This window comes from Equus asinus, chromosome 21 (genome assembly GCF_041296235.1).
Source record: "Equus asinus isolate D_3611 breed Donkey chromosome 21, EquAss-T2T_v2, whole genome shotgun sequence".
NCBI classification, from domain to species: Eukaryota; Metazoa; Chordata; class Mammalia; order Perissodactyla; family Equidae; genus Equus; species Equus asinus.
The window spans coordinates 54,275,936-54,341,859 of NC_091810.1; the positions used below are offsets into that span (position 1 = coordinate 54,275,936).

At 40.2% G+C, this 65,924-nt stretch overlaps 1 protein-coding gene across 4 annotated transcripts; it reads right to left on the reverse strand.

The window, feature by feature from the left end:
• Positions 1-14,205: 14,205 nt before the first annotated feature.
• On the reverse strand, positions 14,206-50,226 carry ABHD5 (abhydrolase domain containing 5, lysophosphatidic acid acyltransferase). Of its 4 annotated transcripts, none has more exons than XM_044754465.2 (8): positions 50,006-50,178; positions 42,517-42,603; positions 35,672-35,757; positions 32,759-33,131; positions 22,525-22,679; positions 19,846-19,957; positions 16,987-17,173; positions 14,206-16,459 (listed from the first exon to the last, which is right to left on the reverse strand). In XM_044754465.2, the coding sequence occupies exons 1-8, from the start codon at positions 50,050-50,052 to the stop codon at positions 16,370-16,372; spliced, it is 1,137 nt and encodes a 378-aa protein (XP_044610400.1). In that variant the 5' UTR covers positions 50,053-50,178; the 3' UTR covers positions 14,206-16,369. The 4 variants fall into 4 exon arrangements, with proteins under 4 accessions (XP_044610400.1, XP_014715555.1, XP_044610401.1 ...); XM_014860069.3 differs by lacking the exon at positions 50,006-50,178 and adding an exon at positions 49,591-49,910; XM_044754466.2 differs by lacking the exon at positions 42,517-42,603 and having other exon boundaries at positions 50,006-50,226.
• Positions 50,227-65,924: the final 15,698 nt, after the last annotated feature.

Consider the following 65,924-nt stretch of genomic DNA (forward strand, 5'->3'; position numbering starts at 1 on the left):
CATGGTGACCTTACACTCTCAGGCGAATTCGTGGATTCCCACATCCAGGAGCCCTCCCCTCTCAGGCAATGTTCGTTCTTGGATCAAGATCCCTCGTAGGAGAGCCTGAGAGAGGATTCTTGTGTATTTGGGTTTGGGCTGGTGCTCAGGAGAAGGTGGGGGGTGGGGGGGGGGAGCTGAACAAGGATGTGGTTTCAGCTGGAGACTAACCTCAGCCTGATCCCACGGGGAGGTCAGAAGAATGAATTGCACAGACTGGGTCCCACAGGGAGGCAAGGGGGCAGGCTTTCTGTGCCCCCTGTCAGTCAGTCATCGGGCGCGGGGTGTAACCAGCTCAGTAAGGAAGCTCCTATTTGGCCCAGGGCAATTCTCCAGAGAAGGAGACAGCTGTGAGCCACTAGCAGCCATCCTCCCAACAGCTGGGAGTGGTTGCACAGCTTTAGTACAGAGGGAGCACCACGGTAGCTAATCATGGCCACCCCCGAGGAGCTCACTGCAGAGTGATAGATCCCTGAAGAGATGAGAGAGACTACTCGTCTGACCCCCTCATTCCACGGACAAGAAAACTATGGGTCAGACAGGGTGGGTGACTTGCCAAGGCTGCCTAGCTCATCTGTGGTAGAGCTGGGGCAAGAATCCAGACTTCCTGACCTCACACATGGCTTTGCAGGATGAGCATTTTGGCCTGATTCTTGTGTCAAGAAAAAGTGGTAACGGTGTGAATGAATCAATTCTCAGTAATGGCATCTTAAATGCATTCACTGGGGGGGTTAACACAACACAGTCACCACCCATTTGCACACAGTATTTTAAAATTTGTGGCACTATTGCTGTGGAAAAGTATCTATGTACCCCAAAATATGTTTTCCTCCCGGAGTAAAGGACATTTACAGGAGAGTATTGTATTTGCTCAAGTTTCTTCAAGAGAGAAACGTGACTCAAATGTAGATGGCTGTGGATGGCAGGACTGTGACAACGGTCCAGATGTGAAGGGCAAACACAAGGGTATGCTGTGGAAAATTTTGTTCTGGAATACTGAAGCTCTCTTTTTTCTTTATCTTGCATAGCTCAAAATTTTGACCTCTGAAGATGCAAAACTGCCAAATGAGTTTTATGATGCAAATTTAAAACAACCTACTAACGGTGCCAGACTCTGTTTTTTAAAACTGCTTTCATTTGCAGCAAATTGATATGTTCATTCAACAAATAGTGATCATACTATTGCACTTGAAACCACGTACTGATATTTATGGGCAAGATATCTATTCTGTCAGCTATGGGAAGAACAGGCGAGGCTTTCTGTAAACCAAGGGTATCAGCAAGTCTCCCAGGTCTGACCAACCTTACTGTGAATGCAAGTGGTAACAGACAGGCTCTAAGATGGTCCCTGGATCTCTGCCTCCAGCTATGCACGTGCTTGGGTGATCCTCTCCCCTCCAGTGTGGATGGGACCTGTGACTTCCTTCTAACCAATAGAATCTGGCAAAGGTAATGACACATCAATTCTGTGATTACATTGTATAAGATTGTAACATCTGCCTTGCTAGCAGACTCTCTTTGTTGTCTTTTCAGCTTACAAACTTTGATGAAGGAAGTAACCACAATGGGGAGGTTCGTGAGGCAAGGAACTGAGGGTGGCCTTCAGCTAACAACCAGCTAGATACTGAGGTTCTCAATCCATCAGGCTATGTGGAACTGAATCCGCCAAGAACCACACAAGCTCGAAAGCAGACCCGTCTCCACTCAAGCTTTCAGATGAGACCCCAGCCCTGGCCACCACCCTGATTGCAGCCTTGTGAAAGATCCTGAAACAGAGGATCCAGCTCATTGTGCCTGGATTCTTGATCCACAGAAGCTGTGAGATAAAAAACGTGTGTTGCTTTGACCCACTAATTTTGTGGCAATTTGTTACATGGTAATAGATGTGCAAGACATTTGTTGGGGAAAATTGTCTATCAAAGGGAGAGAGCTAAAATAGGAAGGGTGAGCTGACATGTGAAAGGAGAGGAAAGAGGACAGATGATGGGGCCAGAAGGGTCTCAGACAGTAGTGCAGTTCCAAGAAAGTTTCTGCCAGGTAAGTGGGGAACAGCTGAGCCAAAGTTGCCCGTTGAGAGGATCCTGCATCAGGTGGAAATGGCCTGGCTCTAGCACCCTCACCATGCTCAGTCATTGGCTGGGAGCTGGCTGGGATAAGCGTGGCCTCGGTGGGAATGCAGAGGTGGATCTAGAAGGGCAGCTTTGGGGTGTCAGTCAACATTTTCCCACAGCAGAAGGTCTGAGCAGTGCCTTCTACGGACACCTCACCCTTTTCTGAATTCTGAGGCTTTGCTTCCTGCAGCTGCTCATCTCAGCTTCAATCTCCCTCCCCAAGTTTCCCACAACCACCTGCCAAGTGGTCTTAATCTTGGCACCCTGTTTCTACCTTCATAGCATTTACCGGGAACTGTCATTATTTTACTGATATCCAAATAAATGCTTTTCACACTGCCCCCTCCTCCAACTTTAAGGGCCAGGAGAAAGTGTGTTCTGTTCTGCACTTTCTGCGAGCTCACTGCCCAGCACACATTAAATGCACAACACATACTTTTGAATAAATAAATAAATAAAGCTTCACAATTTGTTTATTTTTGCTCTTATACATGGCGGATAGCTGAATTAAAACCTCCATTGTTTTAGGGTATTTGTTTTACTTAGTGTTGATTTTATATTATTCGAGAGTCTGTCTTTTTACATGAGGGTGTGGTCATTTCCTATTGCTGCTCTAACAAATTACCACAAAGTCGGTGGCTTAAAATAACGCCAAGTTATTATCTTACAGTTCTGGAGATCCAGAGTCCAAAATGGTCTTAATGGCCAAAATCAAGGTGTCAGCAGGATTGTGTTCCTTTCAGCTTGCTCTCAGGGAGAATCCATTTCCTTGCCACTTCTGGCTTCTAGAAGCTTCAGGTATTCTTTGACTGGTGGTCCCCTTTCTCCTTCAAAGCCAGCGATGGCTGCTGGAGTCTCATGTATCTCAATGATTCTGACTCATCTGCCTCCCCTCCCACATTTAAGGACTTCTGATGACACTGAGCCTGCCTGCATGATCCAGGGTAATTTCCCTACTTTGAGGTCCATTGGTGCGTAATCTTAATCCCATCTGCTCCCTTCGTCCCCTTTGCCACGTCTTACTCACAGGTTCCAGAGTTTAGGAGTGGATAGCTTTGGGGGCTCATTATTCTGCCTATCCCAGGATTTAACTCATTCATCTCTGTTGTTGTAATTGAAATGTTTTGACTAATTTATTTTGTATTTTGCTGTATATTTATTACAGTTTTTATTTTCTCTTACCTTTTTTGATGATGAATTGGTTATTTTTTCTTCTTCCTTTCTTCTCTTCTAGTGGCTTTGAAGTTCAAAATTCTGTTTTTGTCTAGTTCTTATCTCTAAATATTTAAAATCAATTAAAAAATATGTTGTTCTAGCAAAGTGAATAATTAATTAATATCTAAAACATCCCCGTCTCTGAACCTGACAAGCCATTTAGCGTGCTTTTACTTGTCTCTTACTCCTCACCCATCCCTTTGGTTGACATCATCAAATTTTAATGTATAGAATTTTAACATATGATTTTTAAATACTTTTCTTCTATTGCTCATATTTTTAGAAATCACTACTTTAAGCTTCACAGAGAACATTATAGTTAAGACAATTTTTTATAAGTTTTACTGGGAGAGCATTTTGCTCTTTTGTTTCATCTTATTTGGTTTTTTGCTCACTTCTTTAAAAAAAAATTTGTTTTCCCCAGAAAGAGCTCCTAGGTGATAAGCTTTCCGGGTCCAGGAGAATCTTCGTGGGCATGCAACCTGTGTCGTTCCCTGGCGCCCTGCACCCAGAAGAGCCCCGACTTGGTTTAATGTTCTGCTGTTGTCATCTTAAAATTCTTAATGTATTTTTTAACAAGGTGCCCCACGTTTTCATTTTGCACTGAGCCCCACAAATTATACATCCAGTCCTGTCTGGGTTTGTGCATGTTTGAGAGCATTGTTATTTTGCTCTCACACTTAGTGATAGTAAACTGAGTGTACAATTCTAGGTTCAGAATCGTGTAGACAGTTCCTCATTTTGAAGATGAGCAATCGGGTGCCAGTCTGATTGTTGCAACATACACTTTGTGTGTACGTCTCCCTCTAGGAACTTGTGAAGTTTTCCCTTTATTCTTAGGCAAGGATCCTCGGCATCTTTAAGAGGCTGAAATTTCACTAGGTGATGTCTATGTGTGACTTTTTCCCACCTTCTCACCACCTGGGGCACCTTAAGGAAATTCACTTTAAAAAATGGACTATTTTCTAATCTCTATTAAAATTTTTTAAAAGTCTCTCTTTCTGCAACATCTATTAGATGGAAGATAGATCCAGGAAATCCAATATTCACGTCTCTCATCAGCTTGTTTTATCTGTTTTCTATCTTCGTGTCAGATTTCCTTGACTATGCCTTCCAGATTACATCTCCAGGTGAGGCTTCTTGGTCAGCAGGCCCCAGGAGAAAGGTAGGGGTGAACCAGTTGGCAGGCAATGCCAGCAGGAGCTGGCCCAGCAGAGGCCACGAGGGCAGAGCACAACTGCATCTGTTCTAACAGGTTAATTCTGTGAAATAAGTGTACCTTTCCCACGGAGTCATTATGAAGATTAAATGAAACAATGTTGCAAAGCTCAAAGCACACGTGATCCATAAATATTAGTTCTTGTGAAATATGAATAGTATTTAAACACCAGCTTCTTCACATTTCAGTTCAAATGCCACCTCCTGCTTCAGCTTTCCTGATTCCCCAGGCTGGATGAACCTCCCTCCCTTTGCAACAATACAATGTTTACCGTACAGTATAGTTGACCAAAGTACACAAAGGAACTATAGACTCCTGAATATCTTATGACTCCGTAGGAAAGAGTCCGCACCTTACTTATTTTCTTAACTGGAGTCTCTGTAGCATTGAATACAGTGTTGGCCTATACTGTTACAATATTTAGTTGAGCACCTTCTATCATAGGGCAACTTGTAATCATTCTGAAAATACCTACTTCTGCCTTGCTAAGGGACTGGCAGCTTAGTGAGATCTCTATCAAAACTTACCTACACAACCAAGTTATCTACCTTTGTCACGTCTGTGATTTCCTGTAGGGATCCTGCTCACTCTAACACATGGCAGGCCAACGCTACACTATTACTTATATTTGAAAACACTGCAAACAGAAGTCCGAATGAAAAGAACTCTAAAGGAGAGGAGACTGTTTTGGTTGCAATGTCCTGGCTGACCACTCATTAGCTGTGTGATCTTGAGCAAGTCACTTAACCTCTCCGAGCTTCATTTTCCTCCTTTGTAAAATGGAGATGGTTTGGGAGCTATCTTTCAAATGTACCTAGTCCCATCCTCCAACCTCTTCATATTCACTTCTACATCTGCGTGTTGCCTTTAGAATGAAATCCAAAATCTTATGAGGTACACAGAACAGATAGTAAGGGCAAAATAAGGTACTTGTGGCACCTTTTGTAAAAGCGCTTTTTCTGTCTTCATCCACGGGATACCATTTTCCTCCGATCAACTGAGATGACCTGCTCTCCATTCCTCAAACACACCAGGCTCCCAATCGTATATTCTCTGCTGACTTCACCACGAGGTCTCTGCAGTCATGCATCCTTTAGCCCGTCCTTACCAGGAAAGGGACCTATTGCTTTTCCACAGGGGTGGGTCTCTTGGGAGCTCTGCCCAAGGCCATTATGATTAGAGTTGCCATGAAAACTTAAAAGACTCATATTTTAAAATGAGCCAGCTTTTTCTTTGCTGCTCCTTGCTGCTCAGTCTCTCTCCCAGCAAACAGGTTAGGAACCAGGAAACCCTTGCTTGTTACATGCAATTCGAACCACTCAGCAGATTAAAAAGAGCAGTTTGGAAGTGCGGTGAGAATGCCAGCTGCTTGAACACTGAGGGAGGGTCTCTGTGTTTCCCTACATCCAGGGCTTTATGTGCAAGGCTTAGCGGTGTCCATTTTAAGCACTCAGGTCTTATTCCTCTGCCTCGGTTCTCGACTGTGTCTCCGACAGTGGAGGTTGCTCAATAGGTATGTGTGTGACACCTGACTTAATGGCTGACTCTTGTTCCCACAGCCCAAAGATTAATGAATGAGGAGGCAGATGTGACAGCAGCAATTCACAGGTCAAAGGACTGTGATTCTCAGAATTCCAGATCCCGCTTCCTCAGTCTCAGTGTAGTAAATAAACCCCTCATTAGTATCAGCTCATTATTTTCATATTCCTTCTGGATCAGCATTGGAGAGTGGAGATACGGAGGAAATGTATCGGAAGTGACACCTTTTAGGGCTTTTATGGGTTGGCGTTAGGAAATCAAAGAATAGTTTCCAGCAGTAATGCGGAAGTTTAAAGGCATTTCACCCTCAAGATTTTCACTGGCTTCCAGACTAATAAGATTTCACCAACCTTATCCTATAGTTGGTGTCATGGGGTTCTGAGTAATGCAGAATGTGGGGGTTTATTGTACAATCTGGAGTTGTTAGAACCTTCCTGATTTATAAGAATTTGACATCTCTCAAAAATTTAACCATTTTGCTTTTGTTGGCTTAGTAAAAATGTGCAGCATTAGGGCTGTGAGATTACAATGAGCCAGCACGGCTCCAACGAGAAGAACAAGAAATACAACCCCAGAGAGAGCAGAGGCCTGGGGAACAACAGACAAACAAAACATTGCAAGCTTCTGGAGCCGCTGCTGGGGAGGGTAAGCAAGGCCTGAGAGGTCAGCAAAAGCTAAAGATTGAAGAGCTTAAAAGGAAGCTGCTGTAGGGAGATGAGACAGAAATGGCAGTTTCTAGACAGGATATTGACTGCAAGCTGTATTTGGTTTTCATCTCAGCTAAGTTTGGGGCCTCATTCTCTAAAAGTAGTACAAATACCACACTGCTTTTCCTGCATTGGCTATGTCTTGTTTACATTTCTACAGCAAACTGAAATATCCATAGTTGCTAGATGTGGCCACAGTAGGCTGATGGTATGTAAAGTAAGTACAGAAATAAGATGCAAATGTGTCTTTCAGCGAGGCCAGCCTCTACCTGATCAAGTCTCAAGCTTGTACAGCACGAACACTAGAAAAGAGTGATCTTGAGGTCTGATCCAAGAGTTCTACTTCCAGTACAGCTGAGGAAGATCCTACTGGGGACCAACCCACCCACTGATAACAATGATAAACTGGAAGATATCAAGAAACGATAGCCTGAAGGTGATAGAGAATGAACAAAAGAAAGCACATTCAGGGAGGGAGTGGACACTGGGAACAGAGGACAGCATCTTCCCAGCTCTTAGCCTGAGGGAAGGCCATGACTCAGGGTCACGAAATGGGGAGGTTTACCAGAACGCTAGTAGAAAACCAGCAGTCTTTCTGGCTTCAAGAAACAGAGGACAGAGTTCAGGGCAAGCACAGCCACTGCAAAATGAGGGGGGAGTCCTGGAAAGGTGAGAGTCAGAGGGGAGCCTCAAAGTCTGAATATAATCTTATCTGAATTTCTGGTTGGCTATACAGGCAGACTATGGCTAAGGATAAAACAACTGAACTGAGATTTCAGCTGCTACCAAGAGACAGCGTTTGTAGTTCGAGTCCAACCAAAGTACCTGCCTGATAAACCAAACAAAAAATCAACACTCCTAAGTCAGATGTCCTGAGGCATGCCTGTTAAAAACGTAGATTCCCAAGCCCCACCCACAGATCTGCAGAATCTGAATCTCTGGGGGGTAGTGCCTCAAGTCCGTCTTTGTAACAAGCAGCCTTGATGACTCAGGCACCCTCGACTTTAAGCCTGGCTGCTCTGAGAGTTGGTGTCGTCCACGTCTTACACTCAGAGGTTTGCTGAAACAGGCTGTACTTGAGGGCATGGTCTCTGTCTTTGGCTGCCAAGGAAGATGGGTCAGCTGCCTGCATCTTTGGTGCTGGCCACGTGAAGCTGAGAGGTCATTCAGAGGCAGAGGGGAGATGCTTCACTCCTTAAGATGATCACTGAAAATTTTTTGATATCGAAGGAGGCAATATAAAGATGGGACAGCTGTCCCTCAACAGTCTCCTACAGGTCAGCGGGACGCCTCCCTCCTCTGCCATCTTTGACTCCTCATATCCTCTAACCCTGCTGCCCCTCCACTCCATGGAAAGCAGCATTTTCAAGTCTTAAATATGTTAAATATGTTATGCCAAAGATTTGTTGGGGTTTTCGTGAATCAGCAGAAATATGACAAGCTGGTTGGCATCTTGGTCTCAACATTTAATTGTTTCCATTGCTGTAACTTCCAATTATAAAAACATTCATAGATAAAAGCTAGGAAAACAACTCATAACACACATGACAAACACAGAAGTGACGTTTGTAACGTACTTGTCCTTCCCCCTCCCCGGTCATTGTAATGACTCTAATTTTACCAAGGAGGAAATGTGCCCAGTCATTTAGCTCTTCATACCTGTCTCCATGCCAAGTGTCCAGAACCATACAATGTGGCAAACCAGATTTAGAACTCTCAGCCTTTGCACCTGTCAGCCAAGGCACCCCTCTCTCAAAATGAATACAATGTTTAATAAGAAAAAGTAAGTGTATGTTATTCTAAATTTTCAATTAATGGGCACTTCATGGAAACCTTTTAAGACTTAAGTGAATATACAGAAAAATTTTTAAGGATTAAAATATATGGTGGAATAAAATTCCTTACCCATGTCATTTAGAAAACTACTTGATAGGAATTTCAATTTTAAATCTGGGAGCTAACCTAATGAAGTGGTCCTAAAGCCAGGCTCTAGGCAGAAAACAGAGAAATTCTAACAGGTTCTAATTTAATACAACATAAAAAAAATTTTTTTAAGGATGATTTTTAAAGGAAATAGCAGGAAAGATATGGTGGGGCGGATGAGATAGGGAGAGACAGAAATAGAGGCAGAGCTTAACAGATATAGAGAAATATACATTCTAATTCAAGTGCCCCTTTCAAGATTAAGTAAAAGAGGACAAATGAAGAGGGCAGTTTCATTTTGAGACTGTGTTTCTATCTTAAGAAGAGCAGAGACAGACCAATTATAACTTTATAGCTCAGTTTGTGATAATTAAATTACTGAGACTTACAGCCTGCCATATTCTGAATACTTGTCCCTCTTCCCCAGTCTGGTCTGCACATCCACACAGATAACACCACAGCTGGTAAGCCCTTTAGTTATTTTTTTACCTATTTCGTATTAACCAAATTTTTTTTTTTTTTTTTTTTGAGGAAGATCAGCTCTGAGCTCACTGCTGCCAATCCTCCTCTTTTTGCCGAGGAAGACTGGCCCTGAGCTAAGATCCATGCTCATCTTCCTCTACTTTATACGTGGGACGCCTACCACAGCATGGCTTTTGCCAAGAAGTGCCATGTCCACACCCAAGATCCAAACCGGCAAACCCCGGGCCACCAAGAAGCAGAACGTGCAAACTTAACCGCTGCACCACTGGGCCGGCCCCCAAAATGTTTTTTCTATATTTTGTTTTTTATTAAAACATAACGAACGCACAAGGATCCAAAATTTACAAAAGCATATACAACAGAAAGAATTGTCCCTTTTCAAAGATAACCACTGTTAACAAATTCATGTGCATATTTATCCTCCCCAAAATGTCAAATATATGAGCGCATAAGTCTATCTTCATATAACTTCATAGACACACACTATTCTGTACATATATACATATGTGTGTGTATATATATATATGTGTGTGTGTATGTATGTATACATATAAAATACTATTCTGAATTTTGGTTTTTGATTTTTAAAAATTTTTTCACTAAAGATATTCCGGAAATTTTCCATATTATGACTTATAAACCTCAATTTTTCCAGCTTCATTGAGATATTATTGACATACAACATAAGTAAGTTTAAGGTATACAATGTGATTTGCTACACATATATATTGAGATCTACCTCATTCTTAAGGCTTCATAATATTCCAGTGTACAGATGTGCTATAATTTTTTTTTCCTGAGGAAGACGAGCCCTGAGCTAACATCTGCTGCCAATCCTCCTCTTTTTGCTGAAGGAGATTGGCCCTGAGCTAACATCTGTGCCTATCTTCCCCTATTTCATATGTGGGACGCCTGCCACAGCTTGGCTTGCTAAGGGGTGCATAGGTCCGTGCCCAGGACCCGAAGGAGCCAAGCCCGGGCCGATGAAGCAGAGCACAGGAACTTAACCACTGCACCACTGGGTGGACCCCTAAATGTACTAGAATTTAATCAATCATATATTAGGTTCCAGACTTTTAATATTACAACGTTGCAATGAACATCTTGTAGATGTCTTTGCATATGGGTGCTGGTGTATGTGGGACTGAAAACTGGAAAAATATGGCTGTCAAGTAGTATAGAGCACTTAGAATTTTACCATATATTGTAAATTACTTGCCAAACGGGTAATACCTATTTACAGTCTCACCAAGAGTATATTAGAGTTCCTATTTGCCCTTAGCCTTGCTAATGCCTCACCTGAACCATTCTCTTCTGCATCACCACTTTCTCCCTCTCTCTGCTGGGTTATTCATAAAGTTCCCCCTCCAGCTATTACCCACTTGTCTGCTCTTTCTTTACTCCTAAAACAAAGTTGTCTAAACTGGCAGTCTCCAATCTCTCCCGATTCTTTTATTCTTTACATTTCTATTATGGAAATTCTTAAGCATGCACAAAAGTAGAGTAAATAGAATAATAAACCCCTACATAAGCCCCTATGTATTTGTCACTCAGCTTCAACGTAACATTTTGCGCATTTTACCTATTTCCTGCCCCCTGCCTTTTTTTTCTTGGAATATATTTAGGTAAATCCCAGTCATAATTTCAACCACAAATACTTTAGTATGTATCTCTTAACAGATAAAGCCTTAAAAAAACACAACAAACGTGGTCACTGTATCATTATTTCACCCAACAAAATTAATAATTCCTTAATATCATCTGATATCCAATCCACCTTACATTTTCCTCTAAGTGTCCCGAAAGATGTCTAAGTTTTTTTTGTTCAAATCAGGACCGACATAAGTCCTTTAAGTTTCTCCAATTTGTAAGTCCTATCATCACCACCTTTATTTTACACTTTCAATTTATTGAAGAAACTGGATTACTCATCCTACGGAATTTCCCACATTCTCGATTTAACATGTTAACATGTTCCTCGGTATCCCATGTTTTCCAATCTTCCTCTTCTTGCTTGAGGAAGATTGTCACTGAGCTAACATCTGTACCAGTCTTACTCTATTTTTGTATGTGGGATGCCACCACAGCACAGCTTGATGAGGGTAGGTCTGTGCCCGGGATCTGAAACCAGGAACCCTGGGCCACTGAAGCGGAGTGTGCGACCTTAACCACTACACCACCAGGCTGGCCCCAATATCCCGAGTTTTTACAAACTGATTGTTAGATGCAGAGGCTTGATTAGATTCAGGTTCAATTCCATTTTGGGCAATAACTCATCATGGCTGGTGTTGGGTTCTTAGTATTGCAACACATCACAGGCATGTAACATCTGGTTGTTCTTTTTTCAGTAATGCTAAGATTGATCACTGAGTTCAGATGTTACCAACCTGAGCCATCCAAAAAATGTTTCCCATCATCAACTTTCACCTAATACTTTTAGCAGCCTAGATCCATTACTTCACTAGAAGTGACAAAATGGTGATTTCTTAACCCGATCATTTCTCTGGCTATATTTAGCTATGATTCTTAAGTGAAGAACTTTCCCTTATCAAGTTAACGTGATACACAAGAAAGTCAGGATAAACGCTTCATTTTTCCAGTTAGCAATTTTCAAAATAATGGGTTGGTGCCCTAGCAACCTCCAAAGGTAACCACTAGTTTGGTTTTTTACCTACCATTATGACCTCATGGATTTTCATATGTTTCAATCCACTATTCCTTTTGATGCTTAAATCGTTCCATCTTTTGCCAATGGGAATCCCTTCAAGTTGGCTCCTGGGTCCTTCTGACACGACGTTACTCTGATTATTTCCTAGCTTTCAGACATAAGATGTTCCAGCCTCATGCTGTCCCTTCCCTGCCCCTTTTAGTGGGACAGACTTGGTGCTACGGTGGACCTTACTGCCGGGTTGTGACTTTTTCTAGGTCTTTTCAGTGGACAAAACTATGCAAAATGTGTTTTTCAGAAAGAGAAAAATAAATTACAGTAGTTAGTATTTCCAATTGAAATATACAATCACAGGGCTTTTACTTTATTTTTGTATCTCTTTTCTCTTATGGTGAAAATCTTGGCTCTTAATTTCATTGAACATAATAAATATTTGCTTTATCACATATAAATATATACACACAGTTTCAAAATGACACCACCAATATCGTTGCTAAAAATAAAAAATCCCGAATGCAGTTTAAGATTTCTTTGGTCTGTAGAACATATTCCACTAGGAAAGTGCAGACAAAATGCTGGGCTTTAAAGTCACTTGAAGGAATTCTTCTATGTGTGGTTATACCTCCAACCTGATAGTTAAATTTTAGTTTTGAGTCACTTTTAATTTTAGAAAACACTGACAGCATCCCAAAGTGAAAAGTATAAAACAAGATACAGATCTAGTTGCCATCCCTGTCGAGTTCCCTACCACCACCACCACGGGAACTGATTTATTAGTTATTGGTATAACTAATTCTTCCATTGCATTTAAAATAGAAAAATAGGAGCAAATGCCTATTTCTTCCACTCGTCTCCTCCTCTCTTACACAGTAAGTAGCACACCACACCACCTATTCTTCACCTCCTCTGCTTTAGACATAACTCCAGAATAGTATTCAGAAACAGGCCTCATTTCTTTTTATAGTTGTGTGGTATTCCACTGTATGGAAGTACCATTGTTTCTTCCATCAATCCCCTCCCACATTTGGGTGGCTTCTGACCTTTAGCAGTTATAAACAGTGCTATAATGAAGATCTTCGTGCATACGCCATTTCGTATTGTTGCCAGCACACCTCAGACAGGTTTAGAAGTGAGACTGCCTGGCTGAAGGATAAACCTATATTTAATTTTACTAATTATTAACCACTTCCATCCATAGGAATTTGTGCTTTTCAGAGTGCCTGTTGCCCCACTGTCTCACCAGCAACAGAGTGCACTGTGTTACTTGGATTTTTCCCAATCTCATAGGTAAGAAAATGGGCCTTGGCATCTTGGTAGTCTAAATTCCCATTTCTCTTAGTAGGCATGTCCTCATATGTTTAAGGGCCATTTGCATTTTCTCTGAACTGTCTGTTCATATCTTTTTACCCATTTTGCCAATTTCTCAAAGTTCAGAAATTCTTCACATATTAGGGCTATATTTGCCTTTTGTTATAAATGTTGCAAATATTTTTGCCAATTTATTATTTACTTTTTAACTGTTTTTTTAAGACCACCCAACACTACTATTTTCAGTTAAAGATACAAACCTTTCCTTTTATTGCTTCTGGATTTTCAGTCATAGGGAAGTTTCCCCTACTCTCAGATTATAAAGAAATTCACCGTTTTTTTCTAGTTATTTAGAAGGTTTCATTTTTACAGTTGGGTTTCTGATCCATTCAGATTTTATCCGTGTGTATAGTGTGAGAAATAGATTCAATTTTATGTTCTTCCATATAGTTAAGCACATTTATCTCAACTCCATTTTCTAAGTCTTTTCCTCCATTGATAGTATGCTTCCTTTATATACCAAATTCCTGGATTTTCTCTATATTGTTTACAGTATGTTATGATATCTAGTAGAGTTATCCCCTCCTTCCCCACTCTTCTTTTCTAGGGTTCTTCTGACTATCATTGTTTCTTCTTTCCAGTACCTTCACACAGGGAAAAACTTGTTTTACTTGGATCTAGTATTCCCTTTAAAGTATAAAAATATATATATACATATACAAATGGAGACATTTCAAAAGTATTTTCTAAATAATACTCTAAAACGAACTTTAAGCAACCTTGTTTTTGAAAATTAGTTTTAGAAGAAAACAGGAATCATACTAAGGGATGTGTGCACATGGGTAGAGCCGTGTATGAAGGTCCCAGCACTGCAGGGCAGCCTTCCCTCAGAATGCCAACAACTGCTACTGAACACTTACTGGATCCATGGTCCTAAGACAACTAATATAAATGGATGGGGCCATACCAGAAACTCAAGAAAATACACAACACTATCACAGTAAAATTTATTCTGTAAAATAAAGTACACTGTGCATAATCTAGCAGAGATCAATTACTCTAATAGAATTTTTTTTAAAGAAAACATTTAGCACCCACATATTTTCAGGAATTTGAGGATTGTGACCTTCTCTGCTAGTTCAATCTTCACAAAATTACATATACTATAGCCCAAGGTAAAATTTAACTTTTAAAAAGAATTATGACACTATTTTTCAAATAAAGCAAAATCAGTCAGTGGGAAAATAAGTTCTACCTGACATTTGGGTACATCTTTTTCCTGAATCACTTGGCACATACGTGGCCAGAAACCCCGTAGCTTACTAAGTGAACCCAGTAACTTTCCTCAAGGGCTGGAACCAAGTTTCCTGGGCAGAAACTCCTGTACAAGTGAAAACTGTCATATGGCCAGCAAAGAATAATTAAGAGACACTGGAGAATATACCAAACAAAAATATTACCCAAATTATTTTACCACTTAGAGGTTTGAATCTGGCCATCCAAAATACTAACAAAAAAGTAAAGGCTACTTTCGTTCTTAAAGTAGAGAGATCTTACAACACGTCTTGGCTCTCACGTTACCTTTCACATTAATCTAGCTAATCTGACAAGTGAGACAAACTGTTCATGGGGAAGCTATCTGTCATGCTTCAGTATAATTTGCCTATTCTTTTGTAGGGGAGATGATGCTGAAAACAGAACATTCGGTCTTTCTGGCAGTTAATCAACGGTGATACCACCTTACAATTCCTAACAATTACAAATCTCCTAATTAACCATTTAAAAAATGTAATAGTCAAAACCATCAAACCATTACTTGTTCTACCTCACTGTTTTTATTTACATAATCACGTTTTTCCTAGACAAGCAAGGTTTTGTCAGCAAAATATACGGCAAAGATGCCTTTTTGGTGACAATTCTATTCAATTTTCTTCTTCAGAGGGTTTTCTCAGCAGCCAGTTACCACATGGAGCTTTTTCACAGTTTCAAAGAAGTTTTCCTCACTTTAAAACAGCAAGAAAGTGCTACACTTGATGGTAATTATTGTTAAATAGTTCAATCAACCTGATAGAATTTTTGTAATATAACTTCAAGTATGTAAATTATTTAATTAACACAAAACTCAAAAAAAAACAAAACCCAAGTGCTACCTTATTTCTGGTGCTGTGAGACATAATAGCACCACCTATTTTTATATTTTAGTGGTAAAAATGTAATCCAGTTTTAGCACCCATCTATAGAGTTAGATGTTAATGAAAATATATGATTTGGCTTACTGGAAGGTAACAGTCTTAATATCCTCTCAGTCGGGGAATCTGTTCCTTTGAAAAGCTGCATCCTGGTTCACAGAAGAGTACTAATGGGGGTTTTTAAAAAGAACAGTTTTTTTACTTAAGGCTTTTCAGTACTTGAATCTCTTAAGTATTAATGTCATGTTTCGCTGGAAGTGGAGAATTATATCACAAATAGACGACTCCACAGAGTTATGCTGATGCAGATATGTCAGGATGGATGACATTCAAAACGTTGAACATGGCTTTGCAGCCATAAATAGAGAACATGGGAAAACCAGAAAAATTAATGCTAGTGATCAACTCCCATCTTTTTAACCAAAATGCTATCTCATCACTCCATTTCAAAATGAAGTATTCTACACAAGTGACAGTTTTACATAAAAACACACTGAATTTTGATTAACTATATCAGTTATTAGACATGGTAACAACAAGCAAAGAAAATAAAGTGCACTTTTACAGGATATAAAATAATAGACCCAGAAATCACTCTTTAAAATTGGCAATATAGAATGTAATATAAAAAGTACTTGACATAGCAAAGTTATATAGAAATAAAAAGAATTTCAGTTGAAAAATTCTAATTTTTCACTATAGCAGAAGGACAAATAACCTTTATTAAAGCTATTAGCTTTAGAGACTCTTGTATATTTCAATTTTGTGTAGGAGAAAGGAAAGCCATTCTTCTAGAAGGCACTAACTGGTTTAAATGTGCAAGCAACTTCACAAAGAAAACATGTGCAAAGTACAGTCAAGAAGACTGCCTCATTCTTTTGTTGTATTCCTTACTCTTCACCATCGACTGAATTACTGCTGAGGGATTGTATCAGTCAGTATGTTTTCCCACATCATCTTCAGTGTGCTCAGTCCACAGTGTCACAGATCTCTTTTACTTTCTGGTTGAAGTCTTCTGGTTGATCTGCATACACATAATGCCCTGCCCCAAGAATGGCCTGAGAAAGGAAAAGCAGTCAGACGGTCAGTGTGTAAAAGCATTTAATAAAATGCAATGACATAAGCAAAGACACTAAGCAATGAAAGTGAGAACAGCTATATGTAAATAAAACATAAAAGAAAAACCAACACTGATCTGTAGTAATTATACATTTCCAGCAAATTAAGGAGCTGAGAATAAAGAGAAAAATCTATTGAACCTTACTAAAATTTTAATATGCAAAAAAAAATTCTAAATTGACTACTAATGATAGGACCAGCAGATAAACTGAACAAAGTGAGAATGTACTCCTTGTGAGGTGGGAGTTGCTCGAGGTGCTACTGGACCTGTCCTACTTTTAGTCACTCCTACCTCAAAGACTCTCTGCCTCTAGGGACAGGCAAGGCCCCCAAGAAAGGCAACTTACTGTCTGGACATGAAGACTTGTGTGGGCCAAACTCTGCCCCTATCATAAGTGATATCAGGTCTCTGACTTAGGCTGCGCGTTTAGTTCAGATGTGAAAGCAGAGAAAGCCACACACTTACTACTGTCTTCACATATGAATGTGGTCGTAATGACTGGATGCTGGTACCAGAATTGCCATCTATGCAGGATCGGGCGCCATAGATCACTGAAACTGGAATGTCAGGGTGCATTTTACCAATTCGCTGGAGCATTGGCCTTTTTGCCCATCCGTAAGGAATAGTCATATTTTTGAATGCTGTCTCACCGCTTAAAGGAAAAGGAGAAAATCACAGGTATTACTTCTGTGGATGAGTATGTCTCACACTCATACCTCTATCAAAACACACTCATATTTAGCTTCTCAAGACCCCATTTAAGAAAAGCCTCAGCTTAAAGGGAAAATAATTTACTAAAATTGTAAGGAACAAACCTCACGGAAGACATATACTTCTGTATATACCCCACAGAAGATATATGTTTTGTTAGATAAACAAGGATGCTCCAAACTCTGATTCATGAAAAAAAAGTATCATGTTCTAAATCCAAACAAGCAACCCTAACTCCGTATCATTAAATTATTAAATTCCCTACAGGGATAAGCTAAAATGTGTTTTTTCAGTCTAACATTTCAAATATAGAAGGTAGCTTTTCCACAGGTTCATGGTACCAGTTTTTTACCTGTAATGGGAAAATCAATAACAAGATAAGAAGAAACTCAGATTAAGTATTCTTTTTGTATTGTTTATATTGTTAATTTTCTTATTTAACTTATTTAAATTTCTTATTTTCTTATGGTGTTTCTTATTCAAAACACCACAATTTTTATTATGGTGTTTGACATTTTAAAAAATCTCTCTGGCTGGCGGGAGACTGTGCCTCCTGGAGCTAGCAAATTCTTAGAGGTAGAAAAAAAAAAAGTGAGGAAGGCTGACTCTGCATGAGGAACATGTCTTTGATATGCAAACTAACCAATCTGGAGCCATATCTCTTCTGTCCAGCCCACATATCCCAGGAGGCAATATTCCTCTGCCTTAATCATCTCAGGGCTAGGTAAATAGAGACCAACCCTACATCTTAGAGGCCACAGAAATTACTCAACTAGCCAGTCCTAAACTGTTCATCCTTCCCTGCCTTGCCTTTTCTGAAGAATCCAATGAAGGCTGTGGCGTAGACTTTTCCTTCACCCCTATGTTCTGCCACCTGACCAAAATCTGGCAGCCCCCTGTGACCCTTCATGACATTCAGTGACCCACTCTCTAGGACCTGTGAATATAATAAAATTTGTTTTCTTGGGCCTCTTCTATATCTTTTTTCGTGACCACACCTGACTGACCATCACATAAAAGAACAAGGAACACTTGGCAAACTCCCAGGATAGATCCATTTTGCTGTCATTTCTGCTTCCATTGTGGTACTAGGCAAAATTCCAAAATGTATTTTATGAAGAATTCAAGTTCCTCCACAAGAAAGGCAACACACTAGGACTACACAGACCTGGGTAATCACGAAATGTGAGTAAGCGAAGAATAAAACACTTCAGTCATGCAGGGAAATAGATGAGGTACCTGGGACAGACCAGGTGGAAGTGAATAAAGTAAAGATCTAATCTACCAGACCCAAATGCCTAGTGAGTCACAAAACATTAATCTCTTGAGTACCCCAAACCGCTCTAGCCTCCCTCACTCTTGGCAGAGAACCTCTAACCTACTTTATTCAAAAGACTAAGGCTACAGCTACACTTCAACAGCTTTCACGGCCTCAATCTTTTTAATAAAGTGTGTGTAGATATCTTCCACCAAAAGCGAGGGAGGAAAAAAGGCGAGGGAGGCTGACTCTGCATCCAGCCACAGCCTTTCACCCAAGCCTCAGTCTTAGAAAGGACGAGGTACTACTTCTATGTTTTAAAATGTGGTCCACGGCCCACCTATACTAGAATCATCTGCAACATTTGTTAAAGAGGCAGCCCATCTTTAACAAAAGGGCTTTTGTTAAAGGCCCAAAAGTACCTGCTGAATCAGAGTCTTAGAGACAGGGCTCAGGAATCACATTTTTGACAAGCTCTCCCAATAATTCTGGTACACAACGAAGCATGAGAACCGGAGCTCGCACCTTGACACTCCATTCTTGATCCTCTCCCTAGCGACTCTAGGGTCTTGTCTTTCAGGTTTTTCCTAGATCTCCACTAACTTCAGGCTCTGTTTTCTCCATGGGTGCCTTGCACTCAACATCCCTAAGTCATATTTTTTTAAAGATAAGAAACACTTCTGTTTGGTCCTCTTGCTCCCTCTAGCTACTATGCTCTCTCTCTCTCTCTCCTTCTTCTAATCACTGTCAAAATACATGCAGAAGCCCCCTCCCCCTCTACTCAACCCCTCTCCCATGGCAGCAGTGTTTCGGATGCCGATCTATAGACATTAAGAGTTACTCTGTAGAAAAGGGGTATAATCATCAACTGAACTTGAAAAATGTTGCATAGCATCTCCCATGCATTTGGGGATTTAATACCGTTTGGCAGAGTAAAAGATTATAAGAAGATCCAAGGTACAGAAAACCATTTACTTTTGTTTTAATCCAGCACCCCTATTTTTGTAGAATATTCATACTCAGTTTGGAAATGCTATTTTACTTGAAACTCTCTCAACTCCAACCACTTTCTAGAACTGCCTAAGACCAAGATTTCCTCAAGTTACCCATAAGCACCTTAGGGCAAGATAAAGTACATCTTGCTTTTTAAACTCCCATCAGAATCTAGTACAATGTTTTATATAGTAGGTATCCCATGAATAGATGAGTAAGTTAAGAAGTAATAGTCATTTAACTACTTGTCCTTTTAAATTTAGTCATTTAACTACTGATAAAAATCTCCTGGACTATTCCTATATTTAAAAAAAAAAAAGTCTAAAACACAAACACAGTAAATTTAGAATCATAACCCTTACCTTGGAGTCTGTACATTACAGTGGTAGATGTATTCTGTCACAGTATCATCTTCAAACATCGAAGAATACTTCCGTTTGAAATCAGGCCTTAAACGCTGCACTAGACTTAAACCTATTTAACAGGAAATGAGTGTTTTAAATTATAATAGACTTACAGACTAATTAAGACGAAGTTTTAGTGTTTGCTTGTATGCTGTGTTACATGCTACATATATACATGTATTCAAATATATGTTTTAGGTAGAAAAAAAGCACAGATCCTAGAAGCTGCTCTCCTCAAGTTCCCTAAGGAAAGATCAAAATAAAAATTAAAGAGTTAAATATAAAATTTAATTTTATAAATATATATCTTTTAATTTTATATTTTATTTATATATATTTATATATAAATATATAAATTTATATTTATAACTTTATAAATATAAATAAAATAAAAAATTAAATATAAAAATATACTGACTTACAGATGTGCTTTAGAAGCTCAAAACATAAGTTAGTTGTCTAAGACTTCTTTTTGTAGGAAAATAAATTCTATTAAACATGGCAGGTGAACAGAGCAGCTCACACATAAAATTAACTTATTAACTTGTATTTCTTCCACAATTCCAACACATTAACATCTAAATAAAGTGAATTGGGATATATAAATATTTCTGTGGGAAAATAAATTCAGTTTCTGCTTGGGTCACTAGCAATACTCCCTGCTAAGGCCATCCACAGTGGCCTCCATGGTGCCACTCCTGAGGTGAGAGGCAGGGGCTAGGCCCCCAAAAGAAAAGAGGGAGAAGAGCGGGAGCCTTCGTCTAGTCATCTATTTTCCCTTCTAGGGTCCCCAAGACTGGTCAGTTTCTCTTTCTGCTATCACTGTCCATTAACCTAGCAAAGTCTTACTTCTTTCGTAGCCCTACCTTTCTACCTGCGAAGGAATTATACAGCTCCATCAAGACTTTCTAGGATGCAGCTGACACTCTACATCACCCCCCACTAGCACCTCCACATGCAAGCCATAATGGGAGACAGAGGACATGGCTTTAAAGGTCCCCTCCCCCCTAAGCATCCTCCCTCCCCCACCACTGTCTCCAAATTTCTTCTCATACTTTAACTTTTCCCATAATTGCTACTTGTGTAACTGTGAGCAAGCAAAATCCACTTATATTTCAGGACTATACAGATTAAACGATGTAGTTCATCAAAGGAGAACCAGGTACCTAAGAAGGAGTGGCTCTATTAGAGAGGGGTGAAAGACTGAGGGGAGGGAAAAAGGCTATTTATAAGAACACTGAGGGAGCGTAGTGTGGTTACCAGTTCAACTCCTGTGCCCTCGTGTGATTCCTGCAGTCCCACTGTTCTCCCTACCTCAAAGGGCAAGGAGGGCCGGGCCTGGCTGAGGGGTGCAGAATCTAGTCACCTATGCAGCAGTATTTCCATACTCTCACCCACAACACCCCCCCCACCCCACCCCCCCCATACCCCATGCCTCTCTTCCTTTCCTGCTGTAACAGAACCTAACTTTTGTATATTAATTAGGCAGCAACATGCCCAGGAAAGCAAGCCCCTCACTCATCACTTGGGAACAAATCACGATTGATCGGTCACAGAAATTTCTTCTTTTCTGCTGGTAGAAGAACTAGGGGTGGGCAGAAACATAAGCGGAGGTCTGCTGGGGACTTCCAGGTAAGATTTTTCCCCCCTGACAAAGAGCATCTTGGAGAGAAGAACCATTTTCCATGCTTTCCCTTCTTGCTCAGAGTGCTGCTTTGTGGGACAATGCTTCCTGCCATAGCAGCCATCACACAACTGTGAGGAAAAAGGTCAAGAGAATCACAGACACAGACTCAAACCCTAACAACAATTAGCTAGCTACGAGAACAAATGCTAAAACCACCTGCCTCTAGACTGCTTGTTAAGGAAATAAGAAAAGGCCTTATGTTTTAAACCACTTAGGCAGTGAGTTACTTTCAGCTAGAAGTGCTTCTAACTGACATAAGTTCTAAGAGAAAAAGGCAGAGGTCCAGACCATCACCATCTCCGACAACAAGGAAAGGAAATTCCCTTGGCTGTGGGGCTGAGATAGAGGAGCTGAGAGTCAAGTGAACTTAAATCAGACTAAACATTGGTACCCTCAAAATATGACCAGAAACACAAATAAGGAGTCCCCAAAATCTTTGTGGAAAAGGATGACTATCTTCTAAACACTCTAACATTATGGGGCAAGGAAAGAATTTGTAAGTGTGATGGTGTCTGTCGTTCCCATGGTGGATCAGTCAGGCTTTGTGACCTACCTGCCGGCTGGATATGATCAACCAGCCAAATGCTCTCTAATGTTCACCAACAGGTCAACATGCTGCACTTCTCCCAATGTGCTGGGCTAGCAGATAAACCTCCCAAAGACACTCTGCTTGCTTGGCTTTTTTCAGAATGTTCAAGGCCAGCTATCCTCATCCTCAGCATTTCCTGCCTTTCTCTGCTTTGCTAATTACCTGTAATGTTTACAATATAAAGACTCCTCTTCAAGGAGAAGAGTCTGGTTTCATTCAACTTTATGAATGGACTGGTACTTTTTAGGAGGAGGAGAAAAATTGTTTCCATTTTTTTGTTTTAAGATTTTCAACTAAAATACTCCTCTACTGCTAATCTATAAACATTCTGTTTTCCTAGGACACAGACATAAGCACTCACCAAAGGGCCCTGCAATCCTGAGGCCAGCTAAAGGGTTAAAAGGAGTCAATGCTGCTCCCAAGGCTCTGATCCAAACTGGAATTGGTCTGTCTTGATCAGCAAGGTCTGGTCGCTCAGGAAAACCCCAAGGCTCCACTAAAATGAGATGATTAACCCTGTTGGGGAAAGAACAGATTTAAGTTCATTTAGCACATTCACCCTAGGACGATAAAGAACTAACACAATTTGTAAAGGTAGAATGAACCACTTTCAAACACCTTCACATCAAAGAGAAAACTAATGACTGAACAGGATACATCATGCTCTTATTCTGTGTGAATTCTTGAGATTTAATAGGATTTGAGAGGTGTACGGTAGAAAGAGGGCTTCATTTTTAATGTATCTAAAAATGGATAATAAAGGATGTGTGAAAGGGTACATGAAAACTATGTGACTATCCTTGAGAAACAAGAAAAGATAGCATTTGTTGTTATTTAAGCTACACTCTGGCAGATGATATAGATCACCAACCATTCAGAAAAATCCAATGGTTCCATGTATCTCAAGGGTGACACTAAAGAAATGACTGAGATTAATGTTATACTCATATGGCTTCAGACACCAACAATAGTTATCTCCTATTCTACCAATCATTTTAAAAATGTAGTAGGCATTAGGACTTTAGGCGGATTCAAAGGACTTTAAGTGAACTTTTCACAAACATAAGGATAATGTAATAATATGGGCTGAAAAAATACCCCCTAGTTTGGGATTCTAGCTTGGTAAATAGGAACACACCTACCCTACCCATGACATCATGGTATACTGGTATTAAATTCTGTTCCTAACCCTTCCTAATTTTCTTCTTTACTGACCAAACAGAAAACCTTCAGTCTCACCTCACATAACATTGTTTCATATCACTAATACTTTTATTTCTTCCATCTTATGAAACCTCTATGTGATGAAGGAAAACCAGAACTATCAGCAATACCTCTATGTGGCCAAATCATGGTCTTATACATCATAAAGATCCTGAACAAAGTATAAAGCTCCTCTTGACACAAGATGATATTCAGCTGTAATCAAAACACCCAACAAATACCAGCAAAAATCTCCCAAGGATGAATAATAATTCATAATTATTACTTATTTATTAAAAATAAAATTATTAAACATGATTAAATAAAATTATTAAATACTATATTATTAAAAATAAAATTATTTATTAAAAATAAGCCATAATTGAACCAGAAAGGTAAAAAAAACAGAACATGAGAATAGATGGCTATTATTCCCTACAGAAAATGTTTCATTATTTTTGTCAGCACAAATAAAGATGAGTTAGTAATGAATCCTTTGCTTTGCTGCATTTTCCCAAACAGAAAGCTTCAGAACATAGACCTAGATCATAAAGCTCCAAGCCCTTGGAGAATACTCAGCCCAATCTTTCATCCTACAGATGAGAAGGAAACTGAGATGCACTATGTGACCCAGTCCAGGACACAAAGCTAGTTAATGTAGAACTCAGGCTAAAACCCATACTGCCTCACGCCAGTATACTAACAGATGCCAACAAGCCGTTGGGCAGAAGGCTCTGTCTCCTAAGAACATGCCAAAAAACATAAGATAAACATATCAGTAAAGGTAAAGCTGAAGTTTCAGCAACTCTAGGCCAGTCCTAACACTGTACTCTAGATTTCATAGCCTTCAGAAGATTTGTGGAATGTAACTAGGAATCTTTATGGCAATATATGATACATGAGATTTCCATATACTCAAGTGCCTTCACTGCTTTAAAGTGTTAAGAGACTATTTTCTAACAGTGTATGGGAAGGGGGATAGGAATGAGTTTGTTTTGTTTTTTAATGGCAGAGACAATCTCTGATATTTTGACTGTCTCCTAAATTCCTCTTATTACAGCCCACAGTGAGATCTGAGGTGGGTGGGAGGGCGTGCCAGGGGTATGACTGGAATTAATGAAACAGCCACCTAGTTGAAAGCAGCAAACAATCATGTTAGGAAACAGCCAGTATTACTCACTACTGACTTACCTCCTAAAGAGAAAATGAACCCTTTATTAAACATACTTTACCTTAAAAGATGATTAAATTTTTGTTACAGATTTGTTAAGGATCTGGCCCAGTCTGGTCTAGGCTCTTACTGACCTGCTACCTCAAGAAGAGGCAGGACAAAGGAAAACCTGAGGGAGGGAAACTCTCATCTATCCCTGGTTAAGTAGTTATTCTATTTTTGCCTTAGTTTTGGCTTGCCTTGTTTAATATGGATCTTCAAAATATCATCTCTAGGGGCTGGCCTGGTGGTGCAGCAGTTAAGTAAGCACATTTTGCTTCTCAGCGGCCCGGGGTTCGCTGGTTCGGATCCCGGGTGTGGACATGGCACTGCTTGGCAAAAAGCCATGCTGTGGTGGGCGTCCCATGTATAAGGTGGAGGAAGATGGGCATGGATGTTAGCTCAAGGCCAGTCTTCCTCAGCAAATAAAAGAGGAGGATTGGCAGTAGTTAGCTCAGGGTTAATCTTCCTCAAAAAAAAAAAAAAAACCATCTCTAGGTAAAATGCCAGTTTAACAAGTTATACAAAGTATATATACTAGAGCAGATAACTTTCCTTTTTTTTGGGAAAGGAAGTAAATTGCCCCAATAATTGGTCCGTCCTGTGTCTTCAGAACTTAGCATGGTGCTTAACACTTGGAATATGCTCAGCACACATTCCATGTTCCCTTTGGTCCCTGTCTATAAGGATACACAAATTTTATAAAGTATAACCATAGATTAAGCATAGGTGTTAGTCCAGTCTGGTCTCCCAGATGACATCAGAACATTACTGTTAATTTCTTATATTAATCTTGCAAGTTACTACTCATTAGTGAGCAGTAAAATCCATTTAGAGAGTCAGAGCCACTTTGGAATAGGAAAATATATCATAACAAGCATAACTCCATAAAACTTCTGTTTCAGACACACACACACATATAATTCTTACTTGAGGGTTATAGTCAAAAAAGTTTGAAACCCTTTTTTACTTTATTTTTGAGCTAACATCCATGCCAATCTTCCTCTACTTTATATGTGGGTCACCACCACGGCATGGCTAATGAGTGGTGTAGGTCCACACCCAGGATCCAAACCCATGACCTCGGCCTGCTGAAGCAGAGCACACTGAACTTAACCACTATGCCACAAGACCAGCCCCTGAAAACAATTTTTTAAAAGCTCTGCAGCAATGTCTAAATTGTAGTTATACATTATCTGCTTCCACCACACGTAACTGACCTCAGAAAGTAATTGTTGCTTATTTTTGGTTTAAGGATTTTAAATGAGACAGAACATGCAAAGCACTTAGGTTAGTGGCTATCAGATAATAAATACACAGTAAATGTTGGCTAGTTATAGTAGCAAAAATAGGAAGACTATCAGACCACAATTTATTCCAGGGGGCATGGGAAAACAGTGATTAGAACCATGGGAGCAGCAAGTAATTTAACTTCTATTCTTCAGGAAAGCCTCATCACAGGTTTTGGCTCAGAGATTATTATAACCCGGCACCAGACTAAGTTCCCAGGCTATCTTCTCATCTCCTTTTCTAGTGAAAGATTATCTCCTCATCTGAAGAATTATTTGGTTTTAACATATATCTAAACTATTATAATATTCCAGACCCTACCCTGTAATATTCCACAGAGAAGAGCCTAATGGGATTGTTAGTTCACAGCCAAGATTAAGGAATGGGTCTAGCCAAACAGCAGATGTGAGTCATCCTATCACACATTTTTGTCAAGAATCAGAGACTCATTCAAACTACAGGGAAAATAAGAACCGGCAGAGCAGGAACAAGAGAACAGCCCATCAGTTTGGAAACATAAAAAGGCATTCTTCTCTGGGTTAGTCATTAGAGTAGGTCTTGCGTTTGAAGACGGTGAGCAAATTACAACCTAAAGAGCAAGGCGGTAGACAACACACCTGCTCCCACATGCTGGGACAGTTGAGTATAAATGCTAACAAGGGTATATAAACCTGACTCATGAGATTTAAAGTCAGCCACCAACCAGAAAACATACAAAACCAAGAACGATCAGACTCAGAACCAAAATGCACAAGGGAGTCTACGGGACGTACTTGAGGAACAAGGAAAGGAACAAGAAGACTAGAAAGGACTCTAGTCAGTGCATAAATGAGGCATTCTCAAGAAGAAGTTAGCCCCAGGTATTTCCCATTGGCTCCAAGCCACTGGGGGTGGGGGATGGGGCAGGTCCAGAGAACAAGCAACTAAACACCTCCAACTTCAGGTCAAGTACAACAGCCTTTCGTCATAAGAGGGGCCAACAAGAAATGTTCAGCCTAGGTCTACACAGTTAGGAGACAGCGCCAGGCAAGGTCAAAAGATCAGATGATCTGAAAACTTTTTAGTGGAGAAGTAAAGACCAGTTGTAACCTATTCTATTCTAACTTGGAATAGATCCCTTTGCTTAACACCTTCTTAGTAAGTAAAAGTTTCTATAGTGTCCTTTTCCTTAGTTTATAACAAATACGTATAAAACACAGATAGTCTCCCTATGGAGTCCTGAGCAGCAGGGGCGAGAAGGAAAGGAAAATTAAAAGAAAAAGCTAATAAGCACACAAACGAAAGAAAGGAGATGGCATCTTTGGCTATTATTGCTGGCTTACTCTACTCTCCCTTCATTCCCATCTTAAGGTGATCAGACACTTCCTGATGAAGAACGTTTTACAGAATGGCAGCCGGTATACCACCCAACTGTTTATCACATGGCACATTAATCTACAAGTGAAATTACAGATGGCATCTGTAACTATTACACACTGTGGTAAGAAAACTGAGATGAACTAAGGTCATCTTCTTGGAAGGAACCCAGGGGTTGTGCCCCCAGTGGAGTCATCTACTAACTGGTTCATAACTTCTCTGCCCACCAGCCACATGGCCTTTCCAGAATGGTCCAGACATCCACCTAGCACGGGGCCTTTGCAAGGTCTGTCCTCATTGCCTAGAATGCGCTCCTGCTACTCCCCTTTAAGACGTCAACCTCAGTTCAAGTTGCACTTCTTTAGGGTACCATATTGGACCCCCGAGACTGGGAGAGGTTCTCATCAAGAGTTCTCACAGCACCGCCCACTTCCCATGCCCAGCACTCACCACAGCTGTCATGCTACTTGCGTGGTTATTTAATTTTAATCTCTTCCCACAATATACTGTAAGCCTTAAAAGCACAGAAAGTCACTCAACATTATTTAAACACAATCAATCTGCTGGAACATGGTGTTAGGAGTATTTCATTCATCACCAATATTTCAATGGAGGAATCATTTGGGTACTTTTACACAAAGTATCACAATTGCTGAATACTGTTTTTAAACAGTATCAAGAATCCACGTAAAATATGTGATCACTGCCACAAGTTAGGCTATAAACAATCTGTATGGACAGAGGCACTCTGCTGCTCATAGAAATGAAGCACCCAGGATGACCTACTGTACCAAAATAGAGAAGAATAACTGATGAATTTTTTCCATCATGAGAATCCTTCCTAAACAAGCACATTAAATTCGGCATATTCACTCTTGTCCTCAAACTGTCCTATAAAAATAAACAAAGAATGGAAGAATGGGGCTGCCCATAAAAGATAAGGACAGAAATAGGTATGGATTGGGACAGGAAGTCCCAACAAGTAAAAAATTGTCTTTGTGTTTATTTTTCCTTCCTGTATAGAAACAACAGAAATTAAGGAACTCTTGTTTTACTTAAAAGAGAAAAAAAAAGATTTTCCATACCTGAGGAGGAAGAGAAAAAAGCAACATTCTCTAAATCCATTAGGAGAAAAAAAAGGAAAGAGAGAGACAAGAAAAGATGCACAATGAGTAAAGAAATGAACTGAATCTCATTTGGTTTCTATTAGACCATTCTTTCCCTCCTCTCACAGCCTTTCCCCCAACCCTACAAACTTTTTTCTGAAATTCAAAGATTTATTTTAATCTCATGACAGCATAATAAAAATAGTAATTGTGGGGGAAGCTATGCATGTGCAGGGGTCACAGGGATTATATGGGAAATCTCTTTATCTCCCTCTCAATTTTGCTGTAAATCTATAACTGCTCTAAAAAAATTAAAGTCTTGGGCTGGCCCCGTGGCCAAGTGGTTAAGTTCACGCACTCTGCTTTGGCGGCCCAGGGTTTCCCCGGTTCAGATCCTGGGCGCGGACACAGCACGGCTCATCAGCCATGCTGAGGTGGCGTCCCACATGCCACAACTAGAAGGACCCACAGCTAAAAATATACAACCAGGTACCGGGGGGCTTTGAAAAGAAAAAGGAAAAATAAAATCTTAAAAAAAATAAAAAATAAAATAAAATAAAAGTCTTTAAATACAAAAGGACTTGGATCAAGTGAAAGTTGGATAAGAGACATTTAGAGTAGGCAGTTCTGTACTTGCTTAGCTGATACTAAAAGGGCCACTCTATTGTACCAGAGGCAGTATGTGCACACCACAAGGAGGCTTCCCTGGCTCAGGTAAAACATTCCAGATCACAGAGATAGCGACCCAGACAACCAGCCCATCTGCTCAGTATGAATGCAACTTGAAGAGACAGTTAACCGCTAAAGCTCACTTACTATGAGGTTTGCTCTAATTATGAACATCTACACTTGCTGTAATCAATTGTGTTTAACTGCATTCGGATCCGTGAGTCTACTGAACAGTTCTATTAACCGTAACTACACATCATCTATGTAAATTTGTATGAATTTCCTCAATCAGGATCAAGCAGAAAAAATTTCTTTATGGTATGAAATTAAAATGAGAAACATTAAAAGTAATGTTGGCAGTGAGGAACATCTGCAACAAAGGAGATGATGCGCCTACAGGAAAAAACCAGAGACATACTTATTCATTTATCTCTTTCCTCTCCATTGAAAGAGAAGTGCTTCAAGGAAAGCCATCCTGAAAAGCAACAGAGTAAAAAACCCAGGGAAAGGAGGAGGCCCAAGAGACTGTAACTTCTGCCTTCCCATACTATGTGCTACACTGGGGTATTATCCAGTCTATAAGAATAGAAAGAAAGAAATTTTAAAATCTTACTTTTATTTTGTAGCTTTAACACATTTCTAAATTAACTGAGGTTGTTGGTTCAAATGGCAGGTTAATTTATTAACTATGCAAAATATGTATATATATTATGTATATGTTAGAAAAAACATTCTCACTAATATCTTTTTCTCACACATACACACAAAATGATCTCACCTTTATTTCCACTATAACTTGTTTTTATGAGACACAGTAACTTAAGATGTAAATTAACTGGTCAAAAGGGCTAAAACTGAAATCTTTCCGGTTTACACTTACATATATGAAATCAGTTTTTCTCCCAGAAAGAAAGTGGAAAGGTGGCAAATAAAAATGGCAAGCAATAGGATATTGGAGTATATGAGGAAGCCATTTGGTATAAACCTAATTCGGCCTGACTTTGTTTTTTCCAAAAGGGCCTGACTGTGGCTATTGAGCACGCATTGCATATCTGCTTAGACATTTCCTATGGCCAGAACAAAGGCCCCTGAGATAAAGGTGCAACTTCCCCCCACATTAGCATTTCCTTAGGGATAAGCATTTTTCCTTAGGCTAGGAACTGATTGCTGCAATCACCTTTGACCACCCAGCTCACCTGTGACCACTCAGCTGGAGACAACAGACTGCCACCCTGCGGTGTTCACTGAGACAGAAGACCTACCTGCTGTTTCCACCAATCGCTGTGCCGACAGAGCAGTCTCCAGACTACTGTAAAAGGGACATTTCAATCCTATGTGAAACATCCTCTCTGGGGGTATATAACCACTCTGTGCACCCCACTTCTTTGGTGCCCTTTCTTCCTTTGGGAAGAAAGGCCCTGGGTTATAATCCTCAGATTTAAGCTCAGAATAAACTCACCCAAATTTTCATTTATAGATTGGTTATGGATTATTTTCGTCGACAAAGGTATAACATAACCAACTCCTATCTCTTAATACTTTTATGCAAGGTGGAAGGAGAAAGCAGAAAAAGAACATAAAATGGTAAGCTAAAAGGTGAATTTAGTTACAATTCTCTTTTCAGATTCATCTATTCCAGAAATATTTACTGGGCACCCACTATGTGCCAAGCACAGTGTTCTGACTGGACTTCATTCATTATCTGGGATACCGAAAATTCAGAGAACCTCATTATTTTTAAATTAACTTGTGTTTAATAATTTAAGTTTTATGCAGTTAAAATATAGGCTTCAATATCTAACATATTCTGTAGAGTTCCACTCAATATTTGACAGCAATCAGCCAATTTAAACATCCTACTTATTTCAAGCATTCTCACATTCATCTATTGCTATTACTTAGTGGTTCTTGGTCCTGATACAGTACTTTAGTTTGATTTCTAGCATTAGGCACAAATATTCAAGAATCATTCTATAAAAGGTAGTCAGTCCAATGCAGAGATCACTGGCTTTATTTTATTTTTTTAATTTTTTTCCTGCTTCTCCCCAAAGGCCCCCAGGACACTGTTGTATATTTTAGCTGTGGGTCCATCTAGTTGCAGCATGTGGGACGCATGGCTTGATGAGCGGTGCTAGGTCGTCCAGGATCCAAACCGGGGAAACCCCGGGCTGCTGGGGCAGTGTGTGAACTTAACCACTTGGCCATGGGGCTGGCCCCCACTGGCTTTATTTTAGATTTTTGTTCTGCCTCCCATGTCATTCAAAATATGTTGCTATTCTCTTTTACAGATAGTTTTGAAGTAGTCATTCCCTTTTGAATCACTGAAACCCCTTATTTCTTTAGAGCATTTCACAACTGCAAATGAAAATCTCACCAACTGAACTAAACAGCAGATAGCTATGAAGAGTCAGGACTCTAAGAGGTTTCATGACCAGAGTCTAGCCCACAGAGCTCCATGTCGTATCTCTAGGGGATAAATACCACAGGATAGACATAATAAACACCTGATAAGAAACAAAGGAAGCCCAACCTCCACAAATAGCCCTGTTGTGTTATACCAGAAAAGTATCCTTGTCTTTCTTTGCCCACAAATACAGCTAGGTGTTTGTCACTGAGGAGGACACAAAAAAAAAGACAGTAATCCCCAAAAACCCAACTAGGAGGAAAAAAATTGGACTTCTTTTGAAAGAAGACGTCTGCCAGTAGACAAGACTATTACCATCTAGGACACACAAGATTAGGAACTCTCCAGAAAAATCAAGTGCAAATGCTGACATTTTAGATAAAGAATCTGTAGAGAAAAAGTTGGCTGTTCTAGAGGAAAACCCCAGGTACACAGGGCTGCTGCTCCACCATCAAATTCTGTGTCAACAGCACACCTGGAGTTATGCAATGGGGCAGCCTCACAGGTGCATACATGCACTCTGCAAATGACCATCATTCATATCTCATTCACAGACCTCAATGTCAAAAGTCGGTTGCAATCTTGGATTTAAAAATTAGTCCAATGGAAAAATACATTGGCAACACAAAAATGCTGATCTTTTTTCTTTCCAAAGGATGAGCAAAACAAAAATGAGATTTTCTTAGCACTCAAGTATGACCTCCCCTCAGAGTAGCAACATAAATAATAGGAAATAGCATAAGAAAATAAGGTAAAGAAAGGAGATGCTACAAAGATTCTGAAGCAAACACTCATTAATCCAACGTCTCTGAAAAATAATTCTGTAACAATAAAGGTTAGGGCACAGTACAATCAAAAACTCTGTAAGATACATTATACAGGTATATTTTCTGTAGTTTAGAAATGAAGAAATGAGGAAAAGCTTAGAGGTTAAGTGATTTGCACTAAGCCACAAAGATAACACTAGTACCTAGGAGTCCTAATTTCTAACCTTCTGTTTTCCCATTACAGCTCACTATAACCTGGAGAAGGTGAGGAAAAGACTGCTAGAATCCATAGGTCTAATGACGACAATAACAATAAAACCACAAGAATTTTCACTTGCGGCTTAAATTGTATACATTCTAAGTTTAACAAATAGAAAGTCTTTCTTAAGCCTTCAACCAATGTGTAGCATGTGTAATGGAAAATATGACGTCATTATTTCAGCTACTAAACTGGCCATCAGCTGTGGCTATTTGGTCTATAGGGTCCTTTAAGAGAATGTCTGTCTTATAAAGCTCAGACACCAACCACCACCAAAGACAGGAAGTAGAGACGAGCACTTGGGTGTCTCTCTTCTATCACCATCACTTACCTTGATGGGTACTTCAAACAGTAAGCAGCAGCCAAGAACCCACCCAGGTTGTGTCCAAGCAAGATCACTTTGTCCAATCCTAGGGCACATCTCCACTCTTCAATGGATTCCACAAACTGATTCTCCACTTCTTCCGCATCACTGTCAAATCTGGGTCTACTACTTCGTCCAAAGCCCAAGAGGTCAAAAGCATAGACGGGTCTATCAGTGCAAAGATCTTCAAAATTCAGTGCCCAGAGTCCAAGTCCTCCTCCAAAACCATGAAGGAGGACAAGTGGAGTCTTATTTGAAATATTATGCGAGAACTTCAGTGTCCATATTTTATTTCCATTAGATATACGAACAAGTTCTTTTTTGTATGTGCAGGGGACATCTAATGAAAACATAAAAGAGAAATTCTGCTTAGCTTCACTACTTCTAAGAGGGATAGTATTCTCAGAGCAATCAGAAATTAATAATCTAGAAACCATCTGGTATCCATTCATATGATTTTAGCCTTTATTCTGTCAGCCCTAAAAAAAGTACACATTTTATTGAAGTAATTCTTAATTACCATACTTTACACCTAAGTGGGAAGATCTATCTCAGACAAGTCTCAAGTACCTGTGGCCAAGGTCTTTTGGCAAGTCATGTTAGCTCTTTGGACTTCTTTCCACATCTATCAAATGAGGGTATCACACTACCAGAACTGGAAAGGAACTTAGTGGTCACTGAATCCATTATTTTAAGGTCCCTAGCTTTGCAGACAATAACAAAAGACTACTACCTTGAATTTGTACAACACTTGAAGATTAAGCATTGAAGATTCAAGTCAGACTCAAAAGAAACATCTTTCCCTAAAAGGTAATAATGAATTTAGGGAAGGATTAACAGTATATGTATTAAACACATAACTGAAATCTTCAGTCATCACAAAGTTTAGTCAAAGAAAGGTGACAGAGTATGGTAAGAACTCCTCAGCTTGAGGCGCCAGGTAGTCCGAGTGCAAGTTCAACAATATCCCTAGAAAATGCAAATAATCATAATTTTGTAGATAAAAACTCTTACTTACCTTCAATACTGTGGACTAAATACTTTAAGTCTCCCCCCAAATTCACTAAAGATGAACTAATTTGAAATTCATTTACATTAAATTATCAACTGAATAGCTACACTTTAGAGATACCCCTTAATTATTTGTGCACGTTCATTTGTAGTGGAGAAACACTGGAGAACCAGAGCCTCTGCCCTTTTAACCAAAGAAACAATCTCAGATTTTGTACCCACATAGTGGCAGCAGAGAGGAAACCTAGCATTCATTCAGAATATTAACAGAGCCCATTCCCCTGAGTAGGTGGAAATGCCACCAGTTTAGAAAAGGAGGTGATCCAGCATTAGTGCCAAGCCAAACCACATCAGCATTTTGAACACAGACAGTTTGTGTGTTTCCATTGAAACTATCTGTAACCTCTTTCAGAGAGCTCACTCCACCATTATCAGTCGCTTGCTTTCACGTCTCACACTGGAGCAGGGTCAACTCTCACTATTTGCATCCCTACAACCTTTGCCGGAGGGAAGCAATGAGCTTCTTAAATGCGTGAATTGAGCATCTAGCACCCTTTTTCATCTTGTGACAAGAATTTTTTTATTTCAGTAAACCACAATGACAACTTTCCCAGCTTTGTAGAGAACAAGATTACCCAAGTATACAGAGTAGAAATTCATTTTCAAGTTAAAAAATCCAAGCAAGATGGTTAATTGTCCTTTCTATGGATATATTCAGTTACAGTCACTTACTCCTGAATCATTCAAATGCACAAACAAGAAAACTCATTTGTGGTAGAGAGGATGAAAAACATCTGCGGACAAATATCCGCACATACATACACAGCAATCATGTATGTGAACTGTACCATGTAATCCACTCCTCTAAATTGTATGAGTAGAACAAAATTACACAAACACTACTGCTTAAAAATACACCCACAGATACCTGGGAATACTTTCCTAGCAGTACAAGTGTGGGTAAACATCTGTGCTCATAAGAAATAGGAAAAGGTTTTCGCACTACCACAAATGTAGAATTAAAGAATCTTAGAATACTAGAACCAGAAAAAATTCTAAGGATCATCCTACCCTCTCATCTGACAGGTAAAAAATCAGAAGCTGAGAAGTTCCTTGCCTAAGATCCTGTAACCACCTGACTGCAGATGTGGGCCTAGAACAGGTTACTTGTTTATAGTACAGTGTTTGTCCCACTATACAAAGCTGCTTGCTCTGGGGACACCTAGAGCCTGTCTAGCATAGTCTGGGGACAGCTGGGGAATCCCTGAGACCTTTTAAGATGTCTACAAGGTCAAAACTATTTTTATAATAATACTAAGACTTTGTCTTTTTCACTCTGATGATGGGTATACAATGGAGTTTTCAAGAGATCACATGGTAAGTGATTACCAACACCGCAGAATGCAATGCAGATATAAGAATCTACCTGCTTTATATTAAGCCAGACATTTACAAACATGTAAACAATGCTACTTTTCTCACTACATTTCTGTTTAGAAAGTAGTTACTTATAGAAAACGTTATTTATTTTAACCTGTAATGAGTTTATTACTATTGTTTTAAAATTAATTAACATATTTTAAATCGTTCACTTTTAATTTCTAATATGGTAAACATTGATAGCTATAATCTATGAATAAAGCTCCTTGGGGTCCTTACTAATTTAAGAGTATAACAGGGACACAAACCTAAAAATTTGAGAACCCTTGCCTCCCCACATTTATACACTTACTGATGACATGGAAAAGGAAAAAAGTTCTTGTGCCAACAACTAACACCACAGAATCTTATCTCCAGTTTTAGGCCAATGAGACATACTGGACCTATTTGAATACATAGCTCAGTTAACTTACAAGAAGAAAACCTTACATTTTAAAATTTTCTCTTCAGCTTCTTTAAGGTGTGATGTAGACGTAGGGCACCATGTAGGAAGCCAACCAGTTAGCCATCCTGACCTGGAGCATCAAAAACAAAATACAAACAGTGAGTTAATGCTCTTCTCAACTCCCAACTGTTACACAGGGAGAAGAAAAGTAGAATAGAAAATGTACTGTCTGTGTGATGGTGAAGCTATCCATATGTAACAAAATTCACCTAATAGGTACAAAGCATTGTGGTAAAGTACTGGAATACAGATATTCAACTTCAGCCTATGAAGCTACAAGTAGATAAAGTCCATCTTCTCTTCATGGATAGTCAGAGTCCAAATAGTCAAGCGGAGACTAAAAACAGGCAGAACAAACAAAGACAAAAAAGGCATTCCCCCAACCCACTGGAAGACAGCCTCTCATCAGGGTGGAAGTACAAAAAAGTTAAAGACCCTGAGTAGGCTCACTTTAATGGTAGGTTCACAGCAGGTATAAAATACACCTGCTATAAGAGTTGAGCGAAGAGAAATCTTATTAAAATATGAGATCTCTTTTTTGAAAAAAATAGCTTCAAATCTAATGGTTCAAAATAGAATATACTCCTAATACAAATGCAGGGGACTGGTCCATGTACAATCTGCCTAGGGTGAACTGATCAAGGCAAGAAGTGAGGAAAGGCATGGGGAAGTTGGAACTGACACACTTTGCTAGTAGCCAACCAAGGAGAGGGTGAGCCTTCAACTTGTTTATACTAACAATCTGAAATAATGTAGAGTATCAGCAGTCATCTGACAGTTAGTGAGGGCTCAGCCAGTGTCACTTAAAGTGAGAACTTTCTCATGAAAAAGAAAATTAGTAAGAGGAGGAAGAGAGACCAACTGCTGCAGATTCCAGATGAGATGTAAGAGCCTGAACCAAGGCTTTGGCAACAGGGATAGAGACAAGAACATGAAGTCAAGGAATATTTAAAAACAAAACAGGCTAAAGGGTACAAACTTGCAACCAGAAGATGAATAAGTTCTGGAGATCTAATACATAGCATAGTGATTAGAGTCAACAACACTGTATTCTATACTTCAAAATCGCTGACACTAGATCTTAAACGTTCTCACTACAAAAAAGAGTTATGTGGCATGACAGAGGTGTTAGCTAAAGCTATGGTGGTAATCATACTGCAATATATAAATGTGCCAAATCAACAGGTTGTATCCCTTAAACTTACAGAATGTTATGTGTCAATTATGTCTCAACTCAAAAAATAAAGCAAAAAAAATCTAATGGAAGAAATAGGTGACTTAACAACTGTAATACATGACAGAATTGATTCATTCCACAAGTATTTATTGAGCACTTACTATCTGTGATGAAGATTCTAATCACTTGGGGCATATCAGTTACCAAAAAGAGCAGCGGTTCAGACATTCTCAGTGAAGGGAATGACATGAGCATCTGGCACATAAAGAAGTACATGAAGTGTGTTTTGAGATAACAAGTGTATTGTTTCCAATAGCTGCTGTAACAAATTAACACAAATTGGGTGGCTTAAAACAACAGAAATCCATTCTTTCACACTTCTGGAGACCAGAAGTCTGAAATCATATCACTGGGCTGACACGAAGGTGTCAGCAGGGCTAGACTCCCAAGAGAGGCTGTAGGGGAAAATCCATTCCTTGCCTCTTCTGGATTCTGGTGGCTGCTGGTATTCCTTACCCTGTGGCAGTATCACTCCGGTTATCTATGTGCATTGCCACATTGCCTTCTCTTTCTACATGTCTTCTCCTCTTCTACCTATCTGTAATCTTTCTCTGCCTTTCTCTTAAAAGAATACTAGTGATTGCGCTTAGGGCTCATCCAGATAATCCAGGATCATCTCACACTTTTTTTTTTTTGAGGAAGATTAGCTCTGAGCTAACTGCTGCCAATCCTCCTCTTTTTGCTGAGGGAGACTGGCCCTGAGCTCACATCCATGCTCATCTTCCTCTACTTTATATGTGGGACGGCTACCACAGCATGACTTGCTGAGCAGTGCCATGTCCGCACCCGGGATCCGAACTGGCAAACCCCAGGCCGACAAAGTGGAACACGCGCACTTAACCGCTTCACCACCAGGCCGGCCCCACATCTCACTATTTTTAACTCAATCAGTTAACTTAAAAGTCTGAAAAATCTTTGCCATATAAAGGATTAAAACATGGATATATATTTGGACACAATTATGCTTAGAAACCACCACCACAAAATATAAAGCATAAAGTGTGTCCAAGATAAAATACGAGGATCAGTCAATAAATGGTAGTTGATATTATACTGATGTCACTAACAATGATTCACCAACGATTATGTGGCATTAATTAGGAAGGAATTCCTAAAATAAGAGTTTTAACTAAGGTTTAGAGGGAGTTCAAAGACAGGAATTGACAAATTGTCATTTTGCATCACTCCTTGCCTCAAAGGTAAGGCAACTTCTAGTTGACCTACTATGGGAAACTCAGTCTTGCTCCATCCAGCCTTTCACTTGTCACTCCAGTATCATTTTTGTCATTTCTTATTCTCTCTCTGTTCTCTAGTCATACAGTATTCCCTATTCTCTTGCTTCCTGGCCCTGAATATTCTTGGAATATGCATCTCCCCTTCCTTTCATGATTCATTACTCCTCTTACCAACCTTAGATTAGATTTCATTTCCCCTTTACCCACACACACAAAAAAATTAGGTCAATGGGGCAGGATGGCACCCTATACTCAAGCTCTATTTTCTTACTTCTCAAGTCATATTACAAAATTCTTATTTACTCATCAGTATCCTCACCCAACTGTAGGAATCTTGAAGGCTAAAGGCAAGGACTTTGGGCTCACACTGCATTCTCAGTTTCTATTCAATAGCAGGCATATTAATACATATTGATGATATGAATGAAGTTATGGCTTCATCTGAAATGTACTGGTTGCAATGAATTACAAGTGGATCACTTGAGTAATGAGAGAATTCTCTGGCATGACTGCGAAGTTCTCCATCTTAACAGGCAAATGGATTACACAGATACATGCATATGTCAAAATTCAGCAAATGAACACTTAAAATTTACGCATTTCATAATAAAATTTTACACCAAAAAAAAAAAGTAAGACAGGATGGATTTGATAATTGGCTATAAAGAAGGTATAATAGAGGATTCCCAGGTTTCTGTCTTAGGTGTCACTAATAACGACAGAGAATGCAGAATAAGAATAGGTGTGAATAGGGGCCGGCTCCGCGGCCGAGTGGTTAAGTTCTCGAGCTCCGCTGCGGCAGCCCAGGGTTCGGATCCTGGGCGCAGACATGGCACCGCTCTTCAGGCCACGCTGAGGTGGCGTCCTATATTCCACAACTAGAAGGACCTGCAACTAAGATATACAACTGTGTACAGGAGGGGTTTGGGGAAATAAAGCAGAAAAAAAAAAAAAGGAAGATTGGCAACAAGTTGTTAGCCCAGGTGCCAATCTTAAAAAAAAAAAAAAAAAGAATAGGTCTGAATAGACAAATGTGCTAAGTTTTGGATGGGTTGATCCAGCATCTAGCTGTTTCTAAGCTCTGGAGGCTCCTCCTCCTGCATTTCTCTTCCCTGTAGAATGTCTCTGAGCATTATGTATGACAGGCACTCAATAAATAATGTTTGCTGCATGACTAGTCACTCACAATCCAGGGTATTCTCAGTTCAAGCTATCCCTATCGCATAGATGTGAAAACTGAAGTTCAGAAATGTTAAGCACCAGGTCCAAGAGTATACAGCTAGTAAGTAACAACACAAGCAGAGATTTGAGTTCAGTTCTGAGTGACTTCAAAGCTCTTTTTTCTCAGGTGACTACCTTCCTTAAAACATCTGAGAAATTGTCATTACCTACAGGATAGAGTCACATTCCTAAGACCTGTACAGAAGGTGCTTTACAATCCATCCACAGCTTACTCTCTCCCCATCTTGTCCTTTGCACCTTGTACTTTTTCAGTACCTCACAACTCCCAGAATGTCACTTTATACCTCTATGGCTCTTTGCTCAGCTCTTCCCTCTACCCAGAATGTCCTGTGCCTCACTTTTTCTGAGATATTGTCTCTGATCGTGATGCCAAGGCCAGGGGTCGTTAATCACTCCTCTGGTCCTTGTTTCAGGTAGAGTTACTATTGCTGTGGTTATTTGTTTACATACTTATCTGTCCTACTACACCATGAGCACAATGAATGCTAAACCTATGTTAAAAATTATCCTTATACTGCCAGTGCCAAACACACTAACTGGCTGGTGGCCATGCAAGTGCTTGATATCTGTGTCTTGTGAACTGAAGGCCTCAGTCATAAGAAAGCCCAGAAGTGGATGAAGGAAGGCAGATGCTGTTCATTTGCTTAGGCAAAGAGCACTTATGGCATCACTGGTTCTTTATTAGGAGATAGGATATGTGCAGGCAAGGGCCTGAACCTCCCAAAACAAAAAACTAAAAAATGTCGATGCAAAGAGGTGAATCAAGAAAAACAGCATAAACAATATAGGAACGGGGGTTAGAATCACAGTAACCCACTCTTTTTTTCATATAAATAAGTTATTCCTTTGTATTTGCTAGTCAACTTTCTTCTTGTCTCTTTATCTTTAGATACAAGAACTTCCTAGTAAGTTCGGTGGCATTGTATATGTGTGTACGTGTGTATGTACGTAGATGTATAAATACATAAGCACACAAACGTAGGACTAAAGGACAGGACTACAAGCAGATATATTTGGTCAGGTTCTCATGGCATGTGGTTATACTATGGAAATATTATGTGAAGAAAAGAATGTTGGAAGAGAAAATACATAATAGCCTGCATATAATGAGGCTCTACTCTGATGTTCTCCACCGCCAGTTTCAAACCTTCTGCATTAACACGTTAAGATGATAAGACCTGCCGGCAGGCCCCAAAAATGTTATCTATAACTTACTATCAAGGTGTAAAGATACTAGAAAACATTATTAATATTAACTAAACATTAATATTAGTCTCCTTATAAATAAATAAATGTATTTACAAATTAGCAAGGAAAAACAATTCAAGGCTTCAGCAATGAATTTTTCAATTCATTCAACAATTTTTCAATTGTTGAAAAAAAGCAGTTAACAAGCACTTAAGTGAAAAGAATCTCATGACCTTTAGGGCTAAAAATTAAAAAGCAAACTATTATTAAGCTGAAACTCTTTTGTCCTTGACCAGAAATGGTCATCAAGGTCTATGTTTGGCTACAAAAGTATGAATTAGTACCGAGAGGAAGTTACTTACAACTCAATATCATCTATTTTCTTAAACAAACAGCCCTCAAATCATTGTACGGTTCTTTGCCAGAGAGCATCAGAGGTCAGCACAAAAAAAAAGGAAAATTAAAGTGAACTGAACTATAATCTACTATTGCTCCAACTGACGTCATAAACATGTTGGGGCAAGGAAAACACAAACATAGTCTTTGTTTCAGTCTCTTTGTGTGTGTGAGGAAGATGCACCCTGAGCTAACATCTGTACCAACCCTCCTAGACATGTACATGGGATGCCTCCACCGCGTGGCCAATGAGTGCAATAGGTTGGCAGTGGGGATCCTATCGTGCAAACCCTGGCCGCCAAAGAGGAGCACGTGAACTTTAACCACGCAGCCATGGGGCTGGCCCCTTTGTTTCAGCCTTTAAAAAAAAAATTACATTCAGAAAAGAATTCAGTCTCTGAATACCTACTATGTACAAGGCACTAGAGTTTAATATGTTATATACCAGCTGGGAATATAGGAATTATGCCTATCTCCACCTATTTACCACTCATCACAAAACCAATTTTCAAAGGATAGGATTATCATGTCCTTGCATTCTGCCTCCTAGTGATGGGCTTAACTCAAAGAGAAGGGGCAAAATAATGTTTTTTTATGTTTGCAAGTCTATCACATTACATTAAAAATTAGGGCTCTTCAACACAAGAGGCACCAACACTCTCCAGGTTCTTATGGCAGCCTTTTCATCAAAGCAGACAATTTTTTTAAGTGGAGTTTTTCTAAAGTATATTTAAACTGAAAAATCCATATTTAACAAAACATAGTAAAATATTTTATTTTCACTCAATGGAACTGTAAAGATACCTCACTTCCCCTAAGCCCTGATAATGTTTCTGTCCAATCAGTTTTTGTCTTAACCAGATGAGAAAATGTTTTATAGAAACTGTCTTCTACATCTTTCTTAGAGATATACAGGATTGAGTGCTATGCACATAAAAGGATCAAAGGAACATTTCTGAAAGTGAAAAGCAGGGTCCCTCTTGTCCATCCTTTAGTTGATCACGAGTTCCCACACCTTAGCTTGCCACCTCTACTGCTTCAACCCTCTTCAATAGCCATCTGACTCCACCTCCTGTCTCTGGTGTAAATTAACCTCATCAACCTTTTTCATCATCAAAGAAACCTTCTGACCCTGCCCCAAGATCTCCTATGCCATTTAGCGTTGTTCTGCATTTCTAGGCTTAGCGTGTGGAAGACTGGAACTAAGGACAGGATACTGGAACTAAGGACACAAGACTGAAGCTTGTCAGATATCCAGCCATACTTCTGAGGTCACAAAATCCAAAGTAAAAATTAAATTCATGTGGCCCAGCTATAAAACAGTGAAAAAGATACAGGGGTGCCTCCTCACAGCTTTGTAAAATAAAAAGAAAAGCAAAACTTAACTTCTCTAATTTATTTAAGCAGATGAATCAATAAATACCATCATCCATTGCTGAGGCTCTACAGAAGAGACCAAAGTGTCAATCACAATATAAAGAAAAGCCCTTCATCACAGGGACCATACCTATCTTACTCCAGGAAGACTTACCAACGTGCATCAAAAGGTTTTCTACACAGCCCCATCAGCTGAGCGCCGACCTTATTAGGAAGGCTGAGGATCCAAGTTCTAAGGCATCTAATGAAAAAAACAAAAGGAATCCTGCTCTATAACCTGTGATACAGAGAAAGAATCTTTTTTTTTTAATTAAAGATTTTATTTTTTTCCTTATTCTCCCCAAAGCCCGCCGGTACATAGCTATATATTCTTCGTTGTGGGTCCTTCTAGTTGTGGCATGTGGGACGCTGCCTCAGCGTGCTCTGATGAGCAGTGCCATGTCTGCGCCCAGGATTCGAACCAACGAAACACTGGGCCGCCTGCAGCGGAGCGCACGAACTTAACCACTCCGCCACGGGGCCAGCCCCGAGAAAGAATCTTTTTAGTGAGCAGACTTCTGAGCAAGAAAAGCTTTACAAGACTACATTGAGGTGGCAATTCTAAGGAAAGTCAAATAAGATGTGCTTAATATATTAACAGAATTTATTAAGTTAAGAATCTGATGTTAGGGGCCGGCCCTATGGCTGAATGGTTAAGTTTGTGCGCTCCGCTTCGCGGCTCAGGGTTTCGCGGGTTTGGATCCTGGGCCCAAACATGGCACCGCTCATCAGGCCATGCTGAGGCGGCGTCCCACAAGCTACAACCAGAGGCACTCACAACTAGAATACACAACTATGTACTGGGAAGCTTTGGGGAGAAGAAAAAAAAAAGTTAAAAAAAAAAATCTTATGGTAGGTATCCTGAGTTTGAGGGATAAAACACTGAAATTTTTCCCTTAACTTTCTACCTAATCTTTTAAAAAAATATCAACGTGGTATTTATATCCTATGCCATTAACATTTAAGTTTCCTGGTAATTCCTGTTTTGTCCTCTAAGACATTTGACTATCTACAGTATTACTAAACCTGAATTGCATAATCTATAAATATTGTGAAACAGTGAAAGGAGTTTCAAAGTATTCTGAAGAAAAATATACAGAAGTCTGGCCAATTTCCACACACTCTTGGCCACCTAACATTTCTAATTAGGTTATAAGTAAAGAGGATTTCATTACACTACAATTTTGTTTAAAATGGCCTCCAGCCCTATACTGGTACTGTCAAGAGAGAAAAATTATTTTTATTATTGCTCTCCATAGGCTACTCTAAGCACAGCACTCTACCTCATTTAGACAAACTATGAAGTTTTGATTATTATAAATATACAAATTTATCAGAGGTGTGAATATACATATTCCTCTGAAATTAACAACCAACAAATTATTAAAAACTTCCAACTTGGAAATTTCAACACTTGGGCAAATAAAGGCCTTTTTTCCTGGGAATTGACTTCTTAAATCCTATTCTTAGAAAAGAACGGGGAAAAAAGGAGTATGTCTCATACAAGCATAATTTAAGTGACTAACATGCCATTTGATTTTACATAAATGATACAGAAATGATTCAAATGATCCACTAACAATTAGATCAATGACAACACAGGTCCTCTAGTATATTTTAACATATTAATTAGCATTCTTTTAAGCTTTTTTTTCATTTCTAATCTGTAACTTTTAAAGACCCAGAGTTGGAGAAGAAATATTTTAGACACAACAATGTGCTGGTAATATTCTTTCCCCAATTGTTTCCTACCTTCCCTCAAATAGTAAACAAGCCATTCTGGAGTCAGACAGCACCACCAAACATACTTAAAGAAGCTACATGAGTACTTTTAGATTTACACTGCTTAACAAATCCAAGCGGCATTTTGTGTTAGTTCTAAAACAAATTCATCCCAGTAGATAAAGAAAATAAAACCCCAAAATCCTAGGTTTCAAACTAAGTTTTAATAAAATCATATTTCTAAACAACATTTTTTATGCTTCACAATCAGAAGTGAGGAATTTAGAATTATAGAATCATGAGGTTAGACTAAAAATCTAACTATATAATGTTTCTGAACGGCTATTATAAATAATACAGGTCAAATATTTAAGGACTCATTCAGAGACATCTGTAATTGTGAAATGTATTATCCGGTATGGTTTTTATTAAGTGGACCATCCCTTTACAATCTGCTGTTAAGTTCTTTGTCACAGGGCTGAAATCTGCATTTGCTGGTCTGTGATCGGCATTGTGGAGAAGGGCAAAACAGGGAAGCACGGTTCACTGTTGGTTCATCCAAGGTTAAGAAAAAGAATCATATTCTCAACCTCTCCAATATAATTGAAGTTCACGATCCTAATTGTTGTCCTAATCAAATTCAAATCTTGAATTTCTTATGAATACATCTTTTGATGTTCTTTGAATATCTTAGGATGAAAAAAATTTAAGTCACTACCTGCAAAATGTATAATCAGCTACTAGGTTATCTTAATGTTCATATCAGCATAAATTTACAACTGAAGTGTTTAATTCATAAAAGTTTATTGAACCTTACTATTTATAAAGCCCCTTTAGGTTCTACCAGACATTTGAGTAAGACAAAAGCTTTGTCCTCAATGAGCTGATGAAACAAATATACAAATAATTGTATTTTAAAATATGGTATAGGTGCCATAAAGGAAGCTTGGGAAACTACCATGGACCTTTAGAGAAGGAGGATCACAATCTGTTTTGGGTCAGAGAAAACAACATGAACCAAGCCATGGGGAAACCGGAGGTGAGTAAGAAACAAGTTTAGGAAACAATGAAAGATACAGCTTGGCTAAAGCCCAGTGCACAGAAAGGAAATAAGACTCCAAAGACAGACAGGAGCCACGCTGCCTGCAAAAGGCTTTGACGCCAGGCTGAGGACATACAATAATGTGCTACATAATAGAATGTGGCTATATAGAATAATGTGGCTATGCTACAAACAAGACAGTGCCTCTTGGGGATATAAAAGTAACTAATGGACTTCTGCACAGCAAAGGAAACCATCAACAAAACGAAAAGACAACCTAACAACTGGGAGAAGAGATATCAGATATCTATATCAGATAAGGGGTTAAGATCCAAAATATACAAAGAACTCATGCATCTCAACAACAAAAAAGCCAGCAACCCAATTAAAAAATGGGCAAAAGATCTGAACAGAGATTTCTCCAAAGAAGATATACGGATGGCCAACAGGCATATGAAAAGATGCTCAACATCATTAGCTGTCAGGGAAATGCAAGTCAAAACTACAATGAGGTTATCACCTCACTCCGGTCAGAATGGCTATAATTAACAAGACAGGAAACAAGCGTTGGAGAAGATGTGGAGAGAAGGGAACCCTCGTACACTGTTGGTGGGAGGGAAAACTGGTGCAGCCACTATGGAAAGCAGTATGGAGTATCCTCAGAAAATTAAGAATAGATCTACCATATGATCCAGCTGTCCCACTGCTGGGTATTTATCCAAAGAACTTGAAAACAGAAATGCATAAAGATACCTGCACCCCTATGTTCATTGCAGCATTATACACAATAGCCAAGACTCGGAAGCAACCAGGTGCCCATCAAGGGACGAATGGATAAAGAAGATGTGGTATATATACACAAAGGAATACTACTCAGCCATAAGAAATGATGAAATCCAGCCATTTGTGACAACATGCATGGTCCTTGAGGGTATTATGCTGAGTGAAATAAGAGGGAGAAAGTCAAACATTGTATGATCTCACTCGTCAGTAGAAGATTAAAACAACGACAAACAAACACATAGCAACGGAGAATGGATTGGTGGTTACCATGGGGGAAAAGGGGGGAGAGCAAAAGGAGTTATTAGACTCACAAGTGAGGGGATGGACTATAATTAGTTTTTGGGTGGTGAACACGATGTAGTCTACACAGAATTTGAAATATATTACAATGTACATCTGAAAGCCATATGTTGTTATAATCCAATGTTATTGCAATTAAAAAAATAATAAAAAATTTTTTAAAAAGTAACTAATGGAATAACTTACGTTGAGAGCATAGGAACAGAACATGTTACTAAGGCTTGTAACAATCCAGAAAATGGAATAAGGAGGGTCTGAACTAGGTGGCTCCTAGGCGACAGTGAGAATGGAAAGGTGATGTTGTACTTAGAATCTACTGGACTTGGTAACAGATTTGGTTGGTATTCAGGGCAATAAAGGGGGGAGAGGTGGTTGAAAAATAATGCCACAGTTCTGAATCTGTATGACCAGAACAACATAAGTGCCCTAATAAAAATAGGGAAGTTAAGGGAAAGAACTGAGCTTTCTGTACTGTTTAGTTCAGGGGAAGGAAGGTACAAATGAGATCCTGGTCTAGACACGTTACATTTGAGAAATCAGGGGAAAACATCTGGCACCCATTTAGAAACATCACTAGAGTACTAAAGATGAAGACAGAATCTTGGAGAATGACTACATTTAGAGAACGGAAAAAAGAGAACCTAATAAAAGTGACTACTGGTCTGAGGTAAGACAAGAAGCAAAATGTCCTAAGAGGTAGAAGGTCTGGTACGAGTTTATAGTGTCAAACACTGACAAGAACCCAAGAAAGATAAGTACTGGGAAAAATAAAAGCCCACTGGGATGTGGCATTGGGGAGTTTTGTGATTTTTTTTTTTTTTTTTTTTTTGAGGAAGATTAGCCCTGAGCTAACATCTGCTGCCAATCCTCCTCTTTTTGCTGAGGAAGACTGGCCCTGAGCTAACATCTGTGCCCATCTTCCTCCACTTTATATGTGGGACGCCTACCACAGCATGACTTGCTGAGCGGTGCCATGTCCCCCCCCGGGGATCCCAACCGGCGAACCCTGGGCCGAGGAAGCAGAATGTGTGCACTTAACCACTGCGCCACCGGGCCCAGTTCTGTGATTTTTAAGAAGTCAGATGGCAAGGGTTTGGGAAGGGGAGATGGCAACAGAGAAGAGTCAGTGATTTTAGCAGTCTTTCTAAAGATAGAAAAATCCACTCTCCTATCTCCAAGGCAAAGAAATATAGTCAAATTCTAATGTAAATCCAGTAGGGTGCTGGTAAACCTACTAGAGGGCAAGAGGAGAAAAAAATCCCTTATTTATACCATTTGATGATTTCCATGGTGTAAATACTACCACCATGGCTGATTTCATGCTGCCAATGGTTGGCAAAATTCTGAAAATTTAGCAATAACTCCAGCACACCACTACAAACCACCTATTTTATGGTCTACTTGGCAACTGAGCAATTCTGTGACAGCTTTCCTCTAAATTCAACTGATAATCATTCTGTGGGACAACCTTGCAACAATTCACAGAAGTCTATCCTACTCTTGTTACATTTAGCTTTCTCAACCTTACTGCAACTCAAAAGGGTTAGATGTTGAAAGCCAAATGGCTCCCAGGAATGCCTGTCCTCATTGAAAGTCACAAAGGAAAAGACAAGAATCATATACTCCAAAACGCCTTCGATGACCATTTTATAATTGTTTCTTTTGTTGATGTCACCTTCCCATCAAAATCTGAAATGTCTTAAAGACAGGGAACTTAATTCGAGACTTGTGTTTTGCCACAATCCACTTGGCTCTTGGGATAGTTCTACTGTTGATTAACCAAAAAAAAAGAGTGAACTCTGTATTAACCCAAGGATTAAATTACCAAGAGTCAGTAGAGTAAGCAAAAGAAACAAGAACCAAACGCCCCATGAGTCCCAATCCCAGAGAGAGGCAGCAAAGACATGGGGAAAGCGTTCTTAGACTAAATCCAGCCACCTGGGGGGGGGCTCCAATTCAGCCCTGCTACGTGCTAGTGGGGTGCTAGTATTCCTCCCAGGTTCAGATCCAACTGAAAAATGGGAACAGTAATACCTAGCAGATACGGTCAACCTTAGGTTTAAAATGAGGCATTTAGGGAACACCCAGTAGGAGGGTTCAATATGAGACATTTAGGGAACACCCAGCAGGAGCAGGTACTTGCTCCCCGCGCCCCAACGCCACCCTCCCCGCCCCCCCCCCCCCCCCCCCCCCCCCCCCCCCCCCCCGGGTATAGTTCAGAAGGCCATACTAGTTTGGACACTGCTCAAGTGTAATGCCAAGAGTACCAAGGAGGCCCACCTCTGTTGGGGGACTATGGCTGGTCAGCTGCTAAGGATATTTTATAGTCTGTCCCTGGTGACCTCTTATCATCACTCAAAGCCACAAATTCCTTTCACGGTTGTGCCCTAGACTACCAAGCCCCACAACAACATGGACACCAAAGAGTCCACTGAAGAGCAGTCTTAGAAAGAGACTAAAAATGTTGTGACAAACTAGTTGGGAAGAAGCTACCACTTAGGTTCCTACTTGTGTTCACGTGACACTCAGCACCTCACCTCAACAAGGAAGTTCATTACCAAAGCAAAACAACCAACCTATTCATCATACAAACAAAACTCAAAGGAAGAACCTATTTTCTAATATTTCACAACTTTTCCCCTCTGGCATCTTTCCAAATACCCCCGTCTTCATGGTACTCCATATTTTCTATCATTAGGTTATGTTTCATATGCAGTCTTCTCCCCATATCTGAAGTAGAACTGTTGTCAAAATATTAAACATATGTACTTTCTGATAAGACCAGCCTAGAGAAAAAAGGCAATGATGCTCACAGAAATTTAATTTTTCCTCTACTATTCGCTTACTGACAAGTGCATGAAGTTAGTTACAGGTAGAAAAGAATAACCTAAAGTTAGCGTATCCGTATATCAAAAAGCTTCACATTGGACATCTGTCCTCCAACTCCCACAGAGTTTTCTACATATATGTGTCTTCCAGAGGCGCAGACACACACACACTTCTCCAGTAATGCCAGAACACCTGGAAGCAAAGCTCTCCATCTGAAAGATTATTAACTCTGAACTTGCCATCCACACCGTGTTTAACTTTCTTTCTATAAAGTATCTGTAAATTAACCTCTTCTGAAACCCAAAGCCATACACCCACTCCCTCAAGCCCCTGTCCCCCAAGCTGGGCTCCTCCTGCCCTCGACAGCGCCTCATCTCCGCGGCCCCTCAGGTGAATGCGGGCTCTCCATCTAACACGGCCCTAAGGCAGGGCCTCCCCTTCCTCCAGGCTGTGGACGGCTCGGCCCGGGGCGCCTTCGTTCCTGTCGCAGGCCGGACAGAGCACAGCGCGTACCTGTCGACGGAAAGGGACCTGGAAGTTTCCCGTGACTCGAGTCAGGTGCACGGACCGCCGGTCACCGCCGCCGGCCGCCGCCGCCCGGGCGGAGACCCTTCGCGGACTAGGAGCCCGGGTCCAGGCTCCGGGCCACCCACTGCAGGCTCAGCTGGGGGGGTGGGGGGAGCGTCCAGCGGCCTCCCGGCGCGGCCGGGGTCACGCTCAGACGGCTCCCGCGCCCCGGCGCCGACCGGCGCGCGCCCGGGGAAGAGCGAGGCCGGCGCTTCTCCTCGGGCGCCAAGCCGACTCGCTCCCGGGACGGACGAAGGAGCGAGTGGGCGGGTTACGAGTCCTCGGGGCCGCCCGTCCGGCCCGAACCCCACCGGCGCGGAGGGCGCGCGCCTGCGCCCCACGCAGCCCCGACCGCATTCACCTCTCGCCGGCGTCCGCCGAGTCCACCTCCTCCTCCTCCGCCGCCATGGCCGCTGTCGTCGCGCAAGCGCCGAGCGGTCCCTCCAAGCCGGCTGACAGGCCGACTGGGCCCCTCTGGGCCGCCGCCACCGCCCTTAAGGCCGCCGCCGCCCGCGCATGCGTCGCCCGCCCTCTCGCACGGCCCGGCGGCGCGGCCGCGCGCTTGCGCGTACCCGGCCATCCCTCCCTGACCCTCCCCCACCCTTCCACCCCGCCAGCCGCGCATGCGTCATCCCGCCTGAGCGCTCGGGTGTAGGCTCTTGGTGGGACAGTCAACCGTGAGAAACCGATGAGAGTTACCAGCCGATTTAGGTAGTAACTAATTTCAGTAATGACCGTATTAGTGCATCATCCGCTGGTATTGTCTGTCAGGTGCTGCGCGCTGTGCTGCTAGCACCCTGGGGACTGAGGCGCGACCTTGCCCTCGAAGAGCCATCACAGCATCCTGATAGACGCCGCAATGGCGAATGGAAGTGTCGTAATGGAGCTGATACGTGGCCTTCCGCCAGTCCTTCCCGGCACGTGGGCAGCCAGTGAGAGAAGGCGACTCACAGGACGCCTCAGCCCGTCGGTATTCACCGACGTGTGGGGTGCTGCTGCGGGCGTTGAGGTTACAGGAGTGGCCAAAACCGACGACTCCCATCCGCCCGGCGCTCTGTATACGCGGGAGCGGTGTAGAGAGTCAGTGTTTAGGAGTTATTGAGCGGGAATCATTAACGTAAATGTCAACATTGCTTAGCCTGGTTTCAAGCCTTTTAGCCATCTGATACTGCCTGCTTTTGGACATATACTACTCCCTACCATTCATCCGTTCGTATTTACTGTGTGCCTACTATATGCCCACTCTGTTCCAAACGCTGAGAAACAGTGGTTTGAAATAGGGCTCGTGCCTTTACAGAGCCCACGCTAATATATAACCCTTTATTTTAGACGCAGTTCATCGCTCTCATTCCCTCTCTCCGTCACTGCAGCCTCTCTCTCTCCTCTGAGCCCTTCTAACCCCGCATGTCTCTGTCACCCATCTTAGCACTCAGATTCTCAGCCTTGTATAATTGTTAGGCATTTTTAATGGACGTTATTGAATATCCTTCCGCCTACACTGGAAGTTCCTTGAGGATAGGGATGGTGTCTTCTGTGACTTCGGAGGAAAAAAGAGCCACTCATAATCCCTTGAGCGTAGTAATAACTAATAAATATTTTTATTGTATTTGGTCCAATTCATAAATATCTTAGGGAAGACTAGGACATATAAAAACACTTTTCCAGGAATCCATGGTGTTGCCAGAGACTTGTAGTGTGTCTGCAGAAACTGACCCTGTGAAATTTCCACCTCTCAGACCACGTCTATATTGGGGGCACCTCTTCCTATATTGGCCAAGCTGTTGTTGGGGACTCTAATGCCTTGAGTACAGTCCCAGCCCAGCGGTACTGAGTCCAGCAATAAGATCCAAGGTTGTGGCCGCCTTCAGAAAGTTGGGCTGGCATTCGTGCACCCTCAGAGGTCTTTGTGGACCTGGACCCTGCTCTTATAGATGCCTATGGCTGCTGCATGGTGGAAAGAAAAACAAAGAGAGATCACTGATCCAGTGCTGGAGTTTATCCAGAAACTGACAGAGGGGTGCATGTGATGTTCCCCAGCTCTCTGGGTAGCTCTGGCCCAGGCTTCACCTTGCTGCTGGTAGAGGAGCTGCTCTTGACTATGGCAAGAAGTCCAAGCTGAAATCAGCCATCCAAGCAGCCTCTGGGTGCTGCCAACAGTGAAGGAACCCTGCAGCTCCATCCTGACTGCCAGTCCACCCTGGAGCCATTGAACTTTGTGTCTTCTTGGGAGACAATGAGGCTAACATCTGTTGCTGCAAGCTGCACCTGGACAGTTCTGCCTACAGCAATCTCAACACTGCCTAGGCCGGACTTTCTCCTTCATCACTGCTTTCCTGTATTTTGGTGGTGCCCTGAGGGCAGGCCTCCCAGAGTTCCAGAACAGCCTGGTGCCCTATCTCCAAATCCACTTCCTTTTGGTGACCTACTGATTAATTACCTTGAATGAGCAGTGCTTACGTTAGGAGATCACCATGCCTACTTTGAACTCTCCAATCAGATGGTCAGGTGTGACAGTTAGCAAGGCAAGTATATCGCCTGCTCTGCATGCTCTACCTCAGGGCTGTGGAGTCCAAAGAACTGAATGCTACCAGTATACCACCAAGACCAAGTATCCATACAGTTGATGAGTGGTGTCCCACTGTTTTTAAGGTTGGCTTTAATTTCTGTCCCCTCAACAGTGATTCCCCAGGGGAAATGCTGAACAACACCACAGCCATTAGAGGGGTCTGGGCCTATATCACAAGTCTACCAAGCAAGCATTTGCAAAGAATGAGGGTGAAAGCATGGAGGTTTTCTGAGGGCTTCAATGGCCTGGCTGTCTTATAAATGTTTATAAAGTGCTGTAATTAAACAGAGTCAGAAAGCAGGTGTGGTAGGGAGATAATAATTAGGACATGGGATGGTAAGGGAAAATGGTAGCCAGGTCAGGGAAGGGCCTGGACACCAATCAGCTATGTGACCTCGGGGAAAAAAATAACATGATTAGGGCTTCTCTGACTAACCCTCATGTAAACTTCCTGAGGATCTTGTTAAGTTGCAGATTCCGACTCTGTAAGTCTGGGATGGGGCCTGATTCTCTGTTATTTAATAGAGCTTCGTAATTTCTAACCAGCTCCCAATGATGCCTAGGGTCCTGCTGCCAATCAGCAGACTGCCCTTTAAGTAATGAAGCTCTAGAGCAACCCTGTCCACTGGAACTTTCTACAATGATGAAAAAGTTCTAATCCCCCATTGCCTAATATCGTCACTGTGAGCCACATGTAGCTCACATTTGAAATTTGAAATTTGGCCAGTGTAACTGAAGTTTACTTCTAATTAACTTAAATTTTAAAAAGCCACATCTGGTTAATGGCTACCGTGTTGGATAGCAAGGTCTGGATCTTATACTCCTCATCTATAAAAATGAGAGTTTGAGACTAGACAATTCCCAATGTTTTTTCTGTCATTCTGTGGTTCCAAGTTGTCATTTTCAAGGTGTGTAAGGGGCCTGGAGATGGTGGGTTGATGAGAGGACAGATGTTAAACCTGCAGTAAAGCATGAGGGATTGAGAGCTCCACTATGGTGGGAGAGGTGAGGAGAGAAGAGTATGGTCACCTAGGGGCTGGGTTCTAGAACTCAGTGGTAGAGCTGCCCTCCAGAGACAAGAGACTGACTAGCCAACGAATGTCAGTTGAACTCTCAGAGCCAGAGAAAAGGCCTTCAGTGAAATACAAACATCAGGCCATAAAGGAAAATAATGATTAATTTAACTCTATCAAAATTTAAAGCGTGTGAAAAAAGACACAATAAAACACAATGCAAAAATATGGAACAGACTAGGAAAATCTATTTTGGACATGTTGAGAAACCACAGTTTGATATGTTTGCTATATAAAGAAAAAGTGAATAATAAAAATAAACTGAAAATAGATTTTAAAAAAATCCTTCTCAGAGGAGAAAATTCTCAAGCCAGAATAGCCACAAGATGCTCACACTCATCTGTGATCAAGGGAATGCAAATTGAAACCATGATGACATAAATGAAAAAGGCTCACGGTACTAAATATTGGCAAGAACCTGGATCGATAAGGAATGTTTCTACCCAGTTGGTGGAAGTGCCAGGTGATACAGCCATTTGGAAAACAGTTTGGAATTTACTTGTTTAAAAAAGTCAAATTAATGTACCCTCTGGTCCAGCAATTTAACTGCTTGGGGTCTGGCCTTTCTCGTGAGCACATAGAAACATATAAAAGGATGTTTTGTACAGTATTCTAATAGCAAAATTAATAATAAGAAGAATGCCTGTAATTAAATAAATTCTGGTACCCCCATAATATGAAGTTCGGTGGCAGCAATTAGGAAAAATGAGGTAGATCTATATGTACTAATATGAAAAGCTCTCCAGAGCATATTGATATGTAGAAAAAGCAAAATCCATGAAATATGAGCCAAAAATTGGTTCTTTGAGAAAAATAAAATTGATAAACTCCTAGCCAGCTGATCATGAAAGAGAAAAAAAAAAGGAGAGAGCACAAATGAACAAAATCATGTTTGGAAAAGAGGATATTACTACAAATCCTACCAATATTAGAAAGATAATTAGGCCACATTACAAACTGCTTTATCGCCCAAAATTTGACAACTTATGTGAAATAGACAAAAATATTTAGAGAACATAACTTGTACAAACTGGCAAAATGAAGTAGAAAAGCTGAGTAGCTCAATATCTTTTTTTTTTTTTGAGTGGGGAATATGTACTTTATTTTTTTATTGCAGTAACATTGTTTTACAACATTATATAAATTTCAGGGGTACATCATTATATTTTGGTTCCTGTGTAGATTACATCATGGTCACCACCCAAAGACTAATTACAATCCATCACTACACACATGTACCTAATCACCCGTTTTGCCCTCCTCCCTCCGCCTTTCTCCTCTGGTAAGCACCAAGCCAGTCTCTGTCTCTGTGTGATTGTTGTTGTTGTTTTTAGCTTCTAAGTGAGATCATACAGTATTTGACTTTCTCCCTCTGACTTATTTCGCTTAGCATAACACCCTCAAGGTCCATCCATGTTGTCACAAATGGCTGGATTTCATCATTTCTTATAGCTGAGTAGTATTCCATTGTATATATACATATGTACCGCATCTTCTTTATCCATTCATCCCTTGATGGGCACTTAGGTTGCTTCCAAGTGTTGGCTATTGCGAATTATGCTGTGATGAACATAGGAGTGCATGTATCTTTATGCTTTAGTGTTTTCACGTTCTTTGGATAAATAGCCAACAGTGGAATAGCTGGATCATATGGTAGCTCTAGTTTTAATTTTTTGAGGACTCTCCATAGTGTTTTCCATGATGGCTTCACCAGTTTGCACTCCCACCAGCAGTGTATGAGAGTGCCCTTCTCTCCACATCCTCTCCAACACTTGTTGTTTCCTGTCCCGTCAATTATAGCCATTCTGATGGGAGTGAGGTGATGGCTTAATATCTATTTTTGAAATTAAATATGTAATTTCATTGAATTGACTATGTACAATTTTTAAGAACTTCCCACAAAGAAACATATTTTTTCAAATAGTTAATTCAAGTACTTAACAGTGGAGTAAGATGGCCACTAATCCTTTCCACTTCTCACATTGAGAGTTGAAGTCTATTTGCCCTCCCCTTCCATCTGAGCTGTGACTGTTTTGACTAACAGAACCTGACAGAAGTGATGCTGTGTATTTTCCAAGGCTAGAACTTAAGAGATCTATAGCTTCAATGTTTACCAATTCAGGTAATTCCTCTTGATAGTCAGCCACTGTGGCAAAAGTGTGACTACCCTGAGATCACCATGCCGTGGGGAAGCTCTGCTAGCCACGTGGAGAGAGAGGCCATGTCAAGACATGGAAGCGCCAGACTTGTGAGTGAAGCCTTCTTAGAATTTCTAGCCCACCCACCCACTGCCTGAGTGAATGACACCGACCAATACCACATGGATTAAAATATCTCCCCAGATGAGCTTAAACTCCTGACCCACAAAACTGTGAGAAAACAAAATGGTCGTTGTTTTAAGGCACTGTATTTTGAGGTAGTTTGTTATGTAGCAATAGATAATTGAATCACCCTTGCATCATTCAGTGACAACCCTTTACCCCACCAATGTGTAATGCTGCTATTTCATATACATACTAAATTATATCGTTGGTTTATTGAGTTCGAGATCTTTTTCACAAATAGATTTTTTAGCTTTTTATTTCAGGATAATTGCAGATTCACATGCAGTTGTAAGAATAATATGGAGAGATCCCATGTATCCTTTACCAGTTTTCCCTTGTGGTAACATCTTGCAAAACTATAGGACGATATTACAGCTAGATTGTTAAGATTGATGTAAGACAGGTATAGAACATTCCCATGACCACAAGGATCCCTAAAGTTGCCCTTTTATACCCACACCCACTTTTCTCCTGCACACACTCCGTCCTTAACCTCTAGCAACCACTAATCTGTCTCTGTAATATTATTTCAAGAAAGTTGTGGGATCATACAATATGTAACCTCTTGAGATTGACTTTTTTTCTCTCAGCATAATTCCTTGGAGATTCATTAAAGTTGCTGCTGTATCAACAGTTCGTTCCTTTTTATAGCTGAGTAGTATTCCGTGGTAGTATACTATTCCATGGTACCACAGTTTGTTTAAGCATTTAGCTGTTGAAGGACATTTGAGGTGTTTCAGTTTGGGGATATTACAAACAAAGCTACCACAAACATTTGTGTACAGGTTTTTATGTGAACCTAAATTTTAATTTTTCTGGGATAAATGCCCAGGGATGCAGTTGCTAGGTCACATGATAGTTGCATATTTCGTTTTTCAAGAAACTGCCAAACTGTTTTCCAGAGGGGCTGTACAGTTTTCTGTTCCCACCAGCAAAATGTAATTGATCTAGTTTTTCCGCATCCTTGTCAGCGTTTGGTGGTGTCTGTATTTTTTATTTTAGCCATTCTGTTAGATTTATATTAATGTCCCATTGTGATTTTAATTTGCATTTCCCTGATGACTAGTGATGTTGAGAATCTTTTCACTTGCATATTTGCCATCTGTATATCGTTTTCAATGAAATGTGTGTTCATGTCTTTTGCTGTTTTCTCACTGTTGAGTTTTGGGAGCTTTTTATATTTTCTAGATGCTAGTACTTTGTCAGATATGTGGTTTGCAAAGATTTTCTCCCATATTCAGCTTATCTTTTCATCCCCTTCATGTGGTCTTTTGCAGAGCAATAGTTTTTAATTTAATGAAATCTAACGTGTTGATTTTTTTTTATGGCTTATGCTTTTAGTGTTATCTAAGAACTCTTTGCCTAACCTGAGGTCCCAAAGAGGTCCCTTTGTCTTTTTCTAAAAGTTTTGTGGTTTTATATATTACATTTAAGTCCATGATCCATTTTGAGTTAATGTTTGTATAAAGTGAGAGGTTTGGGTCAAGGGTGTTTGTTTGGTTTTTGCCTATGCTCCAGCACCATTTGTTGAAATCACAAATAGTTTTTAATGTATTACCAAGTAGGGACCAGTCTGGTGGTGCAGCAGTTAAGTTCGAGCGTTCCACTTTGGCAGCCTGGGGTTTGACAGTTTGGATCCCAGGTGCAGACATGGCACCGTGTGGCAAGCCATGCTGTGGCAGGCATCCCACATATAAAGTAAAGGAAGATGAGCACAGAAGTTATCTCAGGGCCAGTCTTCCTCAGGAAAAAGACGAGGATTGGCAGCAGTTAGCTCAGGGCTAATCTTCCTCAAAAAAAAAAAAAAAGTATTACCAAGTAGCCTGTTATGCTCTTATAAAGGATATATGATATGTGAACAATGACAGATACTTTTCAGGGTAAGGAGATTCGTGGTGGTAAACATGGAGAGATGGTGTTCAAATCCGTCTTCGAGGAGGGACTTGTTACTGCTGCTGCTGGGAGCCTTTCAATAGAACAGCTTCCAGGTTTCAGTCCTTTCAGGGAACACCTCAGCTGCAGACAGCTGCCTTCCCCTTCTGAGGACGGCTCACATCTAATGATTGATGGAGGTAGCAATGTAACGAACTAGCCGTTTCCACCCAAAGTGGGACAATTCTGATGAACCGTTTTTCTCCAGAACTTCCAGTGGCTGAGGCTGGTGAGCCTGTACCACTGCTCAACTTTTTCCTCTGCCCAATCGCACTTTCTCCCCTTCTTCCTACAGGTGTTGATGTCAAGGGCATTCCCTGAACATTAAACTCTGTCTCAGAGACTACTTCCCACAGATTCCAAACTGTGACACTCGTTTTCATTTTTATGTAATGATAGACATTAAAATTGGCTTAAGTATTGAGAATGGTGAAACTATTACGCTACTATTATAGGAGTCAACCTCAACAGAAAGCCTTTCATCGGAAAGTCTGCTCTCGCTTCACACCACTGCAAAAGAGGGAAGTAAGTGGAAAGGTAGGGAAAGGACAGATGTGAGTGGTAGGATTAGCACAGGCATGCCTATAAGAGAAAGATCACAAGTGAAATAGAGTGAGAGCTGCATGATGCTGTCCCCTTCTCTGTCACCAAGGTTTGTCGTGGTTCCAGCACTAGGACAGTAGATGTATGGGTGAATATCCAGAAGTACAGAGGGGCCAAATATCCCCATCAACATGTGATCAAAAATCAGATAATCATGACCCTTAAAATAATCCTCACACTTGCACCAGCTCCCATTCTGATGTCTTTCTAGTGCTTTTCATGACTCCTTAGGAAACCCAGACTTAGATAGAGAGGGAAGTCATAAAAGTGACTGTCCAATTTCAAGCTTCGATGACATTGGAGTTAGGGGCAGGGAAGAGAGAGGAAAGGAAGAGGACAGAGGGACTAACATTGAATTTCCAATCACGTCCTATGGCCCGAGGAAATTTAAAGTCATGATGATTTGGGGAGACAATTTTAATAGCACTCCTTTCCTCCACCTTTCATTTCATTTGGTTATGATAAAAGAGCCCTGGATTTTTATTTTCAGTACAATTAATGTTTATAAAAAGAATTTTTCCCACCATATTTTAGATCTTTTAACTTTTATTTTTCTTTTGGTTGTTTTTTTTTTGTGATCAGTCCATGCTGAAATAATAGGCATCCTCGTAGATGAGGAAAAATGTTGCCCTCCAAAATGTTGACATTGAAAGTGTCAGCTGCCTTTCTGTGTTTGAACTTCCAAGAGCAAAACCTGTATATGTAGTCATTATTTATGCCACTGAACATTTGTAGCAGGGGCAGTTTATACAGCAGCAGAAAGAAAATATTCATACCCATAATTCCCTGACATTAATGTTACCCGTTTATTCACCCCCTCACCATTTTGAAAATGCATCCTTCAGTTTAGTACAGCTTATTGAATATCCATTCCGTTTAGTCTGCACTTGTGGCAGCAAACAAACAGCAATTGGTGTCTTAGCTCAATTACATTTTCTGACAAGTGGGAAATATCTGTGATGCAATAAATACTTTGTTCTAAGTAATTCAGCAAATTGGCTTATTTAGCTTTAGCTCTGCGGGGATGCACAGAAGGAACAATTTTCACCCATCATTGATTCCACACTGAAATATGTTATGATTGTGCCTGCAACTGGAAGAACTTTGTGGTGGTATGAGTGAATGAGTAGTTAGTGAAAATGCTGTTCTGTCAGTGCAAAAACTCACTATCATCTTATTGTTTACCTACATGGCTGGAGCTGGCTCTTATCAATTCATGAATCATTGTTAAATATTCAGGAATTTTGAGCTGGAGGTTAAACCATGGAGTCTTGAACCAGGAGTAGTTATACCACAGAAATTGACAATCACCTCAAATGAGGGCTCTTTTTTTTTTTAAAGATTTTTTATTTTTTCCTTTTTCTCCCCAAAGCCCCCCGGTACATAGTTGTGTATTCTTCGTTGTGGGTTCTTCTAGTTGTGGCATGTGGGACGCTGCCTCAGCGTGGTCTGATGAGCAGTGCCATGTCCGCGCCCAGGATTCGAACCAACGAAACACTGGGCCGCCTGCAGCGGAGCGCGCGAACTTAACCACTCGGCCATGGGGCCAGCCCCTAGGGCTCTTTTTTTTTTGAGAGTTGGTTTACCAACACAGCACTGCCTACTCTTCCTCAACGTAGGAGAGTTACAAAGGAGATGACAGGCAAAGAGATTAAGGTTTCACAGGAAAAAGTGAATAAAGACAAGCAAACTAAAACCACACAAAGAGATGACAAAGGTATAACAACTTTCTGTAAATATACACAGGTATAGGTAAGCATATTTAAGCATTTGGAAGATAGAGACCTGGTTATTAGATCAAGTAAGTGGGGTAATGATTCATGACAGTGAGCCTCAAATAAGGCTTGCTTTCTTTTAAGTTGAAGTATACAGCACAAATCATAATGATTATCACAAAGTGAACATCCTCACATAAGCACAATTCAGATTATTAAGCAAATTTTGTAGGAGAAAAAGGGACACTCTGGGAGAAAGTAATAGAGCAGGCCATCCAGGCAGGCGTGCAGCAGAAGAGATGACTCGCAGCTCCCTCATAGATACTTGAGCTTCAAGAATTTCAGTTGGACGATGTAACTTGCTCTAGATTTTAATTTTGTTTTAATAGATGCTGCAAATCAGCTTATGAAGACTTTTTTTTAGCTGTGCTGATGAATATGCATTTAATAGCTAAATTTACGGCTTTTTTGTTACTCTTCTCCTTTGAGATTTTAAGGTGTTGCTTAGCTACTCCTCTTCTTAATGTAGTCTCTGATTTAACGTAATTTCTTCAGCTGCAAGTGGGAGAAATAGACTATTATTAAATATCTTTCAAGTACAGTAGCATATTCAGTATGTATATTACTACCTGCTACTTTCATATTATGAACTTACCAGTCTCCCCAAACTAGACATTCAAACCATCATTTATGTACATATGTGCATTCTTTTTCTTGGGGGAAAGTTGTATGTAAACAAAAATGATAATTTTAGTGATAATTAACACTGACTCTACCATTTTGTAATCAAGAGAATTTTTTCAGTACAATAAAATCTTAAAAACAAAAATTACACAGTAACATGAGCTTATGCTAAAATGATTCACCAAAATTCTTAAACCCTCAGTAGTGAACCCATCTCATGAGCCTAGTTTTCCTTGCTTGGGTCCAGTAGAACTTCTAGTTCACCACTTCTGAATCTGGTCATGGACCACTGGAGAAATATATTCCTTGCCAGTGGCTGCAATTGGTTATATTTTTGTTAGTGTGCTTACCAACCTTAACTGGGATTGGTCCTATCTTCCCTGAAGTATAATAGTTCCTTAAGAATAGAGATGTATCCTCTACTTCTTTTATTATTCCTGGAAGAACTTTGAACTATATTGTAATCTATATACTGTGGAGACCAAATAAACCCTTTTTATTGACTGAGTTACAGCTCACATTTAAATAACACCTTCAAAGGATTCAAATGCCGTCTGATTAAGCCAAGTGATCCTTCCATCACTCTTGACAGTTAAGGTTATTTTTTCCATCATACAAATGGGAAATCAGGGAATAGAGAGGTTCTATTGCTTACCAACACTTATACGGAGAGAAAGCAGCAAGAACTGTAGGACTTTTCTCTGTCTCTTTGATTTAGTTTATCATATGCCCTAGCATGGTGGTGGTAGCTGTCCCATGAGGTGGCGGTGGTTGATAAAAGGCTATCCCACCACTTACCCCCACTGCTAAGGCACTGCCTGGAGATGTGCTTATAGCAGTGGTGACAGATTTGCATCTCTTGCAGGGCAGTTGAAAAGAGTTAGTAATGTGTCTGCCTGTGAACCTGACAAGACTAGTTTTGCTGGTCTTCTTAGTGTAGAGCAATAACCGCTGAGCTGCCAGCCAAAGATGTACTTTTGAGCCAGAAGGCAACTGTCATCAGCCAGAGGCTCTGTTTCTACTGCCAATCAGCTCATCCAAGTAATGCGTAACCAGATAATTAGAACAACTGAGACCTCAGCTATCAACTAAATTTGTAAATCAGTTATTCACTTGGGTTGTTTAATTCTAAGAAAGCTGAATCTGGTCTTTTTGCCCAGTTTCACTTCTGAGGATTGGATCAGATGGATTATATTTCACCCTTATTGGAAACTTGGAAATCAAATTGGTCCAGGCATAGAAACATTATATAAAAATACCACCAAAGTCTGCTAAAAAATTTAGGCTCTTAACCGTAAACCTCCCAGCTTATTAGGAAATTAGGAATGATCTCCAGATTTATGCCATAGAATTGCATTTAAAAATAAACCAGGGGCCGGCCCGGTGGCGCAGAGGTTAAGTGCGCACGTTCTGCTTTGGCAGCCCAGGGTTCAGCGGTTCGGATCCCTGGTGCGGACATGGCACTGCTTGGCAAGCCATGCTGTGGTAGGTGTCCCACATATACATAGAGGAAGATGGGCACAGATGTTAGTTCAGGGCCAGTCTTCTTCAGCAAAAAGAGGAAGATTGGCAGCAGATGTTAGCTCAGGGCTAATCTTCCTTAAAAAAAAAAGAAATAAAAAATAAATAAACCAAAAATTTGCTTTGATTGTGATAGATAGATGATAGATTAATACCTATGATAGATAAAAGAGATATATAGATATAGCCTCTATTTTTTTTCTCCTATTGAGTATCATCAGCTTAACTGTAATTATCTTTATTTGGTTGAAAACAAATTTAAAAAAAGCAATTATCAGTCTAGATAAAATATGTAGAATCCTAGTTGAATTCCAAAGCAAGAGAGGATTTAAGTTTCTTATATGAATTTGTAACCATTTTGACAACTTACAGAAAAGTGATTGCCCAGTTTAGTTAACGATTCAATCCCCCAAATCCACAATGAGATATTTCATTCTTCATGTAACTGCAGTTCTTAATCTGTTTTCCATTTATTTGAATTATCACTGCAATTTCGCCATTATTCAAGTGTAAGATTTTTTTTTTTGCTCTTGAGAGACAGAAAACAAAGAGACATTAAATACTGCCTCTTGAATTATTCTTTAGTATTCGAAATATAGATTTAATTCTAAAACCAATGTTTGTATGTTAAACAGCATGCAATCAGGATTTGAATTAAAAATCCTGAATCTATGACTGAAATATAGTATTGTTTTAAAGTAAAATGTTTTATTTAACATGTAAATAACTTAAAATTACATTAATATAATTTTTGACATCTATTCATGCTCTTGTTTCTTTGGAGTTATTAGAATAAAAGTGCATTGAAAACAACAATAAAAAACCCCAGTAAATATCTAACACTAAAAGCACGTGCTAGAACCTCTTTATAACCATAACTAAACATCCCCAAGTTGGGAAATATAAAAGTAAACATTTCATATCAGTTCCCCATGCTGCTTACACTGAGAGTATTACCCAAATTTATTCATAATGATTTGAATAGCATAATCACATTTAAACTAGTTGATTGATTTCTAAGAGTTGGAGCAATGGCAAGAGTGAATCCTGAGGATTTTGCCTGTTACTCATACTCTATCCTTGAGCAGAAGCAATCTGTTTTTAGAGAGATGTTGATAGAGAGAGGGGAAGCTTAAGGAAGAGGAAGGCGGTAGAGCAATAAATAGACGCTTGCTGAGTTTTATGTAATAAGCTGCCTTAAGAATCACCATGCTAGAAGGCCCAGACTTTTCTATAAAACCAAAAAAAAAAAAAAAAGATACTGCTTTTCCCCGTCTCTTTTTTTAAAACTTTTTTCCCCTTAAAATACATGTACAGAAAAGTGCACAAAACAAATACCCAGCCCAGTGCTTTATTATAAGGTGAACATTCATATAACCACCACCTAGGTGGAGAATGAAACATTCCAACATGCCAAAAACCTCCCCCACCTGCCACTCAATCACTCCTCCTCCTCTCTAAAGGTAACTCTTCTCTTAACTTCTAACACCGTAGTTTGGTTTTGCCTGGTCTTGAACTTTACACAAACAGATTCATCAAGAATGTGAGCTTTGGGGGCTGGCCCCGTGGCCGAGTGGTTAAGTTCGCGCGCTCCGCTGCAGGCGGCCCAGTGTTTCATTAGTTCAAATCCTGGGCGCGGACATGGCACTGCTCGTCAGACCAAGCTGAGGCAGCGTCCCACATGCCACAACTAGAAGAACCCACAACGAAGAATACACAACTATGTACCGGGGGGCTTTGGGGAGAAAAAGGAAAAAATAAAATCTTTAAAAAAAAAAAAAAAAAAGAATGTGAGCTTTGGTGCCTGGCTTCTTTTGCATAATATTCATCCATGTGATTTCAGTTCCCTGCGGATGTTCAGATCCATTGTCCAAAGACACCACAATGTATTGACCTATGCTACTGTTCTTTTTTCAATGACTTAGAGCTGTTCGAATAGTTTTTTACTTTCGCTTATGACCCTTCTTGTGCCTTGGTGACCTATCCATTCCCATGAACTTTAAAAAGACATCTTTATTTAAGATATATTAACCTTGATTGTTCAGTTTCTCTAAAGAAGCCATCTTTAAAGCTAATATTTTCACTATAACATGCTATTATAATTAGTTCCTATTATTTCCCAGGACTATTTAAATAGAAGCAATTGGGAGCTCTTATGGTCGGTTTTACCTGGATGGAAAGGGAACTAGCAGGTAAACGAGAAACAAAAAAACTCAAAATACAAGTACAAAATATTTATTTATAGCCCTAGGAAGAGACTTCAGACTGTCCAGATTGAATACACATCTTCTAGGAAAGAACTAAGTGCTCTGTAATTTGTTGAGATCTTTAAGTTTTCCCACACAATAACTGCTTTCAAAGATGGAGTTTGTGAGGCACTGACATGCTCTGTATCAGTTTGGTTCTTTGGCTTCTATCATAGAAACTCCCTTGGGCCATCTTAAGCAAGAGGGAAAGTACCTGAAGGATACCAGGGACAATAGAATGGATGGGAGGCTGGATAATGAGGTCAGGATTAAGGCCAGGGAACCTCCACTGCAACATTTCCTGATGTAGGTAATGTTAACTTTCAGTTAGGGATTAATGAAAATAAAAATGCAATTCTTTTTCCCATTCAAGCTCACATATCCTCTGAATTTTATCCCCATCCAAAAAATTACTATGTCTGCCTGAGATGTTGTCCAAGGGTGGGGAGAGGAGACCGAACAGAATATTTTAAAGACAGAGGAAGAAAATTAAAGCCATTTCCTATTTGTACTCCTCCTTTTTTTGTGGGTATGGGGGAAGATAGAGTAAACCTATATGTGGGCTTTGCTGGCAAATTCCAGAAAACCCCTCTCAATCCAGCTTAAGTGATAATGGAATGTATAGGTTCATAGCTTTAGGTCTAGAAGAGGAGGAGCTTCAGGGCTAAGTCCAGTGGCTCTGGCTCCATTTTCTTGTCTCTTCCCTGCCCTTGCCTGGTGTTGACTTCCTCTTCCAGCCTCATATCCAGGTGTGACAAAGGCCAGGGAAAGGAAGTGATGCTTCCAGAAGTTACACAAAAGCCCACAGCAAACTGTTGTTTGCATCTCATTGACCCATATTGTCCATGAACCACTTAGATGTTCAAGCAACTTCTAAGGGATGGGGGATCAGCTTGTCTTGGCATTCTTGTTGAAAATCAATTGGCTATAAATGTAATGGTTTATTTCTGGACTCTCAGTTCTACTCCATTGATTATATGTCTATCTCTATGTCAGTAGAACACTCTCTTAATTATTGTGTGTTTGCAGGAAGTTTGGAAATCAGGAAGTGTGAGCCCTCTGACTTTATTCTTCTTTTTCAAGATAGTTGGCTGTTTTGAATCCCTTGCATTTCCATGTGAATTTTAGGATCTGCTTATCAGTTTCTGCAAAAAAGGCAGCTGGCATTCTGACAGAGTTTACATTGAATCTATACATCAATTTGGGAATATTGCCATCTTACCGATATTAAATCTTCTGACCCAAGAACATAGGAAGTCTTTTCATTAATTTAGATCCTTTTTTTTTTAAAAAAAAGGAGCCTTGTTTTATGAGAAATGCCACCTTCCTTATCACTCCTGGCCCCTTTCCAAGGGTAAAACCACAGAGAGATAGGAAGCAATCTTGCAGCAGCCAGCTCTAGGCTGTGCTGTGGTACAGGGAAGAAGTGATTTGAATCAGACATGACATTAAGTTTTGAGCTGGATTGGACCAAGTATTAATCACTAAAAGGGACTAGAACAAGATAGACTCTGCCCCTAATATTATTACGGGTCAGGCAAGGAAGATTCGACATAGACTGGTTGAAGCATGATTGGAAAGTCTGCGTTTTTCATGTTTATAATTCAATGGGTTAA

What these genes read in the sequence shown, in the direction of transcription:
- ABHD5 (XM_044754465.2), bottom strand. Translation starts at nt 50,052, where the DNA reads ATGGCGGCGGAGGAGGAGGAGGTGGACTCGGCGGACGCCGGCGAGAG. An exon ending in TGTAATGTACAGACTCCAAG is followed by an intron (nt 17,174 to 19,845) that starts GTAAGGGTTATG and finishes TTTTCCTTTAAG; the next exon opens with CGGTGAGACAGCATTCAAAA. An exon ending in ATTCATATGTGAAGACAGTA is followed by an intron (nt 16,460 to 16,986) that starts GTAAGTGTGTGG and finishes TTCCTTTCTCAG; the next exon opens with GCCATTCTTGGGGCAGGGCA.